General features: G+C 42.3%; 2 protein-coding genes across 3 annotated transcripts; both read right to left on the reverse strand.

The window, feature by feature from the left end:
• Positions 1-37,996: 37,996 nt before the first annotated feature.
• On the reverse strand, positions 37,997-39,100 carry LOC109857794. Its single transcript, XM_020434487.1, has 3 exons — positions 38,886-39,100; positions 38,423-38,564; positions 37,997-38,338 (listed from the first exon to the last, which is right to left on the reverse strand). Exons 1-3 carry the CDS (start codon positions 39,089-39,091, stop codon positions 38,075-38,077), a joined length of 612 nt encoding a protein of 203 aa, XP_020290076.1. The 5' UTR covers positions 39,092-39,100; the 3' UTR covers positions 37,997-38,074.
• A 536-nt stretch (positions 39,101-39,636) lies between these two features.
• On the reverse strand, positions 39,637-41,936 carry LOC109857792. Of its 2 annotated transcripts, none has more exons than XM_020434486.1 (7): positions 41,736-41,936; positions 41,240-41,497; positions 40,866-41,096; positions 40,585-40,781; positions 40,260-40,465; positions 39,995-40,137; positions 39,637-39,910 (listed from the first exon to the last, which is right to left on the reverse strand). In XM_020434486.1, the coding sequence occupies exons 1-7, from the start codon at positions 41,736-41,738 to the stop codon at positions 39,791-39,793; spliced, it is 1,158 nt and encodes a 385-aa protein (XP_020290075.1). In that variant the 5' UTR covers positions 41,739-41,936; the 3' UTR covers positions 39,637-39,790. The 2 variants fall into 2 exon arrangements, with proteins under 2 accessions (XP_020290075.1, XP_020290074.1); XM_020434485.1 differs by having other exon boundaries at positions 40,866-41,099.
• Positions 41,937-72,089: the final 30,153 nt, after the last annotated feature.

The following is a 72,089-nucleotide window of genomic DNA, read 5'->3' on the forward strand; positions in this document are numbered from 1 at the left end:
GATGTATTTACAATATATTCGTATAAAAAAATTTAACAATATTTTATCGCTGATGTCACACTACAAAATAAGCGTGTTAAAAAAATATGGAACTGCTTATGTTAAATTGTATGTGAAACGATTGAATTTCGATAAAAAAAATCTTATCCGATGCAGCAAAAGATATCTATCTAATGAGAACTGCGAGATGATTTAAGAGGTAATTCATCATTTTTTTTAAATTCAAGGCGCCAGGAAAGTAATTAGCTTTAACTGACTGTCTTGCCAAGTGTGTCGGGTTAATAAGCTCATTAACGTTATTTGATAGAATAACATGCAGCAAAAAGTAAGAGCGTGTATGTAATTAACTTCGTGCATTGAAATTGGCTATCAAATGAAAGTTATGGCATACTCGCGCTCGACACAAATCAACATTTTTATCAGTTGAGCATCGCCTCGCCTTACGTGGAACTACATAAATTGCGAAGGCTTACATTTTTTTGTACGCCAATTATTGTTCATATCGATGACCTTCGTAGATCGAATAATATGCCACAATTTAGCGGCTACCGGTTTCTCTGTTATTAACGATGTTGTTTATAGCTCTCTCTCATTAACATACTGTTGATCTTATTTAATTACTCTCGGTGTTGATCGCCCGATAGTTTTGCAATAATTAATCCTCTGTGCGTTTATATGCGTGTACGCATATATACATATATTGATACGCCAGTTACCACGTAACACAATAGTCGTTCATCAGACGTTGAATTAAAATAGATGTTAGATACGGCTATTTATTAACATATACATTTCGTTATTATGCAAAAAAAGATACAAATACTCTAATGTGGATAATTTATGTAATAATTTATGAACTATACGCATTATATGCTCCTATATATGTTGTTTTTAATTTATTATTTAATTTATTTTCGTTTACATATCAGCCTCGAAGAAATGATATGAGATTATTTTTTCAATATATTATACGGTGCGCTTGAAAATAAGAGAAAATAGCAATTTTGTCTCTTGCAAAAGTAACGAACAGTATAGAATGAAACGTGTAATCTTCTGTAATTATTGTCTATCTATATCGCTGTGGACTATTGACACAGTTATATGTCCGAAGTCTTTTTATACTTATCTCTCAAAGTAGAACATCTTCAGCCGACACAATGTAGACAATAATATCGGTGAATTGCGACCATTGTTTTACCGCACTTATTCCGTTCCGAAGAACCGATTCCAGGAAAAAGTATACAATTCTCTGTGACGGAAGCACAAACGGCTTCGTAAAGCAGGTAATTTTTAACGCGCGCTTCGAAGTCTCTGACAATCGATGCTCGGTTTCTGTCGGCTCTTTTGCGCGACAAAAAGCGATTTCTTTGTTTCCCTTGTCGTGAACTCTCGCGAAGAAACGCGTAAGATACTCTGTTACAGCTGGCAGTTTTATTAATGGCCACACCTATAAAGACACCAGCTGCCACGTGAGCCGCAGGCGATTCAGAGCGATCATTAGCCGCGAGGTCGCTTCATGTAAGAGAGACAATAATAGAGATACCAACTATAAATAACTATACAACGTGTCCATCTATCAATAGCGTCTCGCAGGCTGAGTTACGTTCCACGAGAATTTCTATATGGAATTATCAGACCGTGTGATCGTTCGTGGATCGATCGTGTTTCGGACTGAAAACAACATCAAAAGGCACGCTTCTATTTCACTATTCAGAAAATATTTTACTATTCATTATCTAACTGTTAGGAATTTTGTTTATTATTATTTGTACGCTATGTATTATTCAATCAGAAAAGAAATACTATTCTCGAGACAGCACAATCAGCAGCGGTTAAGAAATTATTACAAATCTTTCTATATTTTTTTCAAAGGCACTAGCTTTTCGCTCGTTATATATACATTGAAGCTCGTTATACACACATTGGAACAAATCACCGAAATACGAGCTACCTTAATCTCCTCGTTAGAACGCGCAAAGCCGTGAGCGGAGTCTCCGCGAGATCTCCCGAGAGAAAATCGCCTATGGCGAGACCAATCGCCGCTCTGGGACGTCAGGGATTGATTGGGTTTTTCGTCTCGCGAGAGTATCCCCCCAAAAGCAAGCAACGAGATACGCGGGCCCTAGCACACGGCGATCATTATTCCCCGAGCACGATTTGTAAACGGGTTCTATTTATGGCACTGCAAACTCTATAATCAGCCGCCGCAGGGGCGACGACTTATTTAGAATAATTAATGCGGGTACGACCTCGTGAACCGGTCGGTGACCAATCGCCGCGACGCACATCCCACTCCGCACACGACGGAGGGGAAGTAGTGGGCGCGGCCAGACGCGTACGACCGCCCACAGCAGAGCCTCACATGCAACCTCGCGTGCTATCACGGGGGGGAGAAACTCTAACCCCTGCGGCTCCCCTCTTCTTTCATTGCGACTACGTCTACCGCTCTGTGTTTTTTTCGCAGTTGGACGATCTTTTCTGGAGCAACGCTGGATCCTGCGCGTAATCATGTGGGTAAGAGAGAGAATATTGCATTAAAAGCTGATTTTTCGTCTCCACTTGTGCTACGTAAGCTTATGTTTTTAATTATTGTTGTGTTAAGACTAAGAGATTAAAAAATATATACCGTATCTTTACTGTTGTAAGAATTCAATTGCTAAATTATCGAGTAAGTACACCTTTGTTGCTGATTACAATCGTCGAGTATGAAACTCCATTTGAATTGTCTGTATTGTTTGCATACAGTCTCAGCGTTTATAAAATCCACTGATTTATTCATTAATAAGTAATTCTACTGATATTTTCTTTGCACTCTCGTCGATTATCTGTTTCTCTCACGGGAATTGATCACTCCGAAGAGTGCAATTCTCAATAAGAGATTCGCAGTAGTACATTCGAGTTAAACACTTCGATCAGTCGGAATGATTGGCGAGCAAGTGTCCGACGGTCGAGGTGGTAAATGAGAGCCAGGGCTGCGCTGAATAAGTGGAACGGAGCGTCGCGTTGCTGATTCCCCTTAATCCAGTTTATAAACACAGGACCACACCCACTCTCGTGTTCCACCCTCGATAACGGCGTTCAACGGCGTTTTCACAGTCGCACGCGCGAGTGAACGCGCTAGTAGTATACGCTATATACTACGCGCACACATCGACGAGAGAGCCGGCTGAGATAATGTACACCCGGTACATGCGAAGATAACCGCACCCCAGGGAAGCCCCTCTGCTTATGAACTGTTCTAACACGATGGGGAACCGCAAAGCATTCCGCGCGCGTACTGATTTATCGGCGAGGTGGTGATAAACGAGGCAAGTTCATCCCGTTGAGGCCGCTTGCTCTCAGCACGCCGCGAAAACTGTCCTGTCAACCGGTCTGTGCGAAAAGCACCGCCCCGCAGCATCCATGTTTATACTATCATCATTCTCGAATTGCGGGAATGTCTGCAAACGTCTGCGGATATAGACTCACTTATCAAAATATTTCTACGACAGTGGAAATTATAGTGAAATAAAGCTATACAGTTCGCGCCTGTGTTCGCACCAAAGAGTTTGCAAATTATTTTTAATTTGGCGTATATCAATGCATTATGTAGGTATTGACGCAAAAAAAAGTATTTACTTAAAAAGTTACAAATTCACTCACGAATAAGATTTACGATAAACCTCTCAGTTTGTCGTCTGTAAAATCAACGTTGCGGAAAATAGATGTGAAGCGTGTAGCATCCGCCCTATGCGCGTGTGTACACACGCACACGTTCCAAACAGGATGATCGCCTTGTTGCCGGCACTCACGCTGGTTTTTGCCGCGAAGAAGACGCGAGCGGTCGTCTCTTCTACTTAACCCGTTGCCGGGTCTTATACGTGGTTGAACGATGCTCATTACCTTCAGGTATCGCGCGCGAACGTTGTTCACGACCACTAGACCAGAAGAGACTATAGCGCCATATTCGGCCACTCGGAGATGGGCTGAGCTTACGGAACACATAATGATACTGTATCGGCGTCCTTTGAGAACGATGGGAGTTTTCCAGTGGCTGACCTACCGATAAGAAATACGTAAATGGTCACTTAAGACCCCGACTACCAAACAGACCCGCTGCTGTTCTCTTAATTTATGACTAACTCTCATTCTTATTTCTAGAAAAACATTGTTTCATCGCACACTCGTTTCAATACAGACAATTCAATATAGGTATTTAAATATTTCAATTATATTTCAGCGTGCAAATTTAAAAAACGTATTAAGTAATACTGTTTTTTTTTTTATTATTATTATTATTCGCGCAATCTTACATGTACTGCTCTTTTCGTGTAAATCTTATATACATAGTTTAAATATGTGCCTTAATTTATCACGCCTACAAGTATGTCATCAATAGTGGTAGGCGCGTAAATTGAATTTACGCAGAACTTTGGTTGCGTATATTGATTGTCTCAGTCGAGCGACGCGACCATAAATTCAATGAGGTTCTAGAATACCGCCATTAATCATGTTTTATCGTTTTATACGCCGAAGGGTAGTAATTTATAAAGGAGGTACAACATACTCTCTCTCTAGTCAGGCATGCGTGTTTTCAACATGCCACGCAGAGAAAAAAGTGCAATGCATCTTGATTGAATCTCTATGAAAATCTGTTTTGAACTAACAATTATAGGAATAATATCATAAATCTTTTTACAAGAAGGATTAGCAATACTTAAATCAGAATATCATGAATAATTTATAGTTTACTTATTTTTTTTTTTTCTTAATATTTTTAACAGCAACACGAGAAATGTTTTCCTCTCGTTCTTTACAGTAGCTGATCATAATTTTATTTTTTTTTTTTTATAAGAGCATTTTTTACTACAATTTTTCAGAAAACGTGTCACGGGATAAACTGAAGTTAAATTACGATTCCATCGATTTCTTAAACAGTAGAAGAAAAGCGATGAGAAGATGTAGAACCAGTAGCGGTAACAAGTTGCTTTAAATCGTTGTTTTAGTGCGAAAAAAAAGCGAAAACAAAAAAAGTGGTCTCTGAAAAAGAGCAGTTGCTGATTGGCTTCGCCCTATACAAACCACTCAGGTGTTGGTGAGTTTCACGATAAACCCATCATGAATAATATTCGTTTTTCGAAAACACAATTCGTTCCATTCAAACTATTATTATTATCGAAAAAGGTAAAAAAAAGGTCTTTAGAGCACCTGGAGTGCTTTTCAATTCTTCTGGTAACCGGTGTGTCCTGCGAGTTAAGTAATTCTTTTGGGACGCTTCTCAAATACAGATTTCTCTCGTGCCTTCTGTCCCCCCTTCAGCTTTGGAATTTGCAAGTCATCTCGCGTGTACAATGTAAGAAAACATTTAGCTCTAGAATCATCGAAAACATGTAACGAACAAAATTATTTAATTTTTTGGTTTATTGTATCGTCTCATTAAATTATTTTTAATAATTACAAGATCTTTACTTTTGACTCGCTACGCTAGGTAAAGCGTGTAACTGGAACATCACATCGTGAAACTGAGTTTTACTCGATAGTGACAACGGAAGAGACACATAAACGTTACCTTTTTTTTTTAGAAATCGTTCAAAAGCTGACAGATCCAAGTATATTCATGCCATCATAATGATTTTACACCGAATTTCTTTACAAATGAATGCACGAAGTCCTTTTCTCCTCGTGAATGATCATTTCCTGTCGTATTCTGACAAAATTCTTCCGTATTTTTCCGAGATCTATACAAGAGACGACGTAATTATTTTTTACACAAGGTCGGATATACTAGATTTTTTTCAATGGCATATTTCTCAGTTTTTTCCGGAAATGAGCGACAAGTGTGAATCGTGGCACACGCCAAAAAGTAAGTTCTTGCCTTTAGAATCAATCAAGGCTTTTACAAGACAACTTAAATCGTATGATTGCATCCAGGGTTAGTCGAAGGTCTATGATAGATCTGATTTTTTACGGTGCATTATGCAGTTGTTAGATGTTTGATTTTTCAGGAAATGTTTTCTTAGGTCAAACACATTTCTTGAATGAAGTTGTAAAGGAAGGGTGCGTCATATTGAAAATCTTTTCACAATCAGCTTTTCGTTTCTCCAAGCTCAAATTTAAATGTAGACTAAAATAATTATTATAATCAGCTGCTATAATCTATCTACTGTTTACTTGTTCGGCTATGCAATTGAGCATAAAAAAAAAATTTTTATTTTTTTTCTTAAAATTCTCGCCGATATCCCGCTGCAAAAGTTGACGTTTATCACATGATGACGTAGAAGAGTTATTATCTATTGTCCGCTTCGTGTTTTGTCTTCTGAGATTTATAAGAAGTGCAGTTTTTTCTTGACTTGATAGAAGAAAGTAGAGCGTTTGACAAAGAAAAGCATTATTCTGAACACCTGTAAAAGATGGACACGCGCAGGCGAAAACCTGAACACACGGACATTGTTGTTCTACCAAAGATAATCCAATGTCCCAAAACTAAGATGTCAACATTATAATGCACCCATACAGATGGATACAATCGACATTACTTTTCGCAGCGGGAAATAAGGTGCTTCAGTCGATAGAGATTTTACTACATTCTTCTGAAATTTAACTTAAATTTTAGTATAATTCACAAAAACTCGCAATACCTGACTTGTGATCAATGGTATGCAGTTTGCTCCGACATTCGAGGACTGTTCTTTGTGTCCGGGACATCCGTCCCAAAATGTTGCAATATCATATCTATCTTTCATTCCGAGGAAATGGTCAAATATTTCCAATATTATGTGATCTTCCGGCAGACCTTTTGTAGTTTATTTGATACTATATAATTAACATATATATATATAGAAAAACTTTACAACGTAATATTCATTTAACCCAATAAATTAAGCAAAAATATGTTAACATGATAACATATCGTTAACATTCAGTTTACATCACAACTTTGTCAAATTGGAAACAGGAATTTAAATACATAGAAAGTCACTAATATTTTTTCTTTGCGCGCTCTCTGTCCACCAAATCCATTTCAAAAAATTCAGGTAAGAAAATTTTAGTAAGGTAGTTAAGAATATCGTCTTAAACTTTAGAAAATCGTAAGCATAACAAATCTGAGAATTCGTTAATCTATTTTCGTTTCTACGCAGAAAATGCTTCGTTAATCTGTTTTGACGTCAAACTTTAGAAAGGTGACGAGCGTGAAACGGAAAAATACGCACACTCGTAGATCTACGTAGGAAACGGGCTGCTGTATCAAAAGCGGACGACCCAAACAAATAGGATTTAACGATTATATATTTAACTCTCGCGGGATGTCCACACAAGGATCTTTGTGATTCTTTTTTTTTTTTTTTTTTTTTTCAATGACCATGTCATAAATTTTGATTTTTCAGCTTTGCACGAGCAGGATGAAAATTTTTTTTCGTATATAGTTAAAACAGTTTTGAAGGTCTCTACATATCATTGTCTTAAAATCATATCACGTGTTTAATTACGTACAAAATCACATGTTTATTAAATTTTAACAGGATTAAAAATGAGAAAAGACCTTGTAGTGTATTGTTACAATGACTTTTTTTCAATAATTTTTTGCAGATATATGTTGATAAAATATTACAGACAACATTTTAGCTCGACAAATTTTATTGGACGTAAAAATGTGGTTTCTTATCGGTGTGTAAAAACCAACTATAACACTTAATTTGTTATTAAGATTCTATCTTGACGTATACGACAAATAGCGATATAATACAATCAGAATCGCCACTTCTTTCGGGCACAAAAAAATTATAAGGTTTAACATTATTGCTGTATTAGGCAACTCATCAAATTTCCATTTTTGCCGGTGCCACAAGCGTGGCGAATCCACTGGAAACGACACGCTCGAAAACGTTGTCAAACGCGCCCTCAAAGCGTTTTTTGTTTGCTGGTAACACAGAATATGTTAGCGTGCTCTGCTATTCTATCGAAAAACACGCAAACACAAAGAAAATAAGAGAAAAAAATTGTTGCGTTAGTTTTTTAGAAAAATTAAAAATTTATATGATTTGTTGACCTCTGTTATTTTTGTTTATAATTAATTTCAGTTTGTTAAATACTAACTTGTAATTGAAATTAATTAAATGTGAATTATGCTCGGCGAAGTGTTCTCGTATCGCGAGAAAGTCGAGATCTTTGGTTTCCCGATTGAACCCAGCTTCCTTTATTGCAATCAAATATTTGAGAACGTGGCCACTCAATGGCGATTTGCATGTGAATGTGGCGGCGAACGCGTCGCCGGAGTATTCTCGATCCTCCGTAGTGGCTCGCGGCTGCGAAAAGGTCAAAGAAATCGGCATGGCATTCGCTCGAAATACGTAAGAAGAATCGGGGAATCTGCAGAAATCGCGGTCGCGATTGACGTCGCATCACGGTAAGAAAAATTGATCGGGAATCGTAAACGGCTGTGTTTCGACGCGACCAGTTAAGGTGTCAATATGCGCTGTCAACGCGCCGCGCGGCATTTCCTCCGATAATTATCTTACCCAGAATTAATTAATGCGGCGTGTCAGTTTGGTATAATCGTCACGCGAAATACCTCGCACGTTAGTTATTAGCGAGAAGAAAGCTTTAAATTAACGTGCAAATTAGCACGGCTTATTGCGCAAAGCGATGACCGTATGTATACGCGAGAGATATCTCGGCGTGCAGCAATTTGAGGCCACACGCAGATACGGCGTGCATCAGAAAAGATAAAAGACACACCGGGAGGACACATCTGTTAAACTGACCGAGATCGATGGCCATTGACGCGATCGTGCGCTCCGTACATACCGACGGTGCGCGAGATAGCCGGTATGTAATTGCGGGGATGACATTTCTCTTCTGTCTCTCTCTCTCTCTCTCAGTTTTAATCTGACGAAGAAACTTTTTTTTTATATTATTGTGTTGCGCGCATGGGGATCGCGTTCCACGAACGCGCAGAACGAAGAGATGCACGGCGAATCGGACCGCTCGTTGAGATTTCACCCGTCATGCCACGCTTTAACGTCGTTATATTCCTCGGCTGCGTGGAGTTATAATTCGCCAGACGTGCCGTCTCCGCACGGCGCGTACTTCTTTCCGAAAGCCGCACAGACCGGTGTGCATACACACAGTTTCGCGAGATACGATATCTGCAATACGTCGCGTTGTCGCTACTTTATAGTTGCTGATGTTTGCGTTTAATTGAAAATTTTTAGCGCGAGTTACACGCGGCGACGATATCGGAACGGCGCAGCGGTAGAAAATTGCCAACAGCGTGTTGTTAACATGACATTCGAGTCGATTAATATTGTCGATCGCTGTATAACACGTATTATTACACGCGTTGTTGACAAACCGGGGTCCGCGGGCCCCGGTCGAGAAATAATTTCGGTCGATTTCGCGCGCATTATCCAGTTTCGAATGCGGACGCACGGACGCAGAGGGCTATCATTATCTATGCAACTTTGTAATACCATCCGCGAAGGATTTTGTCCGGAGGGGGATTGGCAACCGCGCGCGAAATTGCCGCGCCAAAATCGATGCCGAATACTTCCCCGCGGAAGTAGAGCGGGGAACCGCTCGTTGTGATTTCACCTGTCACGCCATCGAGATATCGCTTTCTTCTCCGCAACAAGGGGCCGCGTTAGGAACATCCTTCATACAAAAGTAACGTATCATTCACAACACGATCGCGCGATATAGCGAGAACCGTCGTGTGTTCCCACGCTAAAACCATTATATCTCGCGATTCTCTGGGATATCTGCAGTGCATCAAATTGTCAGAAAATATTTGCAGTTACATTTTTTTGATGATAAATTATATCACTCTTTTTAATGTAAGTAGAGCGTCTTTGTTTTTTGTCGCAGTTTTTTGATAACAAACGTTAATTTTTGTAAGACTGCAGATTAATTTGTTTTAGTGCCCAACTCGGTTTCTTTCCCGCACAAACAATTAGATATACGAATAAAGAGATCGAAGCAATGGCGGATAAACATGTAGAAAAAGCAATTTCGAATCAGTGTCGCGATGAAAATCCATAAATTCGGAGATATTTCTCGACAACAATTCGAGACGAATATCCGCGAGTTGAGAGCCACTCGTCGACGTGTGTGGTCCGCTCTGGCGGCGAGGTGCCGACACTCGAAGCTTCCCCCTCTTCTTTAGTCGTAGTCTTCTTCTTCTTCTTCTCCCTGCTTCTTCCTCTTCTTCTTTCTTCCTCGTCGGGTTTTTACTCGTTTTCTCTCCTTTATTGTTAGCCTCGCTCTTCCACCTTTTCTGGTCTCATTGCGTCTCACTTCATCGCGCGGCGCGAACGACGAGAGTCCTCTTTTCTTCTTTGTATTGTTCTGTCTCTCTCTTTTTTTTCTCTCTCGTCCCTTCGACTGCCTCTTCGTCTCGCGTGCGTGCGCGCGCGGGCACATCATTATACACCGGCGCTCGGCACGAATCTACTTTAGGAAGCCTTGCCGTGTCCTCCTCCGATTCCTTGCGGAGGACATGCTGCCCTCTCTGGTCCTCCCATTGGCTCGGCTTATTACCGGCTCGTCTAATACCCGTCCTCCTTCCTCTCGTTAGCCTCGGTTCGTTTGTACGCGCTCTCAGGTGCTCTCTCGCCTCTCGTCGTATCTGGCCGCGCGCTCGCTTCGGCTTCTGGATCGCTAATCCCAACGCATAAGCCGAACTAGAGAGAGAGTGTTTTCTGGATACTGAAATGGTGCCGAAGAAAATAATTAGCTGCCCGAGCGAGGCGATTGTGGCCTCTCCGGGATCTTGTGTCTCTCAGCTTCGCCTTCTTGGAACGCGCACAATCTCCGTTCGTCAGTATCGCGATTTAATTTTTCCGCGTTACGACAAAAATAAATAAATGGTCAATATAAATCGTACGATCTCGTTGAGAAAACCCGACACATATATAAATCCTATAAAACAAAATAGATATTTGAAAAAGATACTGGTAATAAAAACAAAATTTTTTGTTTTTTCAAGTAAATGTGAGTTAAAATATTAAATTTGTTATATTTATGAAGTTGCAAAAAATTTGTGAAATTTAGACTGCGGATGCTGCGAGAGATTGGAAAATAAACAAAGCGCTTGAAACATTGAGATATTGAAAATAATAAAAATAATCAGATTCGATGAGACAGACGATGAGAGGAGATATATTAAAACACCGGAATACCGAATATACGTTTCTTCCTAACTCTCCTCACGAATTCCCTTAACTGTCAGCGAAGGAATCGTCGAGAGAGGCAAAACACGCGGACAGGATCCGCATCTCCCGCCAACTCTCCTTTCTCTCCCTTTGTGAATTTGTCCGCCCGTCGTTACGTCACGTTGCTACGACGACGACCGTTCCTCTAACAAGATGCGGGTTTTACGGGCTCGCATAACATAATTAACCGCTCGTTTGCATAGATCGTTTGCACACACTGCGACGGATCTAAAAACGTCAAACCATGAGCGTGTGTTATATCGCTCGTTCGATTCATAGACGCAATTAATCGTATTATGTAGAGCTCTCGTCTCTGCTATTTTGCGTCTTAGCTCTCTGATGATGTTACTAACTCGATATTTTTTATATTTATTTTTGATGTTTATTTGTACATATTTTTTGTTTATTTTTTTATACACGAATATATTTTCAAAGAGATTAAATATAATATAAACATACATACAAAACTACAACATTGCACAATAAAGTCTTGATATGTCACAAGGTTCCAAGAGAATTAAATCGGATAATCGATGAGAAGTACAGAATAATGCGAACAAGCGGGTGTGGACGATACCCGCGACGTGAAATCGTGGTCGGGTGTATTCGCGATCACTAACACGAGATGAGGATCGAGTTAATATTTTCCCGGACAGTGTGTGTTGCAGCGCGAGGGGACCGGTCGTTGGTGGAAAGGGAAAACAAATCACGGCGCGTGTCTGGCATACCAGACCCTTCGTAGGTTGCACCCTTATGTAAAACGCCTAAGTAGCTCTCTCGTAGCGCGCCAAACGATGAAAATATTTGTCATCACACCAGCCCGAGATCAAATTGAATTTGTGACCCCGCTCGAGTGTTTCTATCACGTTGAAGTCATAATTAAATGGAACTCATTTCTTGATATAAAAAAAAAAAAAAAGATAATATTCACCGACAGAGAAAGAGAGTTTTTTCAATTTTTTTGTTAGTCATATGTTCTCCGAACTTATTCATCAAGCGAATCGTCGGACTTCGTATCCATAAGTTCACTTCAAAATGAAAAATTCGGGACAACGTATCGATCGAGCTTGGCTGTTCGGTCTGAAAGCTCGAAAAAAAATGGTAGATGTCAGAGTGAGATTTTTTCAAGACTTCAGGTGGTCCCGCTCGTCTCCTCAATCATCAAGCTCAGGTGCTCCGCGGCTCATTATAATTGTAATAAACGCGCGGCAGGCGGCAACGCGGTTGCCCGGAGCAACAGCAATTATCCGGATTGCTGTAATGTCAGTGATTAAAAGAACCTAATGAGATATCATTAGAATAGACGGCCAGTTCGCGCGCGCGCACACGCGCATCTCCTTGCGCGGTTTGAAATTCCGGTAGCGGCCGCGCCGCTTAAGACAAAATATGCGAACAAGTTGCCGGGCATAATTACGGGTGAACTGGTGAGGTAGTTACATCTAACACCAATGTCGCGGAATATTTTAGAACGCGAAGGTAGTAGCATTCGCACACACAGTTATATTCCACCAACTCGCAGATTGGGACAAGCACGTACCCTTAAATCAACCATTTTCGAGTTCCTTGTTTCTTCTGTCATCTTCAAACATCTACGGGACGAAGGTAAATTCATTAACTTACATTATCATTACATTTTTTAAGAATACTAGTACAACACAGGCGCGCGCTACGCGCACAATGTTACGGTTTTTATTTTAACGTGTTGTGCCAGTAAACTTAATCTGTCACCGCGATGACACTTAATATATATGTTTTACAAACTATATAATACACATGATGTACATATGAGAGATGTCAAAAATAACGCATGAAAATCAAACTCGAAAAATACTTTTTTCTACTCTTTCCTGTCACGTGACTTTACTTTAATCACGTTTTTAATTTTTTCCACGTATACGATAAACTGTCAAAATCGCTTTTCTGTTATTATTTACTCTCTCGATCTTACTGATTCGATTCGACTCAACTCGATCAACCAACCAATCGGCTACGCGGCAAAGAGGCAATAATAAATGCGATAGATTCGACTCTGAAACGCGCACTTCGCGCTACACATGAATGTTTTTATATAGGAGGATTCATAAAAATGAATTTATTAGACAATTAATTTTTTTTGTTGTTAGCAACAAAACTTTCTGTGTATGCGTTTATTATGTACATACGTAAATACACGCACGTATAAACTGATACATAAATGATTGGAAAAAAATCAAATAGATTGTTTGACGCGAACGTACCATTTTGATACCGCTCTTTACCTTCAATATCCGAGTACGATCCTGATTCGCGGTAGTTGCCTATTTATGTAAGAAGGGTTGGAAATTTGTTAGGGTGTCGCGTGACATAAGCCAGGAGACAGCTTACCGAGATAAGCCATGTCGCCGGGCCGATTATGGTTTTCATAGAGCGACCCTTTGTCGACAGCATCGCCTCGGGTTGGCAGTTCCTTAAGCACACGTGTCACGTCGAGTGCCTTACGTACGATACAGTTACATTGTGATTAATATACAAGCGAACAGACAGCCATTGATAGTTGGCGAACTGTGCGCGCTTCGATCAGACCCATCTTAAGTATTCCGAGCTGCATATTTACAGCTCGAAAATTTGTCTGCTATGAAAACAATTGTCACATTTTTTTCAATCAAACTATTGTTTCAAATTTTAGTTTACCATCAAAATCGTAATACAGATTTGTAATATCATATCGTTCGTAATTGATTTATTTAATTGATATATCAATTATATCTTCTGAAGCTTGTGTGTATTTGTTTCGTTTACGAGTCACACAGGGGCTGTGAAATCGAACTGCGAAATAGTTCGTCCCCTTTTCAGTTCCGGCTCGTAAAATATTTCTTCTCACGCACCGCTTTTCGAACGAGTATCGAGACGGCCATTGAGATTCCGTTCTTCTTTAAAACAGAACAGGAAATCGAATGAATTCATTGAGCGCGGCAGAAAATGCCGTAAAATTATCACGTGATCTTTTCGGGCGAGACGTGCGATTTCGTTTTAATGACTCGTGTGTGCGCTAACTGTACGCACAGATAGCCGGGAGAAGTGAAGGGTAACAAAAAGAGATTGATCATTTATACATTGCGTTAAAGCAATTGATTGGTAAATGAGATACGTTTGTAAACGAGAAAACGTCAATAACCTCTTTATTAAAACGATTTACAGGAATATCGTCGACTCGCAAATTTTCTGTGCGATTTGAGATAACTTTTTGCTTGGAGTTTGTTTTATCTTGGTCATCTAAATCGGAGATTTCGTTCACTGGTGGTGAGAGAGTATCTCTACGACGAGAGAAATCGCGCTGGCTCTCGCGCAACCTACCTACACGCGTTCACACCCACACTTTGCGCACATATATACGTGTACACAAGGCCACGGGCGTCCCCAGAATTCAATTTTCAGCTTGATTTGTCAGGCCGTCACTGCTAAGAAGAGGTCTCTCGGAGCCTATTTCGCGGCAACTCTCGCCAACCAAGCAGATTCTTTCGTTTCGCTTTTTACGACTAATCCTGGTAGAAGTCGGGAAGAGGAACGGGAAAAGGGGGACCAGCCCGCTGGAAATAAGAAAAATCGATGGTCTCTCGTGTCAACTATCACGACTGTGCACCATATAAAATCAGAGATGCTGAAATATGTAGCGCACACACAATAGAGATTTTTCATCGAGACCGATGCGAGAGTTATCGACTATAATTTCTCGTTTGTATCTTTGAAATTGTTAGTCTGTCAAGGACATAAGTTCCTTTTCTTCTTATCATCTGAACTTATTTTAGATTTTTGACTTTTCAGATAAATCGTTAGCGGATGATAGAAACGTCTCGTCCCCGGTATTTTGAGATAACGAGAGCGCGGAATTTTCTGTCATAAAGAGAGACGTGTATTCCCGGACGGCGGGATTATTAATACAGTTCGCCTCTTCGGATGGAGCTGCGTTGCGCCTCGATCGATCGTAAGTGCAGGTTCGCGGCCCTCAAAGGCCGGCTGTAATACGCAATTAATTCCGCCATGCTTCCCCGCCGGCGCATTTGCGCGTATTTTCGTGACGCCGTTTCCACGGACACGGCCACGCGGATCGGACACGTTACTCGCACGCTTGACTACGGGGTTACGATCTGCGGCGGTCGTTCGCTCGTTATTTCGATCGGTGCGCGGGCGAACGGGCCGACGTTGAAATCGCGCGAGAGAGCAATAATGAGGGAGGAGGTTAGCGTGAGGGAGAGACGGGGAGGATGTATCACGCGAACGGATCGCCCCACACACGTGAGGCGTGCAGAAAAGCGGTCCGCGCTGAAAACGCGCGCGATCCGTGGGAGGAAATCGTAAAGCGATCGCCATCGCGCGGTTGCCGCAAATGATGATTCGGCTCTCGCCGCGCGAGAAAAATAAAATATCGCGAGATTTATCCGCGATAATCTCGCACGTGATCGTTTTATGGCGATATTTATATCGCGCGACGTTTCCCTAAACCGGACAATTTCGCGAGCCGGCAAATATATACATATATACCAACTTCGCGATTTCCGCAAACGAAGGTATCTGGTGTATTTATTTATGTTACATCGCGATATTATATTGACGGTGTAAATAAAATCTTTCGAACGTTTGCGTGTTTCCGGATGGTATCAATATTTTTTTTTATTGGGGCTTATACGCGCTCTCCGCAATTGTTGAATCCGAAACGATCGTCAGAAATCGATGTTACATTTCACGCCACTTTACGCCGCGCGAGATTCCAACGATGATCGTATCGTAAACACAAAGCGACAAAGTCAGAAGTGAAAATGCTAAGCGGCACTTGTCCCCGCAAGTAGTACATACAAGTAGAGGTACCCACCCGAACGATACGAATCGCGTGCGCGATCACGAGCGTGCGCATCTGGCAGCGAGATCTCTCGCACGGTGTGTGTTGCGAGAAGGAATTAAGAGGCGTCTGCTTCTAAACTGCGAATTTCCTCGGGAACTTCACGCCTTCGCGAGCGTTCTTTTTTCCGCGCGTCTTACCTGGCGTCGCGCCGTTTAATTAACTTATTCATTCCGGCACGTTGCTCCTAATTAAACGTGAACCGTAACACCTTGGTGCGGCCGAGCGAAAGCGGCCTTCATCGCCGCGGCGAGGGAGATCCGATAAGTTCCGCTGGGGAAACCTTAATGAATGGAGAGCGCCGGCTCGCGGGGCCCTTCCTTCTGCTCCGCGTGGAATCGAATCGAACGAAAACACATTCCGCCACGTATCGGTCTACCCGATCGGTCCGCATCGCTGAGCGCGCTCCTCGTACGACGGGGGAACACCCGGCGGGGAACTCCCGCGCTTTCGCATAAGATTGAACGATCGTCGCATCGCGCGCTGCCGTTGCCTCATTACGAGGAAGAGATGAACGATAGTTCGGATCAAGCGCCTATCTTACTCTCTTTCTTTTTTTCTCTCCTTCTCTCTCTCTCTCTTGATCTCGGAACGCTGCAAGTAATTTTCAATATTCCGTTTCTTCCGTTCTTTATGTTTCTGCGAGGATATTCGAAACATCGAGAATCGATCTTGATAAAAACGATTGTTCCATTTGTATCAGCGTAAAAAAAAACTTTTTTTAAATAAACGCTAAGGAGAGAGAAAAGATCGCGAATCTTTATTTAATCTTAGTATAGTGACTTGATCGTCTTAAGTGTATCGAATCGGTAATGCGAATTGTGTCCAAGTGATGTGAAATTCCTCCGGAATCGTTTACGCGTTTCTGTTTCCCCTTCTCAAAAGTATTCGGGAGGCCGCCGTCAGCCATGGAAGTGCCGAAGGGTCGCGGAGACGCGGATTCGCGCGAGGGCGAGAAAGGATGAGAAAGAGAGAGAGAGAGAGAGAGAGAGAGAGAGAGAGGACGAAGAAACTGATTCGACTATCGCGGGAGCGATGGGGCGGAAAGACGGCCGTCGGGGGAAAAAGGAAACGACTTGGTTTGAAAAGACGCGGAGAGGCGCAGAAAGATGGGCACCCGGTGGAAAAGCGGGAGAGAACTAAGAGGGGTTAAGGGAGGGTCAAACGAGGAGAGAGCCTCTAGGAGACGGAGGAAGGGTGCGAGAAAGCATAGGCTTATTGATTCCGTAGTAGGGTTGTGTGGTTGTGCGCTCGCAACACAGGCTCTTCCGGTGCTTCTTGCGCGCGCGAGCTTCACGTACACGCCGCGAACACACACGCGTACGTACGAGCGTGTGTCTGCGTTCGTCGAACACGTGTCAGAGGTTACGCAAACAGAATGATTGATACATTAGCCCGGTGCCTGCCCTCTCGCCTTATCTTTTATTCCGAGCGTTGAATTGATTTCCTCGGGAGCGGGTGAGACGGCCCTAGGGGGGTGACTTACGGAAACGTAATGAATCGAGCTTTCCACCCCCTTTTATGACGATGAAATTCAAACGTCCGGATGGGATGGGATTGACCGCGTCGCGATGGATGAACGATATGGCGCCGTTATCGGGGAACCTGCTGGTTAATTTGACGATCGTAAATTAAGGAGCACGCCGGTAATTGGTTCGCTACGGCTTTCGCGATAACATCGCGCTTTCCGCTCTCTTCGAATTTGAATATACAATTGCAGTAGAGTGCGAGGTATAAAGAAAGAAAGAGAGAGAGAGAAAGAGAGAAGTGAAAGTAGATGTAAATAATATTTGTCAAAGTAATGTGCGTATTTAAACAAAAAATTACGTGAATATAACTATAAAATATATTCAAACTCAATACACCGTACTTTATGGAGAGATTTTACAAATTTGTAGATAATTACTTTTAAAAAAATATATAACATAAACATTTAATTCTGATTACAAATATACAGCAATCAAAAACGTTAAATTTCACGGAGAAAGTTTTTGCCCGAGAATCTGCTTGATCTCGGATCGAAAAAAAATGTTCAGTACGCGTCAGCGCGTAATTGGATCGGAGTGACGCTCCGGTGCACGCGGATTGGATTACTTGATATTGCTGTGTTTTAAAGAGAGATTGAAAAATAAAAAAAGCGCGATTTCGCACCCGACATTTATCGGCGCCGTTTGCCCCTCTCGACAATCGATATTGGTTCCCATGGTGATGCCCCGCTCCCGCGCGTGCACTTGTTACTCACATTCACCTTAAAATCACGTCCGACCACTTTGTACTACTCAACACCAAGACTCGCATTTATATAATGCACATTTAGCTCGAAATGTGTAGTTAATTCTCTTTCGGCCGTAATTTGAAATTAGAAATCGATGTACAATAAATTTACCACAAACAACCATTTTTATTTATTTAACTCTGTTTGTGTGTATAATCATGTTAATTAAAAATTATATTATTATTTTCCAGTTAATTTTTTAAATTTTCGATATTGAAATGTTGCAAGATACGTTTATTTATCGTAAAATTTACATTCTTTCTTCTTGTCGACCACATTCACTGAAGCAATTGTAAGACCTTTCGATAGCGCGGGAAAGAATTGTTTCCTCCCCCTCCCCTCCCGTTAACGCGTCGCATACATACTATACCCTTCTTCTTGAGATACGTGACAGTCGGACAGACGTGTAGCATTTTGTTATTCAAATCAGACCTGAGTAAACCGCGCGCGATATCTTTTCCGATATCGGTTCGACCCATCTAGCGCAGCTATTTTTGCCATGACGCGACAGTACGCTGAGCCGCCGATCTAAGCGGGCATTATGTGTATACCTTTACGTCCGATCGATAGATCCTATCGATTGTAAGATGGAAAGGAAGCCGCGATGGAGGGACAACCGGTCATTTGTTGCACATTCGCGCTCGACATTATACAATTGTTTCACGTGAATGTGAAACAAACTATGATTTTCTTCGTGTATTACAGCTCTTACGGTAACCGGAAATATCGTCTTTGCAATGTATTATTATTATATGCGCATGCATTCTGCAATACGCGTGTCTCTCTTTCTTTTTTCTTTTTTTCTTATCTTATTTTGACAATTTCTGTATCTCGATGTTTAAATTTTGTCAATTCGTATAAAAAATATAAGAAAAAATTTGTACAATTTTCATTGCAAAAAAAATTAACTTTATTTGTTAAGTATGACTTTTATTCCGTCATATGTGTACATCGTACACGCATTATTACTCCGTACAAAGTACCAATTACCGCGTTTTATCTAGCTCTCTCGCATGTAAGCCTTTCTCGAACCGCGCGCCGCGGATATTCGATTCACGTCGATGCGCACGTGCGCTCGCGTTTACTTCTGTAAACATCGGGCGGAACAAGGCCGCGGAATGTCGAGGCACATCTCGCGGAACCGTCTCGCGCCGCCCCTATCCGCCGGTCGATCCTCTCGCGTCCTTACCTTTCTTCTCCCGTCGTTCGCGGGATTTTTCTCGTCGGCGAGGGCGCGCACTGCGTGTCGCCCCGGTCGTAGCTGACGACAGTGATGGACGCCCTTGCGGTTTGCTTCTCTATCACCGGCGCGCGGAAAGACGACGCGATGGCGGCCGACGACGATGACCAGGAAGAAGAAGAAGAAGAAGAAGAAGAAGAAGAAGAAGAAGAAGACAACGACGACGAAGAAGAAGATCACGACGGCGACAAGGACGACGGACGGCGAGCAGGACGAGACGGGAGCAGCTATATACAACGAGAACCAGATTGTGTGCGCGAAACGTACATGCCGAACGTACTAACGACTGGTACGTCGCGCAGCGAGGAGCGAGACAAGGAAGGCAAAGAGAGTGCAACCAGCATCGTCGAGTGATGTTTTATTTAGTACTCGAATTCTCAAAAATGCCAACGCGCCTTTTTCCCCCCTCCGTCAAAGAAGCTTCCTCGACGTTCGATCCGCTCGAAAGAATGAGAGAGAGAGAGAGAGAGAGAGAGCTTCGTGGAAGAGCGCTTCTCCGCGGCGTTTCTTGCCGCGCTGCCGCTCGTAGTGACATGTCGTTTAATTAAGTTGAATGTTGACGAATGAAAGTTCGTTAGTCTGAGCAGTTCGCGCAGAAATTTATTGTTCCCGCGATGACGTCGTTTTCGTCGAAGAGCGCGGCCGTGTACTCGCACGTACTTAAAAGTCATCAGGTTGGGTTAAATGATAATTTTAAGCTTCTTGTCTCTTTCCTCAGTACCATCTTGGTATCGTACAGAGAAGTAACACAAATCATGGAAAACCTTATGTACGACTAGTTGACACAAACGCTCGTGCTTAGGTGCACATTTATACTTAATATTTCTTGAGATAAATAAAGGTGTATATTATCACCACGATGTGAAGCTCGCGCGCGAGCCCGAGACTTCTCCTTCTCCGGCGATCTTTTTTCCGCAACTTTTATTCGGTAATAGAGCTCGGCGATCATCTCGGAGGGGCTCTGGAAATGCAAATTTCCGACACCCGGAGAGTCCGTCGGTCGAGAGTCTCGCACACACATACACCGCGGCAGACGACGCAACGTGAGACGTCGGTTGATCGAACGTGCCACGGCATTTGTTGCCCTCGCTTAAAAGGCGGGATAAAATCTCCTCGCCAACCCCGTCCGCGCGCCGCGGTGTCCCATAATCTCCCATAAACGATTCCCCGCGCTGTGACAGGCACCCTTTACCCTCGCCCCCGCCTGCCCCGCCGCGTCTCGCGCCCGACATAAAATTGTAATGAACGCGCGCCAGAAGGAGAAACCGACCGTCGTCGCGATCCGTTTGCTCTCTTTCGCTCGGGCACGATCACGATGCGAACGACGAGGAGAAGTCCCGAGAGTCCCGCGGAGAGGGTCGGGACCACCCATGCCACGGCCCGGTTCCCGGCAAAAAACCACCGTCGATGGAAATGCCGGGGCGGCGTCGATTTGTCAGCCCGTGGAAAGCCCGTGTACGCGTCGCCGCGTGAAACCATATACTGGTATTGGGAAAAAAAATTCACGACAACCCTGTGTGCGCCGCTTTTACGCGCGGCGCCATTCGCGGAGAAGCCCCCCCGGCGTGGGGATCCCGATTAGCACAAGAGGAAAATAAGCCGGAAACATCGAATGCCCTCACGACTCTAGAAAGTTGCGACGAGAACACCGAGAAACGGTGACTTCGTTTATGGACTTGGTCGATCCGCCAGCGAGCACATATATTGGCAAACAATAGCGCGTAAAGCTGTAATTGCCTGGGTAAAAACATGAAATTTTGTCGTAACAATTAGTAATATCTGTAACAATAATTTTATTACAGTATATCATAAAATCATATAATTATTATTAATGTGTGTCTGTCGGTTATCGATAAATGTTGTTGTAACAAGTTCGTGCGACAATGATAATTTTGTCTTTTTTTTTCTTTGTCATATCGACAAAAAAATATTTTACTACGATGTTACATCGATTCTTATGAAAATCCTTTTGTCGGCTTGAACGCATTTAACGACTTCGCGCGGACGGGACTTTTAGCGTTCGCGCTCATCCGTTTCATCTCGTTTTCAGCAGGGTTATTCAATCGCGAACGACTTCTTCCACTGCTCAGCCGAACGAATTACCTCGTTAATTTCAGCATTCTTACGTGCCTCGTCGGTTTAGTTTTAACGCGCAAATTACATAATCGTTATTGCCAGTACCGTTACTCGAGCGTGTATCTCCGCCGCGCGTCCTTTTTCTTTCCTCCCATCAGGATTTTCTCCCCTCGCCAGCTGCCCGTCGCGTCGTAACATGAGGTATATCCCCGTGTCATTTCGCGAAGTATCGCCGCTCTTAACGACAGGAAATTAGTGTCGTTCTTTTGGCTCGTTCTTTGAACGCTAATGGAATTAAACTATGGAAACGCGCGGCAAGCTATAAGGATCTACATTATAGCGTCCCCAATTCCGAGCATCGTTTCGCGGGGTCTTAAGACGCTGACAGAACCTTTCGCAAAAAGTCAAAGAGAGTCGGTGATCCTCGATGACAACGATGACGACGACAGTGTACACCTGTCATGTTAGATTTAATCGCGCTGGACTCTTAATGAGGTTTCTGCTCGTCAAGAGTGTGTCGGATACAAACATGTTAACTGCACTATTTAGATTTAAAGACTAACGACGTCTTATATGGAAGATTTTTTTATTACTTATTGTTGTCTTGTTTTAGTTTTTTTTTTTATTATCGACGTTGCGCGTGTCTCAGATTCAGATGTGCAACTTGACAAACCGAGACGGTTATCCGGCGAACCGGATGTTGTCAAAGAAACGCCGTCGCGCGATGAATGCTACCGGCAATGAAGTCGAATTAATTAATACGCTCGTATATTAATGTCCGAGTGAATAATTATGCCAGGATTATTATGAAACCCGCGCACACAGACAGACACCACGTCCGATCCGATCCTGTCGTGGATGGAATAGCAACTCGGATGGATAGCAACCGGGGTTTTGCGTCTTTATTAATAACCCACGACGACGTTGACCGATTCGACGAGCTCGGGTAATTACCATACGCATTCGTACCACTCGATGGACGAGGATGCATCGCGATTTCTCTTCGACATCATATTCTTCCCGATTCCTCGCCGAACAAGTTTCTTAAGTAGAAACCATTGGAGATTATCTCTCTCTTTTTCTCTCTCACTCTTCTTTAATTAAGCTTTAATGAAGCTAAGTCATTTTCAGAAATGTTTTTCGGCAATTTAAAAGTTAGGGGTAAAACAATTTATATATATAACTGTCTGACATAATTTAAATTAAATACATCTGTGTAATTGCGTTTTAATTTTCAATATTTATTTATAAAACGTTTCAGTTGAACCGTTGATGCGTTTTTAATGAAGCACGATTAGAAGATAACCAGACATTATAACCGTGCGAAAAAGTGATGAAAAATATTTACCGTCGAAATTGCTCGTGTCCACATTCTGACGATGTTTCTCGAAGATGCAGGGAGCTTGTATGCACAAGTATCTTGGGAACATCAATTAAGTTTATAGTACGCGTTAAGAGGAAATTTAACTATCAGTCATCAAGGCCTCATGATGCGGCGAGAAATTAGACAGACACGCTATGTGCAGATGTTTCAAAATAAATATAGAGAGAATTTTTGAAAAGTCATGTTATGTCTTTGAAAATTAAAAAAAGTCTTTCTGTCACACCAATCTTACTTGTGAGAAATCAGTTTTTATAACTACATCTCGATATAAAACAAATGTGCGTACATACATACGCGATATGAAGCGTCGTCGTCGCGAACAACAAAATGATTAGCGTACCGACTGCGGCCGACACGAGAACGGTAGCTTCTAATCATCGATTAGAGGCGGTCGTTACTTGATGTGCGTAGTTAGACGATCGCTGGTTCGTAAATCGCCTGCTGTTCTCTCCCACAAACGAAGTCTCCTTCGAGCAACGAGGCGTCCGCAGATCTCGCGCGATTTCTCATTTACTCTCGCCGCACGAAATAATCAAACCATCTGTGTTTGTTAACACGACGGAAACCGGTAATAAGCCGATCCTGTGTGCGGAGGCAGTGTTACTCGGTATATGGACGACTGACGTCCTCACATATGTGCGCGAACACGTGCGCGTGCAACGAGTATGTTACTTAATTCTTTCGTATTAAAAATCATAATTTGATCCTTTTCGCACTTTTTACACAACGGACAATTATCGTGTCAATTTAATAACACAAAAATTAAAAATTGTTATTGTATTAAAAACAAAAAATCAATAATTGCGTTTACGTACGAAAGTGCGTAATGTAATAGAACAACAAATAAAAAAAAGGGTGAAGATAAAAGAGGTGGTCCAATATTTGAGGATTCACGAGATAGCTGTGTACAACAATTCGCGTCGATTACACGCCTCGTCGAGAATTCAAAATTCACAACCACGAGCGTGACGGCCGTTGGGGCAATAATTATACGACCGATGGGGGAGATACGTGTACGATTTGGGATGAGCTGTGCAAATACTGCGTGGGAGATAACAGGCGCGTCGGGATTCTCGCCTAAATTAACCCTCTATTAATCCGACAAGTGGGGGATCGCGCGCGCGCGCGAGCGGGACATCGTAAATTATCACCTACGACCCCTCTCACTTGTGACGCGTACACGCACCGTGTGTGACTGGCCGACTTCCATTTTTACGCCGTTTAATTGAATCCTATTGTTTGTAGGCCTCGGTAATCTAATTCTCCTGCACGCTTTATATTGCTGAATCATTTAACTGTAGCGAATATAAATCTTAGCCATTCTCTCTCTCTCTCTCTCTCTTGCTTGCTCTCGGCACAAGGATTATAAATTGAAATATCTTTTGTATTTCGGTGTGGAAAAGAGAGAATTTACGATGATCTTTATGCGAGTTTCAATATTGCACATTTGATTTATCATTATTTTTATTGAGAAATAACATTTAAAAAATACACAATTATTACGTGCTATATCAAACGTTTAGATTCTTAAAGAAGTGTAAAGAGAAAGTCACTACGTGAAAAATTTTTGAAAGAACCAAAAGAAAGAAAAAAATGTTTGATGAATTTTTCATACAAGTCTGTTTTACATCACCGATGTGTGTTATTGCGAAGATTCGTCACTTTGTAGTTTCGCGCACGTTTCAACGACGGAGAAATGAAATGATGAAGAAATTGTGTAATGTGTATCATCTCTCAAGCCTTTCAGAAAAGTTGACGCCGAGAAGTTTTGGAGCCAGGTCTCGACATTCCACCGCGAAGGCTGACATATTCTTTGTGGCTGGAAATAATAACACTCACGCGGGGATCGTATTAGGGGGTGGCTATCTAATTACAGACATACAAATGAGCACGACGGGCCGTCTCGTCCCGAACGTTCCACTCGCGGCTGGTAGCGGATGCGATATAGCATCAGGAGCGGCCTCTCGCCTCTCTTCGCTTCTTATAGTGGGAAACGGCGGTGGTGGGGCCCGTCGTTCGCCTCGGCGGCGTAAGGGGGCCAGGGGGCAGTGGGGCCCTCTTGTCCGATGAGGTGGCTCGCGCGGCGCGGGGACGCGACAGGGCCCGCTGCCGATCCTGGACCACCCAAGACGAAATTCACTATATAGTTTCTTCGCCGCGCTTACGATACTCGTTTCAGAGACTCTCTCAGTCTCCCTCTCGCTTCATCTCTATTTTCCTTTCGCGCGGTTCTTTCGCCGGCGCTGTCTCTCCGTTGCTCCCCCTGAGCTTCTCTCGGGGCCCCGCAGTCGCAGAATTGAATACGCAGCAGAATCTCGTATTCGATCAATCAGCTTGGTACTCAACGCAGTGGTTGTTTGCATTAAATGTACTCTTGTGTTTCTCACAACATATTTCAAACATGTGGTATTATCTTTTCGTTTTTGTTAACGATTGTGCTATTATATATATATATATATATATATATATATATATATGTATTGTCTGATGATTAAAAATTTCAAATATCGGACAGATTTATCGTATATTTAAATTAATTAAACACTCGAAAAGTGTACTTTATAAAAAACACTCACGCTTCGAGATAAATTCTAGTAGATTCGCTGTAATAGCGGAAGGTTAACAAGCTGTGTGCAAAACCTGAACCTGATAAATATATATATACGTATATAGGTTTGGTCACAACCGCGCACACCTAGTCTATTTACTTTTTCGTTCTACAGTTGAAAAAGCGACTGAATAAGACCAACGAGATCTGTCTAACCGATATGATCCGTGGTGCTTGTCGCGAGAGTTAATTATCCCGAGCAACGCCTCCCGTGAAGGAAATCAGGTAAGCCGGTGAGCAGGTAGCGAAAGGAAATACATTCAAGTGATACGCGGGATACGGGAGACGACGGTTCGGCAAAAATCCACGCGCACGGAGTAACGGAGAAAGAGAGAGAGAGAGACAGAGAGAGAGAGAAAAGTAATCGCCGAAACAAAAATCCCTGAAGAGACCACAGGCGCACGAAGAGCACAGCGGCTACCAAGCTCGAGTCGAGCTGGACGAGCTGAAATACGGTTATGGACGAATCGCGTGATTAATACGTACGGCCGGCCGCAAACACAGTCGCGAACGCTCGCGTCACACACGCTGGCACGCGCGTGTGTAAAACCCGATGAAACGAGAATCCTCTCCTACCGGTGAGCAGCGTTCGCGAGAGAGATATTTCATTCCGCGGTGTCTCCCTTTCGCCTCCCGTTCGCACGGACCCGCTTATCTGGCCAACGTCTCCCGAGGGTTGTCAGCCTTCGACCGGCGATTCGCGATGAGAAGAGAGAAAGAAAGAGAAAACGAGAAGGAGAAAAAGAAGAATGAGCGGCGCGGCAATCACGCGAACAGCTCTCGCGCAAACTGTATACGACCTGCCCGTCGCAATCTGCAATTCTATGATTAGAATTTACGGGTCGAAGATTCGTCGGAATCGGAATCGGTCATTTACCTCTGTTGGCGAGGAATCTTATAGCTCGGAGGATATAAATTTCAACCGATTTTGCCTCATAAACACGTACATCCCGCGGTGCGATTTAAATGTTAGTTTCCATAGACTATACATAAAATTTATTGTAAATGAATAAAATTTATATATGAGAAAGAGAGAGAGAGAGAGACAGAATTTACAAAGAACTCATTGATTAAGCGCTAAATCAGGCTGTTATCGTAACGGAAGATTGCCAGTATTAAAGTTGATTTTCTTTTGTTCGTTGCCCGTTCTGCTTTTGAATAGTCTGTCTCTCTCCGATCGATTCTCATTACGAATAATCGCAATATCAAGACACGCGTCGCTGCGAGAACGGCGTCTCCCGCCGAAGGATCGATATCCCCGGCTCTCGATCCGGCCCCGGGGGTCTCTCAGTCCTAACAAGGACAAACGGGTGCGAGCAAGGCCCATAACTTTATTCGACTACCATCGAAGACGATGTCGACAACAACGCCAACAACAACAACAGCTTGCCTTTGTCCGGGCATCCGTATAGCAAGGATCTCTTGATATTCCCGTCGTGAGTCGCCGCCGCGCAGGCTGCCGATGGTTGGCCGTTTTCATCTACTTGCCTCCTTGTCCGGGTTTCTTCCGTCCTCCTCCCCACATCGCCAGACAGCGGCGGAATATAAGTGTAGTGGGACGCGCAGGGGGATGAGAACGGACCGAACGTGTACCGGAGGGGGAAAGGGACCGATGGATCTAAGGTCCGGCCTCGCTCGCCTCGTCTGGGACTTAGATCGGACCCCGGCACATCCAAGGCGCCGCCCATTTTTTTATTCCACCTATCAAAAGAACCCGGGAGAGAGGTCCCCGATGTTACCAGATCACCGCTTCGCGTCGAGACCTCCGATCGAGAGCAGCGATCGCGGAATTTCGCGGGGTCTCTCAAACGCGAAACATGTTCGGATTCTGTCGTTGCGATGCTCACTCGCAGGAATGTCAGGAAGGTCCCTCGGCATGAGATTCCTCATCGTGTCTGGGATCCCAGAATCTAAAGGAGGTTTCGGTGCGCCCGAATAAATGCATAAAGAAGCGTCTGGCTGACGCGAATCTTTTTTCTTCCCTCTCCTTCCCCCCCCCCCCAACGGTGGTTCTCTTCTTCCCATGATAATGAAATAGTTACAGGAGCTGGAAAGAGCAAAAAAAATTTATATGTATCGGAGAAGTTGTGTCTACGTAGACCGTGCGTGGTTAACAAAAATGACACTGATTTACATTTGTATAAGTTTCTTCTACGAATCAATAACTTTAAAATATTTCGCTTTAAATTAAAAAAACGTTGAAATATTAATATAGATAAAACTTGTAAATTAAAACTTGCGATTGTATTTTATACGTACAATTATTAACGCTATTAATACAAAGAGAGTTATATGACTGAATTAATTTGTGATATATTTTTCTATCAGTGGAATATATGAGGCAAACGAACCAAATATAAAACAAAAAGAGATATATTGTATAAATAAATTACGTTTTCATATTTATAATAATGATAAATTATTTTTGCGCTCTGTAAAACAGTTAGTGCTTTGTCTGCCAGTAAATTACTAAAATTAATTTCACAAAGCAAACATAGTTAAACGTTATTAATATTCAAAATTCACTTTAAAGCGTTCGAAAGATGACGGTTCGATCTCTACGTGCTAAGATTGTTTCATCAAAACGTTCACGGGTCGATTAATGTTCTTTTCGTATACCTGATGCACGTCCTGCCGGCTAATAATAATCCTTACCCTAACCTAACCTAACCTACGAAAAACGTGTCTATATATGCCGGACCTAACTATCTATCGGCAAGATGGATAATAATTATTTTCCCTCGTGTCTGTTTCTCGAGAATGCTTGGACAGACGCTATGCGATGCGGCGATAATCGGGTCTGAGACCAGGTTCGTTCCCATGTTTCTGAATTAGAATTACAGAAAATGTTTTATCGATAGAAGAAAAACCAATAATTATTTCAAACAATTCGGAAAGAAATGAATTTAATATTAAATTAAAATATTATTTTATTTTATTTATTATTATGTTAATATAAAGAACGGATTGTATTGTACATCTATATAAAGAGAGCCTGGCTCGTTTTTATTGACGTAAAAACAGATGTCAAAAAACAGTTTCCCGGTTGACTCGATCCGTTCAACGGACGCGACATTTGCGAAGCGGAGTATCGGTAATTCAACGGTGATTTATGCGATAACACGCTCGGCTTTATTACCAGCGACCGTCTCGCGCATTTATACTGACGGTAAAGTTTTCGGATAATGGCGGCATTAGAAAGCCGCGGTAAACCTAAATGTCGCTTAGGTATTCGCCGATGGTCTGCCTTATGGTAAATATACGGGTCTCGAGGTCTTGGGGGCGATGAGTCCATAAAATAGAGAGTATAACAGACAGGGAGGGAAGAAAGGGCGGCGGGAGGAGGGTCAGAAGAGAACGAAGGTATAGTCGGGGAGAACAGAAAAGGGAGGAGATAGAGGGACTCACGGTACGGTTGCACATCTGCCGCTTGCCATAAGGTGATACCAGAAAACGCTCTTGGGCTCTCCCTTGTTTCGAATGGCGGCCCATAGATCGATTCTACCCTATAGGAAACGAGACCGCCTTCCGCGGCGCGTGTGTTACGCCGCAATTCGTGCCAAAGAACAACCACTGACGCATGAGAATTTTATTCCCACAAAATATGCTACTGTCGTATATCTCATTTGCTCGCGCGCGTGTGCGTATTTTTGTTTCTTTTTTTTTTACAAAATTCTGAAGAAACTCTCACCGCGTTACGTTTTAACGTTGCGAGTGTTTATCACGCGATAAGAAGAATAGTCGTAGTCAGCAAGATGATCATTTTTACGGCACATCCTGTTGCGCGCTCCATAAACGAGACAGAAAGAGAAAAACTTTTGTGCACTGACTTTGAAAATTTCGCGGCGCTCTCTTCCCGTCTCGCAAACAAACCGTTAAACGACTAACCGGGTAATTAGAAAAACGACCTGTCGGCGCTGCGGTACGTGCGCGGAAACTCGAGCTCGTCTCTCGATATTTCGCAGTTGAATAAATTACCTGTCAACGTCCGGACGCTCGACACACATCGCGCGTTCGCCGCCGCAGATTGCGGCGCGAGAAGCTAGGCGGTGGTGTGTGTGCTCGCGTTTTTTTTTTTTTTTTTGTTTTTAGACTCGTACGTTGTACGTGTGCGAAGTTGCATACAGGCGTGTGCAAATCCCGTCACCGGGATTGTGCAACCCGGAGTGTCAGCGGGTTCGTCGAGGTTCGTTAACTCTCAATTTTGCGGCAGGCCGCACGAGTCGACCCGATCGTTTTGTTCAACTTCGCTCGTCGTTATGTACGTACGTACGTATGTGCGGCGATATTCCACCAAGCGTCTGAGTCTCTCTGCAAAAAATCAACTCTCTGCAGACGCGCGCGCAGTTAATGTTCCGCGGGATAAATTACAGCCGCGGTTACCCAGGCGATATTCGCCGAGTGACCGGGAAATTAATATCAGGTTTATCGTTGGACTTGTGCTAAACCGCTATTAGTCGCAAATAGTTTGGGAAGCAAACTAAACTGTGGACAGAGAATAATAAATTTTTTCAAGAATGACATTTCCGATCGAACGTGCTCAAGAACGCGTGAAATATATAATGTCTCTTTTGCAAAAAGTTAGTTTAATATATGTATTTTGTTCGCGTTTCAAGATGAGCAGCACACGCAACTTGATGAATAATAAATATTATAATATCAAGAGGCACAAAAAAAACTTACGTTATTTATAATCAAAACAAAATTTTTATCTCAAACAAACGATAAAAAAATATACGACATATTTAGCAGCAAAGGCTTAATTAGAAAATATATGCATGTGTTCATTTTCTGTAATAGTTTTGCAAAAAAAAAAAACAAAATTAACTATCGTAAAATATACAGAAAGTATATCGTAAAATATACAGAAGACATGCGCGATCGATTGATGATGACATCAGTGAGAGTTTGTAACGGATTTCTAGATTTACATACAAGAGAGATACACATTATCTCTCATTACCGTACACGTTCCTCGACGCGGCGTGACATTTACAAACTCCATGGCCGTTTTGCAATATTTTCGCCGTTTTGTGCAATATATATGCGTTGTCCGTGAACACTAAATCCCGCGGATAATGATGTCGTGCGTCACCGCGCGATAATCGTATGTCGCATGTGGCGAATTTAACAATGTAACGTTTGCACTTTTTGTAATGCCGGTGAACATAAAAAAGAGCTTGCGTTTTAATCGAACGGCGAAGATAAAAATTCTTGCGGGGGGTAGAAAAAATAAAATAAAACGACGAATCTCTCAACCGCGTGCGTCGAGGAACCGCAGATCAAACAGCAAATTGCTGCGCGTTCGCGCGGCGAGTTGCAAAGAGGAGCTCGGGAAAGAAAAGGAGAAGGAAAAGCAAGAATATTCCGTAAGGCGGCTCGCGCGTGCTGCCATGTTCCCGATGGAGAGTCCACCACCACATACGAAATTAACTGTACGCTCTCGCTCGGGGACAAAAACTAATGGCTTTCACGCTAGCCACTCAGGATTAATTAACGAAACAACCAAAAATGGCGACCTGCGTGTTCCCGACGAAAGACTTGTGCGACCGTACAGGACGGGGATTCTGCGCATTCTTTTCTCTGGATATGTATGCGCATACGATTTGAATGAGAAACAGGAATCTCGCATCTTAATGCAAAAATATAATTGATATAAGCAGAAGAGTACGGCATAAATATATAGCGAAACCGCGCTATTCTTCAAGATGACTCAATTATTATTACACTGCATTATCCATTTTTCTTTTGCTCTGTTTTTTTCCGCAATTTGTATCATGAAAATTACGCAAACATTTAGCACGTGTACGTAACGGATTGCGAGAAATAATATAAATAAGAAATAAATAACATGATTTTTTTTTTCAGATCGTATATGTAAATTTAAATAGTAGATAATAAGCCATCAGAGAAATTACATGAGTATCCTATGGGCTTTCAATTGATGTTCAATGCGAAATGGCTTTATATATCCGAGTTGGTTCTTCAAAAAGCAGCTGTCTGATTGTCGGACGTCTCGAAGTAGCGATCGTACGCGCGGATGATACAGACAAGTCGGGGGTTTCGGCTTTCGAAGGAAGACGTAGGCGAATCACACGACAGCTTGACAGACAGACATTAACGATCCGCGATGGATCCGCGTGATTGCCATCGCCCGATCACGCACATCGGCTTCTCACAGACGCGCGAGCCGAGACGATTTTCTTGTCGGTTATTGTGTGTTCCGCGTTGTATTGATTACACAGAGAGAAAGAGAGAAAAAATTTTTATCCTAAATCAGATTAGTCTTAAATTTTATATCTTTAAAGTTGATTTTTTCTAAAACCTATTGACGGAAGAATTTTTTTCTAATTAAAAACAAATTTACTAAACCAAAGAAAAAGAATTATATTATGTTTATCATAAGCGATCTTTTTCATTGATTGTGACTTGCGAATTGCGAGTTCGTTAATTATTATACGTCATTATAATAAACCAGCTTTAAATACCGATTGTCGAAATAATACGTGCGATTATGCAGTGTATAATTACACATCGCCGACAAAGAGGATATCATCTCGCGTAATTACAACAAATTCTACATAGGACAATTTCAGGGTCCATTATGCGCCTCCCATTATACGCCGCAATTTTGGTCTGTTATAACTGTACGCGCCGGCGTCATTAAGTATCCAAACTCATTATTGTTCTTATTCGGCTGCTATCAAATCATTCACAACTCTTTAATTTGCTTCTATTAAATTAAACAAATTTTAAATTTGCTACGCTAGATTTTTTTTCTAAAAAACTCAATTTCAAAGATCGTATTTGTTTTTTTCTTTTTATTACAAGTATTTACAATATATCATTGTGAAATAATTGTTTTGTTTCCTCTCATTGTTACAATAACGTTTCGAATTGTTGACGTTTTTTATCTGGAACCACGTGACACGAAGTGTTGCATCGCCGGCGCGAATCACGATTGCATTAACGCGCGCGCGGTGAGGGTACAGCTGTCAAATTATCGAAGCGCCGTGCATCCTTCAAGAAATTCATCTCCATCAACCACCCTCGTAGCGGCGCGCGATCCCGCGGGATAAGAACGGAACACGCGCGCGATCTTCTTCGTTCGTGCGCGCTCGTTGTGTCCGACGCGCATATGTGCACGCGTCGGATGATCGCGCGCTCACGCATACGCATGCGAATGTCTCGAATGGCGCGCACCTCGCATGGTGGTTTCCACACGCGTAATCACCTGTCTCGTCCATCATAAGGCTCCCCGTATCCCGTACCCCGGCCAGATGTAATATGCCGTGGCCCACGCAAAACCCGTCCGACATCCCAACGTTTCAACACACGCCCACGAACGGTCGGCTCGCTTTCAAAATGTCGTAAGTCAAATTGCCCCGGAGTGCACCGTTTCATCATCCGGACGCACACGGGCGCATCGGCGCGAAGATGCGCTGTGCCGAGCGCCCGGCTACGGTGCGTGTTGTACGCACGCACTTGAGGCCTGATACGCGCGAGCGCGTGGGTGGATGCGCGGCGGCCTAAGCACGTGGTGGTACATTTGTGTGTGTGTGGATCGACGGACAGGCACATCCGCGATCAAATGTACGAGATCGCTGATTAGCGACGAACACACACGGCAGTTCCATTCGCGTTAGAACTCGCGAGCGGAGGTCTCCAACGGAAGGAGGATTTGGTTAAGTTTTATATTATCACAATTGAAGATAGAGAGAGAGTTGAGAGATTAACTTACACTGTCTATTTAAAAAAGTTTATTTAACTTTCAGAATTTGTAAGACGTTTGTAGTAAACTCGAGTGTTGAGTAAATTAAAGACACGAGTCAGGAAAAGGTATTTCGTATTATTATCACGAACGCGTACCGAAAGTGTGATTTATCAGCGAGAACGTTTAGTCTGACATTCGATCTCGGAAACGCGTATGTAACTTGCCCAATTACCATAGATTAGACCACATCACAGAAGCGTGGAGAGAATTGTAGAGGAGATCCCCAAAAGAGAGAGACGAGCTCCAAGCAGAAATATGATACATATCGTATATCTAAAAAGGCACCGACGGCGTTTCATTAGGCATACTTATGGTGATACTTGGGTAGAAAAATCGAGGGACGACGAGAGTTCCCTAACGTGTGATCCCATGCCGGCAATTATCTTTTTGATGTTAAATGATTGTGTTGCGTACAATATTTTACAGGTAATAAAAAATACACAGAGAGAGAGAGAGAGAGAAGAAAAGGAAAATACTATAAAAATAAAATACTATAAACATATCATGTACACACAATAATCATTATTGAATAATACAACAATGAGAAAAGTAAAGCGTTGCGCAAAGCAAAGAATAACATAAGGGATCGTATTTCGGTCGGACCTCAAAAGAGGCTTTCTTCTGTCATTATAATGTCAAATGCACCTTACTGAAAACAGTTGAAATAGTGTGTATCAGTAGTTGCTACGTGTAACGCGAAACACGGTTGACAGCTGAAATAATATATCACCACCTTATCCTGTGGGCAACGAAATATGGTTGACAGCCCTTTCCGCGCATGTGCGCTATTTTTCTTACACAACGCACATTTCAAGTATCGCGCACATCCCCCTCTTTACCAACATATATAATTTGCCGTTTGTACCGGAGGGTTAATCTTTAATGTTAAATAACCGCGCGTGAGAGACTATTGCTGCCGCAACATTGTATGAAAATAACCGTTATTTTTCTCGGTCGGGCCTTCGCCACTCAACGAGTTGGAACGATATGTCTGTTGGTACGTAAGAGATTCCACAGCGCGCGTGAACGAACGTGAAACCGATATCGGGACGCGCGCGCCTTCGCGGCGCCTAAAACGAGAAGTCCCGCAATAAATTGTCGCCGAAGTATGTATCAATAACCGGCGAGATACGCAACCTTTTAAAGTGCCGTTTAATAGTCGCGCCGCCGCTTCGTCGTTTCTCCCGGGGCCCCGGTGGACTTTGAATAACGATCCATGACGAATTCGATGGACAGCCCCACCTGAACCGTCTCACCAGCTGGTATTTATCCGACGGCGCGACGCCGCTCCATTTACATGATACGCCGGACACGTCGAAAGAGGTGAAGGGAGGAAAAGGGAGGTGAAGATGTGACCCCGGTCGTTAGAAAAGCGTGAAAACTTCGGAACTTCGGTGTAAACAACGCGGGTGGGCTGTTCCCCTTTCTCTCTCTCTCTCTCCCTCTTTTTCTTCTCGGACTGGACTTTCTTGTCTCTTCTTTCTTTTCTTTCAAAGGATACCGTTTCACCTGCATTGTTTCACGGTGAGTTAGGTCTTTCCGTGGCGCGACGTCCGCCGTGCTCAGCGAACCGCGCGAGCGCGAGCGCTCGCCGCAATTCATCAAAACCGCGGTCGAGAGAGGAGGTAGAAGCGAACGTTGCGAGTACACCTATCGATATCGCGTATAAAACCAATATCGGATTATGCCGATAACGATTGCCGTCACGATACGCCTCGACCGTGCGCGCCATTCGACGTTAATTAATCGCGCCGTTGTCTTCGTGCGCGTATTCTTCCGACCGTTGTTGCCGAGTCGGATTTTCACGCCAGCGAAGTCACCGTTACCACAGCTATACGAAGTAAAATGTGACGTAAGAAAACGACGACAACTTGATAAAAACGATTTCCGCATAATGAAAACGTATAATTCCGCACTACTACGGGTTTCGCTCTTGAGTCGTGCGTCACGCCTATATCCGGTCTCCCGTTTCCGGTCGCGAAAAACACGGCCGGATTCTCGCGAGCGAAGAGATGAGACGTGAAGACCCGGAAAGAAAAAATAGAAATTAACCGCAAACACACGTATACGCGGCGATAATGTTCGGCAACACGCGCGGCCGAACCAACCGACCGGGCGGATCTGCTCGGGTAAATACGCGCGGACACGCCCGTCGCAATTACACGAGTGCCTGCAAGTATAATGAGGCGTGCGTTTTCATTGTGATTTATGCAACGTGCACGGGACCCGTGTGTGCGTGGCGAGAGGAACCATCCCTCCTTTCTGTCTCTCTCTCTCTCTCTCTCTCTTTCTCTCTTTTTCTCGTCCTGGCCCAGCAGTAAATTTATGTAGAATAAGCGCGCGGAATATTGAAGCCGAAAACCAACGTCGGGATCCTCGGGCCTTTCGATGCCGATAAAAAAAGTTGTGCGTACGTTAGTTTTTAGTTGGGGTGTGCGCGCGCTCTCTTTCTCTCTCTCAGAGTTAATTGGCACTTTTAAAAAGCAATTCTCGTTACATATGTATTGTACGTGCATATATATTCCTCTTTCAGTCATTTCACGAAAGCTCGAAGAAACAACAAATGCTTGGATAAACGTAAAATGCACCTTTCTCAAATACACATCCGTGCGTAAACCATAATTAAATGTAAATTTGCCGCCCACTTGTCTTTGATTGATTCGCAAATGTCTCGTAATGGGGCGCTAGGTCAATTTGTTTGGCCGCGCGCGTTAAATATGCAATCTCGGGGGATCGTCGTCGTCGTCGGGTTCTCGACGAGGGTTTCGCATTACCGGCGATTTCGCGAGGCAATCGTCGCGCGGACCCGGAGAGAGATATTAACCCTAAAGGATTGTAAATATCAATGCGTAATAAATTACGTTGAATAGGCGAGATTACAGGCGTCCGACCGGTGATTTAGCCAGATGATTTTTGCGCACGACCGACGCGTCGTGTAATACTCTGTCATTAATACTTTTTCTCTCCCTCCGTTCCGTTCATGCGCGACGAAATAATAATATTTTTAGTGCAGTTCGCCGCGGCGGGGAAATTACACGCGCGGCGAAACGACGGCGACCTCCTGCGAGAGTGCGGCATCCGCCGATATCTCGCCCGGGAATCCAACGTCCCCGCGCCTTTCTGCAAAACTCTAAAGCCGTAATGGAAATTGTATATTACTCAAGTACTTTGACGTTCTGCTCGTACCGTAATTTCTCGCGCGCGTAATGGACGTCGACGGCCATTAGAGCTTAGGATCAACTATAACCGTTTTATCCGAGAGACGCAGAAAAGTATTATAATGCCGCGAGAGGAAAACGGCGCGCCGTCGCGCAAATGGCTGTTTCGTTGTCGAATAACATGAACGAGAATCTGAACAATCGTAGAAAAAAAAAGAAAAAACTTCTCTTTTCAGCGCACATTAAATCTTTCTCGTACGTGAACGACCGAGGTAGGAACTGTCGGCTGAAAGTTTTCCGCATTCTGAAGTGACACGCATTTATGTGACAACAATATAAATATACATAATAATCACGAACGTCGAGCGTTAAGATGGACACGTAATAGATATAAAATGATGAATTGATATTGTAGACAAACACGTTTATGAAGCTTATCTCAGATAGTCGCGTCGTTAATCCTAAATCGACAAATAATATATACATGCAAACGCGACTATTCCGTGTGTATCCCAAGCGATAAATTGATCGACCTAAACAACTCGTCAAAATGCTGACGCATAACCCGCCCGACATGACAGGCGTCATGGACCTCGCGTGTCCCGCTCGGCCGGTTTAATACTATTCGGTTACATGTATTATTCAATCAGCCAATAAGAAAGAAAACACGCGATTCGTACGATCTATGAGCGTGTCGGGGAAGTTCAGCGTGGGTGGACAAACGCCGCATGAATCGTCTTCGTTAAATTACGCGAGACGTTTGAATACCTAATCGAAAGAAATAAAAAAAAACAAACAAACAAATAAGTGTGTAGTAAAATAAATTTGTTTCAATTTATTTCTAGAAATTTGTTAAAACAAACTTTTGATCTGACGTAACGGAACGTGTAATTGAACCGTGTAGTTGCAATGTCTAGTCAGTTTGTTGTTTAAAATATGTTCACAAATAAAATATACGCACGCGCACTGTTCCGAGAGGTGACGCCTCCCATCAAACAATCGTCTAAACTTTAAACAATAGACTCGTAAGTCTACAGACAATTTCTGCAGAAAATGTCACGATCAAATCCGACACTCAATTGCGTGTAGTTTTTGTTGTCGATTGAAAGACTCTGATTTTTTAATAATAGCCGCCGTAATAACGAGCTTTTTACATTCAGATTATATGTGCGAGTCCGGAGAATTTGTGGCGCGTTCGGTCTACAAGCAATAAAAGATTTGCCTCCTGAATATCTACGCAGTGAAATATCGCTACTTAGCGCCCACGTAAACCAACGAGCACACCTGGCACACTCTCTCTTTCTCTTTTTATTTATTTATTTATTTTCTTAAGTTTTTTTACTTTTTTCAAAAATCACCTGTTGAGGTGAAACAACTTTCAAAGAGTTTAACATAATTTGTGACACTCTCATTTCCAGATTCATCATCAAAAAGATTTGCTTCAATTGTTTTATTTTACTCCACATTGCTTAGATACAGTTAATATATTAGCGATGATCAAAATTCCCGAGTTGTTTCGCTCGTACTTGAAATCGTCGAAGTGTCGCTATTATCGGAACCGATCGGTTTCGGATGATTTTGCTTACCGAAGAGCATAGTCACTTTTCTGCAAGATCTCGCGCTGCACTCCATTAAAGTGTTGTCGCACTTGTTCAAGTCGCACTTGAATCCCAGTACGCGTTTCGCTCTGAAGCGATTATAGAGAGACTTCACTTTCGTCGCTGTTCGCATTGTCGTCGTCTCGAGAAACGGCAAGGCACTCTGTCGGAAGTTATTTATTGAGAGTCTTCAACTCACACACGAGAATATATTCCGGAGAAGACACGAAGATGGAATACAAAGAACCTGTAGCGTCTTAGAAGCTTCTTCCATTTTGGTTTTTAGTCTGCCGGACAGTGGCACTTTTTTCGCGGGCTTTGTCTCGGATTTCTTTTGACAAGATGATGATTCACGCAATGTTCGCGGTTTGTACTCCGACGTTTGTGCTCTGAAATTTATGTAAAATGTATGATCGACATTACTGCGGTCGAACCGCTTCCGAACTCATTGACCGAACGCGCTCTTTTCTAATACACGCATGAAATGTTCTCACACACATACGCATCGATGATATGATATTATATTCTTCATATTTAAATATATATTTAATATACAATAATAAAAAAATTACTCAAATACGTATAGTATCAAAAATATAAAAAAAACAGGTAATTATAAAATATATATATATATATATATATTTAATATGTGTGTGTGGAGAAAATTAATTAGCCAGTAAAATCGATTATCAAACGAACATCGTGTGTACCTATCTGAAATGAGTTTTCCACACTCCGTGCACGCTTCTGGGCACTTGTTCTTCGAAAAAAATAACTTAATTTTCACTAGGGATTCGCACGACTTCAAACTATCGTCATCTGTCGATGTACTTTCCTTCTCTTTTAAAATCGCTTCGGATATTTTAATATTCACGGACTTGTCGAAAGATTTGGTCTCTTCATCTTTTTCTTCCATTCTACAATAATTTTTTTTAAACGATTTTTTTATTGTCACTTTGTTTCCACGTTCGACCTTTATATTGTGATTGCACTTCCAGTCAAAGTTCTCTGAGTCGAAAGCGAAGATCTCATTGTCGCCGGTTCGCGTAGAATCACAAAAGTCTTCGAGCCCATTTTTAACTGAGTGTCAATAGAAAAACATGGGCTTCTTGCTATTGTAAGAATTTTCTCCATTTCAAGTGTCTAAATTTAATTATAAATCTTTAGAAAATTGAGAAAAAATATTGACAACAAATGAAGCAATCTGATATAACCTTGTCATTATGTTTGTTCGAAGAACGTGTGCACGCATTCCAAATCTTGTTCCTGAAAGTTCTGCAGAACTTAACAAATCTACGACACGCGGTCCGAATTGTGAAATATTGTGAGTATAATAAAAAGTAACAAATATAAAAATACGAGAATGATGAAATCAACAAACCAAATTTGAAAGCTGAATGTTGTACAAACTTGACAAACATACGTACTGTAACAGAGATATAGCGATAGTGGATATATTCACGATTGTTGCAAATCTCGAGGAGTTACAAAAATGTGAGAAGTAATTTATTACATCGTTATTGTTTTTTGTGCGCGTACTTAATTATCTTACAATAATTAAACCAATAATTCTAAAAATATTTTTTTCATAAAAATTGTTTATATACATATAACATCAATCTTTTCTAATTCTTGGAATTTTTGTTGGAAGTGATTTTTGAGAATGACAAGCACCTTTCTCATTAGTCTCTTTTGACTTAAGTTTATGATTTGTTACATTTCTAGATGGAAGTTTCTGAAACAGCGCAAACAAAATGCCAATTAATGAGAGGAAGAAAATAAGATTTTACAAACGTAGAAATTTTCTTCACGTACGTACCGAGCTCATGTCCACGTTTGATTCAAAATCAATATATTTCGCGCTCGCGGTGTTTTCGCTGCTGAATGTTTCACGCGGGCTCACCGCGTCTTCGAATGTTGTTCCTGTATTTTCGCCGTACCACATTTCTCTCGGTGGCACAACTGAAAATCACATCTCGAATGTGTATACTTTATTCGTTTTATTCATCGGTAATAATAATAATGTATAATAAATATTGCTAAAATTATTATTATAATATACAACAACTCTTGTTCCACTTTACTATTTGATCTGTCGGTCTTTATATCTTTGTTTTCAGATTGTGTCTTGTCGCGCGTCTCTTTGGACGTGCCCGACCATTCCGAGACTTTCTGATCGCTTCTCTTACCGTCCCGCGTTTCTAACCAAAGCTCAGTAGCAACAATGTTCTGATTGCTTTTGGTAGTTGTTTCAACAACATTTTGTTGATTCGAATCGTATGTATCAGTACTACGTAAAACAAAATTGTTTTAAAAATACTTGTAACATCAGAATAACTGTTTTTTATGCAAAAACAAGTGTATATCTTAAAATAAAAGTATTAATCTAATATGAAAACTTGAAGTTACTTTGTAACTTCAACCACCGTCGATTTCGCACTAACAGTGTACGGTGCTGCGTAAGAGTCTGTATATTCTTTCGTACGCTTCTCCCAATCCGTGCGATAATTCGCTTCATTTGGAATTCTTTTGGAAGAATTGCGGAAGCAGAAATCTGCGATGTTATCTTTTTTACTTGACGCGGTTGTCGCAAAACGACGTGGTATCTGCACAGAAAACGAAAGTTAAACATTAAATTTTGTATATTGGGGTACATATTGTTCGTATAAGCAAAAATTCAAAGAACATACCTCATCGATTCCTTCTTCAAATAGTATTAGAGTAACCGACGATCCATCCAGAATTCCATGCAAGTGCGGCAATGTTTGCTCACAACAAGTAGCTGAACGCTCTTTGAGAATCTTCCACCAGGTATTTTCATCTTCTAAAAACGTCTTTATCTTTTCCAGCTCTCGTGCGCAGTTCTGCATCGCATTGCGAGCGCTTTTGAAGTCAGTTATTCTCGCATCCGACCTTAACCTCTGCTAAACATATATATTTTTTTAATTTATATTAACGTTGCGCAATATATATATATATATATATATGTAAAACTGCGGCATACAGTTCTCTTTATACAAATCACATAGTATCATGTTTATACGAGCACACGTTACTAAATTACCTCCCTGTCAAAATATTTCGATTCATCGTAATCCTGTACGAGATTTCTCTTTAACTCCTGCACTTTGTTGGCTATACGACCGACATTGTAGAAACGTGAATCAAGTTCGGATTTCAAATCCGTACCGACTTTCGCATCATATCTCCTCGGATCGTACTCTCTTCGCCTCGTGACAGACGATTTATAACGGCTTTCCAGAGCGCGCGGATTGAAAACGGGCGGCGGGGTGAGACGACTGCAGATCCTGCACGGAGGTTCCTGAGAAGGCAAAATATCGCATTTGAAAGGTATGTGTATTGTCGGAAATGCAACGCAAGATATAACCCCATATTTTTTTTCGCACAGCACTTCTGAAGTCTTATTAATAGATCTAATGCACAAGTGTTTAAGTGCAATTGCATCACAACGTAACGCGCACACACATGTACAAAATATCTTAAATATCTTAAATATCTTAAGTTATCTGAGAATGTGGAAAAATGCGATAGTTACGTACCATCCAGGTTATAAATTTTTGATAGTTTTATTATTTTTTTCTACTCTTGAATTTTGCACATTGCACAACATTGTCGCGATAGATTCAAGAATATTCTTGGGTTACAGCGTACATTTGAAATGTCATTATTATTGTTTCATTAAGAATTCGTGTCAATACTACATAATTTTTAGCATTTAAATAATTCATAATGAAATTTTAGACGTTGTATGGTGCAACATTGTTTTTGTAAGAAGATGAAACTTCAAGCAGTTAATGTGTACGACGAAGGAACTACAATTTTTTAGTGGCTTACTGTATCTCGATACTTTGATCAAGTACGTTATTTAAATACATATAAATATTGTTTCTTAATCATTATACTACTGTCGTACATAAAATCTCAAAAGTTTATAATATACACAAGTTTATCCTTCAGAAACAAACTTATTTTTAGTTTTGGCGCGGCGGAATGACGCTTAATTCTAGATTTTTATCTCGAATAAATTTATTTTTAAGAGCGGATAACATCGTCTTTCCTGTCTCTTGTACGAATCTACAATCTCCAGCAGCATGTGGTCATTGTAGCGCGAATAATCCCTTCTTTGAAAAATGATCCGACCAGTCTAGTGAGAAATGAAACGGCATTTGTACTACTGCGACATTTATCCTGAAAACGGTCTTTGGAATCCACCTTGTGCTCTCACCAATATGCGACACTATACAAACTCGTTCTTCTGTTGTATGCAAACAACACCGTAATGACGCACTTAATAATTTCGGAAAGTAGTTTTTGCGTTTTTTTACAACTCCACTTGTTTTCGGCAATGATATATCTGTACATGTATATTTTATTACAACAGAATATATTTTTATATTGGTAAAAATAATTTTTGATTTGAATAAACCGAAACATTTTATAACACGACGACTTGTTTCCACAAAGAAATCGACAAGTATAGATATATGAATGTATTGCAGTGTGAAAATTCGAGTGGCTTTAAATCGTATAGGAAAGTCGGGTGTTAAAAAGACGAGCTTGTAAACGATTTGTTTACGCGTGCGCGCTTCGAGTCGGTCTGAGAATTCGGTTCTTCTCCAGAAAATCTTCGCCGGGATATATCCCAAGCAACCCGCATAATTGCATTGTGACCGGAGTCGCATGCCACGCACGACTGCACGTCTTGGCTCTCACAATAAGGTAACGTGAAAAAAAAAAGTCAACGAGATCACTGCCGGTAAAAATCAGGACTCTCGAAAGTGTCGTGCACCCATTCATTTGCAAAGGAGCGTGGCGCGCGGTATTATGGAATCGTAAATGAGATCGTTTTCTTGAGATTCTCTCGTAAGATAAACCCGCAACAACGTCGAAATTGGGTCATTCAGGTGCAAAGTAGGGTAAACCCGCTATTCTTTTCTAATTTCAATACCGACCGAGAATTTTTCACTCAAACCGCTCGTCTCGACGTCAGTGTTTTTCTTTTTCATAAAATGGGAATAACTTTCGTCGCTGTACGGCGTGAACAAACATTTACTTAACAATTTTACTTCTATTCCATTCTTTTTCCTGAACTCAACCGTGCGTGTGATTAAACAATAAAATCATTTTAGGACGTTGTATGCCTGAACACACACTTGCAATCATATATACGTGTTGAAGTTTTTTTAAATAAAAGAATATTATACATTAATGACGCGTAAATAATATAATAATGTGTAAAAAATAAATATAATAATATTTTTAAGCTAAACTAGGTTTCGCGTAATATTTATTCGTGACGGATAAAAATTATCCCTTTAAAGAACTCACCTCTTTTCAAATCCTATTTTTATCTACTATTCTTCTTTCACAAGTCCTCGGGACAGAGTAAAAGGAAGTATGACCGCATTAAAGGAGTTTCACGGCTGGCGCGTATGTAACAGGCGAAGAATGCGAAGCGCGCGCGATAAAATTCAGCTCGTAAATCTTCGTCGAATGGATTGTTTGCGGACGTGGATGCGCCGAGGAAGTTGCACCATCCCGAAATTGGGTTATTCAAGTGCAAAGCAGGGCGTCGATGGCGGACGAGCGCGATCCTTCAATGTCGTCCACTATACGAAGGCAGCGCGCGAAGGAGTACCTACTTTTTCTCTAAAATACGGATTTCGTTCGTGGCACCATGAAAATCGGTTAAGCGAGTTCATGAATTTTCATGTAAACTCCCTTTAAGCTGGTATCGCGCGTTGATAATGCATTGTGTTGCGTACACGTCCGGACTATCGCATTCTTTTCTGTTTGCATCACACTTTTCACTAATGTGATATACGTTTTTTTGACGTGTCGTAGAAACAAAGTTTTTAAAAATTTTTTAAAAATTGTCCTATAATTATTGTTCTCTTTTTGACATCCTGTTTCCTATATATATTACATATATTATTTATTTACAATATATAAAAATACAGTTCTATACATAGAATTGTATCTTTGCGATGTAAATTTTAATCGAATTGAATTGTTTGCAAACGCATATTGTTCGATTTTCACGTTCGCAGGCGTGCCGAGAAAACTATCTTAGTGGCATAGAATTCGGCAATCCGTAAAGAGACGACCGGACCATTTGTCGCGATATGGGTGATCCCGCCGATCCTCTCATTTCGGTTGACAGTTATGGAACAGGTAAATGCCTCCGCGGGGTTTCTTTTTATCGCGTTTTCACATTCGGCGTTGGGTCGACAAAGGAGATCGAACAGTCACAAAGAACGCAAAGCCCGCCGCAAAGTCAAAATAAAGTAATTGTTGCTCCTTTGTCGCGCTTCTTGCCTCCGCGTCGCGAGATCTTCTCCCTTTGGAATATCGTATTGGGATGACACGATTCCCCACGGTCGCCTCTTTAATCCCACCCTGGGTGTCACACTTTTTACCCGACAGATACACAATGTAAGATCTGTGTATCGTCTAACAGCATTTTCTAACGCTCGATAGATTTAACTCTCGAAGCGCAAAGTCATCAAACAATGTTGCACGCGTATTCCCAGTATGTCTCCGAGGGTCTTACCCTCGTTTCAAAGTTATTTTTTCAATAAAAAGACTCTGAACAAGTAACATATTATATATAATCTTGTTTTTGAAATAGATGGTTTTCTCATAACGAGTGTCGCCAGGTTGTCTTTTTAAGACCGCTGTTTCTTTTCATTTTTTATGTTTCGGTGTTCCGTCTGGATATTTTGTTCGTTCTTCGTTTATGGTTTTTTCTCTCAGCTTTTCCTTCTCCATGATGTCTCTGTATCTAGCAGAAGCAAAATAATATATCAATTGCGAACAATTGGCGCTTTCTTCTGTAGAAAAATGCCAAGAGACCTGGGAAACGAATAATAACATGATGAAAAATTCATTTTGGATAGTCATTTTTATTTAGAATGTTTACAAATATTGCAATATCAAAAATATATCGTACAGAATAATTTTTTATTTGATGTTTTTTTACAGAAATAAATAAGTTATATATCGCACAAATATATGTATGTTTGTAGAAGATTTGATGTTGTCCTGACTTTTTACGTCTGGGGAAATTTAAAGCGAGAAAACCGTGCCTTTTTCTCTCCTCCTCTCTTCTCTCTGAATCTTCAAAACGAGCGACCACCCTGAACGACAAAAGTCTCGACTTTTGCGGTTCGTTTCATCCCGAACACGAACGCATAGATCATCGGGTGTCGTTATGTTTACACCACAGACGTCCAAACTACATATTCCGGATTCTCGGCATCTATTAAGTGTGTATGTAAGGGATCTTTCAAAAGATCTATACACAGACAAGAATAGAAAAAGAGAGGGTGTTTCACTGTGTACCTGAATCCGAGGTATAATTTGCCGGCTTTATTGTCTAAAAATGTTTGAATCAGCCGCAAAGCACGATTTCGTGGATCAATTTGTTATGGGTGCTGTAAACCGATATACGCAAATTTTATTTGTAGCTTCTGCAGATAAACGTCGGGATCTAAACTTTTATATGAGTGTTATTTACGAAAAGAGTTGACACTCGTTTTTTTCTCGCAGCTCGTTTACACAGCGCGTGAAACATCTTTTTTTTTTCGATATTACGACGCTTGAAAAACACAAAATACACAAAAAAAATGCACATGTATATGTTTATTCATTCTATAATATTAACAGTTTTTGTCTTGTTCTTTATGAATGTATTTTTATTTTGTGTAAATAATATATTGTATGTAATACATATATATGTACTTTATATTTTCTATTTTACGTGCTTTTCTATGTGTATTGCATTCTTATATAATAAATCAATTTCTCTTCAGAAAATTTCTCTTACAATACAACAAATGTTTCAAAAACATTGTTCTCCAGATAGTCGCCGCATGAAACATCCGCTATTCAAAAACGTACGTTCGGACCGAACTGTATACGTCGTTCTCTCGCCGGTGAAGTAAAAGTGAAGAACGAAGCAGATCTATAACCACCTACCTGGACGATCAAAGCTGCCAACTATTAATGTCGCGCCACAAGAGTTCCGACAGTGTTTACACTCCGCACTATTCGGGGCGTGCCCACGACACAACGCACAGTTATCCTCTACCTTCGAGAAGGGCCCTATCGATCCTTATCTGGACGACATCATGACATCCTTCTCTTGATCCGCCGACACCGGTCTCCGCCGATATCTTCAATTCCCTCTCTGGCATCCCCGAAGGCCGAGCCACCCTTTTTCACAACCGGTCTGCCGCGGCTTGGCGAACACGTTCGCCGCTTCTCACATAAGACCGCCATCAGGACGTCTCATTTTCAGATTGTCTCGTTTCAGTCCCGATCTTTTAGCGACGAATCGCTGACGCGCATGCCAACAAAGGTAAGTAAAACAAAATTCAATTTTAAAGTCAACATTTAAAAAAATCTATGTTAATTGTGTCGCGCAATTTTTTCTGATTATTTTTCACTATTTGGGAAATATTTCATTTTAAAGTTATTTGCTCCAGATATTGTAAAAAAAAACTTGGTTTATCAACGCGGTGTCTCTTTTGACATAATATAAATCCTAATAATGTAGTTCAAACTGTCTAAAAGTGACGACGCTAATATCGCATTTACATTCGTCGCGCTCGAGATCGAAACATCTTCGTTCGCGAGATCTATCTATCAGCTCGCAGCGTGCGCACGCTCTCGCGCGCTTGTGTTCGCTAAACTCCCCCTGGTACACTATGTATTCATTATCGCTCCGCATGTAGGGGCGTACACTTCTAATGATTAGCCGTTGTTTGGTTACGCCTTGGCAACGGCAATTGTCGAGATGGTCATAACCATTTCGAAGCGCACTGACCAGTGTGTCTGTCGCGAGTTCACGCGTGTGTGTTTGCCGGCTTTCATCTGTCCGCAATTGCGTCAACGAGCGTTGTTAAACTAATTTGAAAAATCTTAACGCCAGAATGAATTTTAATTTCAAAAAAGAATCCAAAAAAATTATACGTATTATATATATTTATCATTTTTTAATCTCCTAAAATTTAAAAGACAAAATATTGTGAAATGTGTCCTAGAGTAAGAAATCGACGATCGTTCGATTTCCCTCGAACATGAAACTTCGATCGATCATTAAGATCCATTGCAACACGCTTCGAATCAGCTTTCTTCACATGGTGCCAGGTGAGCTCGTTCGCTGATGTTGCAAGTACAGTGTTTCGGAATATGGTGGTGATTAAAGCTCCGCGTTTAAGACCGAGTTTACGTTTCCGTGACTTCGTAATCACACGCGCGGCGCGTAGTTACGGTCGGAGAGCCGGTCATCAAGCGAAATTAGGGGGCAATCTCTCTCTCTCTCTTCCTCTTGCACACCAATGGCGTTAGAACCACCGCTGTCACGCGTTTAACGCGCGCAATTTCAGCGATGTTTACGCATACGCGCCGCGCGCAAGCTCGGAGCAGACTATATCCGTGTTTTAATCGCACGGTTTATTGACTGCCGTCCGTCGCAAACGGCCGTTAATTGTGTGCAACGTCGTCGATTCTCGGTGAAAAATACACCCATTAACTCATTGACATATCAATTCTTCCCGTGCAAGAAACGCCAGCGTCACGGATCAATTTCGCAGTCGCTTTGAAGGTGAAGTGGAAATCGATTCTCCGTCGGCGACTTAACCGACTCGCGAGAAAATCTCGAAATTGGTTGAACTTGGAGAAGCACGTGGAGAAGAAAGAGTGTCGCGTCACACGTGGCCGCAACTCTCGATCGAAACTAACGAGAGAGATTTTAAACTTTACAATAATCTTTCTTTTATAGATAATAAAAAAAAAAAGAGCAGATAATGTGTTGACCAAAGTATCGTTAATTGAATTTTTATTGGCTAATCAATAATGTTTATTGATTCCGCTTTCTTATACAAAATTCATTTTTCTCTAATCATTGTTTAAAAAGCTGACCGAATTCTCTGTTTTGCTAAATTCTGCAGAATACACACAGAGAGACCGAATTTAAATGCTGTATGCCTTCGAGTTTGTAAATACCAGAATCGGCCATGAGGGTGCAGCAGCGACAGGACTCTCCGAGAGTCTCCCGAGCGAGAACTTCGGAGACGCCGGTCATTGGGAAAGCGACAGATGTGTTTCTTTTCGTCGCGGAAGGGAGGGCAAAGAAAAAAAGACCCCCGTCTGCGGAGCAAGAGGGAGACCGTACATCAGAAAGTACCGTGTACTTTCATTCCCACGCGACGTACATTATGCTGAGATATGGGAGGATTCTCCCCTTCTCGATTATTGACAGTTCGGATTCGTAACGTCATCTCTTTTCCCTTCGTCGTCGAGATCGAAGGGTGGAGCGTTCGTCGAAGGCGGCGACACGGTAATGCGGTGGTTCGAAGCGTGTACTTGTCAACGTAACAAAAGCACCGCACCACCTTCGAACTCGCAATAATTCTCGCGAAAAAGCAACATCAGCGATCAATCGAGCTTATTGCTGGGAATTAACTGGGAAACGTACAACTTGAAATTGCATTTCTTACGTGCCGTAAAGTAGCAAATCATTTCTTTTGCGCAGTTCTACGTTATAAATGTGGTTTTTTTTTGTGCGTCAATTTTTACAACTTCGCATTCATCGAAAATCAAAGGTTGCGCTTCTAAAAAACCCTGAAACTCGGTAATCTAAGAGAGTTTCACAACAAAGTTCGTGATCGCTGACGTTTATGAGAATGTCCTCTCGTGTGTGTTACACATGCAAGTATGTTAAATATAGTTCTTCGCGCGCATAAGAACATGGAGCGAGCGAAATTGTCGCCGCAGGCGGTGCAAGCCGTCAAAGTTTGCAGTTCGTTAGCGAGCGGGTTTTGCAGCGTCTTTCGGTTTGCAGCAGCGCCGAAAAACACAAGAGAGAGAGAGAGAGAGAGAGAGAGAGATCCGGTTTACACGAATTGCAACCGAAACGCGCGGCGGCGCAAAACTAGAGGCTTCCGGTGAAGTAATCGTTTCGCAGGAACGTGCCGCCGTTGTACCGTCGCTCTGGAAGCAACGACCACCTAGATCGCTCTCTAGCTTTTCAAGAGGGTCGCCTCAAAGCAAAGCTTCGGGTTCTGTGGCGGGTATATAATGGCGTCCGTTTGTCAAAACACGTCAAAACACAATCCCGGCCACGAAATCGTCTCACCGGGACCAGTCACGCCCCGCGATACATCCAACGTCGCCGAGCTCGTTTCAGGGCGAGTTCTTCAGGTATATTCACCGGGAGAGTAGCGCCTCTTGCGCGGCGTGTACGTCTCTCTCTCTCTCTCTCTCTCTCTCCCTTTTCTATCTTTTTCTCTCTGCCGAGTCATCCGGGTAACATTATTCTTCTGCGAATTCGGAAAGTAAGACTCCGATGCGCGCGCCTGTGCTCGCCCGCTTCGTAATGATTCAGCTCGAAGCTATATGTTGCTACGTCGACGAAGCTCACGTCGCTGTCCGCCTTCAATATGATTAGGTTCGTGACAACAGCAAGCGCGCGAGTTGTAAGCGCGAACGATAGATCGGTAGATCAATCTTGTACAAACTGTGTGTATATAATGACGTCGACATCAGTTACGATGTTGTCGGCGAGATATGACTCGGGTGTTTGCGCGAGAGCCTCCTTCTCGTTGAACATTTATTTTCGGAGGTGTCGAGACCGATTGCGAGTGATATACAAGATAATGTATACGTGTTAAACAGGCGAAATTCTTCGATAAGACGCTAAAATAATTCGAGGTCTTTTTGGTAATTGAATAAATTCGCGGAAAAAATGGTCAAATCTTCATAAATTTCACAGTTTGCTTCAATATAATGTAAATGTACGGTTTCAGAAGAAAACAAAACGTAAAACACAATATTCGTTTAAATTAATTCCTTTATAACGTTAACGCTATAATGTAATTGATTTCTCATATCGAATTTGTTCTGAACGCGCATAAATATCGCGCAGATTGATCGCCGCTCGTAACTCACAAAAATAACAGCGCTCCTTAATGCGAGCGAGAAATTTCAAACGCGCGAGCGCGCTTTTGTGACTAATTGTTAATAATTAATTTCGTCTGAGATAATACGGAACCATATCAACTTGTCCAGATTGGCATCTCGGTGGGCCGCATTAATATTAACAAGATTCATGAAACCGCAATTTTTCACGCGCGCCGCGCTCAAGTGGGGAAAGTTAAAAGAGCGAGCGCGCAATTTACAGCCGGCCCGGTGTTGCGTGCTTAATTACGGCGAGTGCGTTAATAATAATCGTGCAGCGGCGATCAGGCTGTAACTTATAAGTTTATAACGTCGCTCGGCAATTTGACGTAATCCACTCCCCGCGTTCGTTCCACGAACGCCCGGCCGCCCGTTTTCCACCGTTGAAGCACGCTCTCGGGATCTTGACTTTATTTATGCAACGACACTCGCGTGTCGTCTTATCGGCCGATTAGGAGGAGGCGTTATTAGGTGACAGAGATCGCGTGGTAAGCGCAGCGGCGGTAGCCGGGACCGTGCGCAGCAATAATGTCCCGCAGTCACGTTATCGTCGGGTACCTAACCGGGAAAATTCACGAGGACTCAAGCGCTCGTTACTCACGAGCCGCGCGAAGAAATACCGCGGCGGCGAGTCGCGAAAAATCGCATCAAAACTTCGCGACGAGAAAACAAGCAACGTATACATACGTTCCTGATGAAATGTCGTTTTTGATTTCGACTAACGAATCAACAGCAAATCAACCATTTCTCTCTCTCTCTCTCTCTCTCTCTCTCTCTCTCTCTCTCTCTCTCTCTCTCTCTCCCGCGACCCTCTCTCCGCGCGAGCAAGTTGAAAAAACGAATTTCGCGTAGCGCTAAAATGCCGCGCGTTGGTCTCCCGTTTAATTGCGCGTTTAATTGCTCGGCTACCGTGTGCGGCAGCGTAGCTACCAGCCCGAGCTCCTCCCTCGAGGTAACTTACGATCGTCCGTGATCACGATCGCGATACGGATCCTCTATGCTCGGGCGTAAAACGAGAGGAGAGAGAGGAGTGCGTTCTTGCAATGTGATAATAAGCCATTCCTCTCGTGTATATTCCACGAGATCGAGCATTAACGTTACATGTTTGTCATCTTTCGAAAGAGAGATAAATTAATGTGCACGTGAACCGAAACGACAAACAGGAACGTTTGCGGATCGATTCTGAGAGCAATTTCAAATTTCAAGGCTCATTTGCGGAGAGACCTCGATCAATCAAGCTGATCAAACAGGTTTGGAATAATAAGTGTATTAAGATAAGAAATTATGTTGCGAGAAACTACACAGATGTTTATAAGAGCAAACGGTAAAATATATTTTTTTACGTCGTGTTTGTCCTGTTGCACCCAATCGAACAGCAGGAATTCCTTAACACATGTTTTACATGTAAAAACAATTTCTCACGACGTCTTCTTGTTTTCTCTTTACGTTCAATATGCCGTGTACATATAAATATTTAAAAACAAAATTCATTATTTTTAATATGCGCACAATTAACACAGACATTAACAGAGACAAAAGTTTCGGACGACAATTCAAATGCCAATCGATTTATTCGCAGTATCTCAATGATTTCTTCTGAAATATCCGCAGAAGTGTGCAGAAATAATAATTTGCGAAGAATTCAAATGTTTCTCCGAATAAGCACGCAGCTCCAGCAGTGAAAGGGTTAAAGTGCATGCACGATACCCGTCCATTTCGCCCGGTGCGGCACATGTCGAAGTGGCGAAAGAGGTGCGAAACGTTCAACGTTAAAAGTGCATATACGTGACGCGCGAAGGGAACAGAAAGGTGACGGCGTGATCAATACGCTAACGAGCCGAGCCGGTGAAACGTTGCATCGCGTTGCGCACCGACCTGCTGCCGCCGCCGTCGTCGTCGTGTTAGCGTTTTCACGAGCGCAATCTCGGCGTTGTCGTTGCCGCGGTGAGAAAAACGCGACCGCGTTTTTATCGACAAAAATCTCTCGTTTTTTTCTCTCCCTTTTGCGCGCGTAATAACACGGCGCGCAATCACAGCACACGTTGATTAGAAGAGGCGGAAGTACACGCGGAATGGTCTGTTAAAAGCGGCCACTGATGTGGTGGCCTCAACTCCGAGCGACTCTCTCGCCGCGCTTACGTTCGCGGGATTGCGGCTAATCGCTTTTAATTCGACACTCGTTAGAGGATTTGTATAAAGCCGCGCGAGAGCCAAACGAGGTTTCGGAGAACCCATAAGGCCGGTTTATGCGCCTTCTGCGCGCGCTTTCTCACAGCAGAGCCGAGCTTTACGCCTTCTCTCCGCAATCGCGCGGAATACCTGCGCGAATCGTCCAGACATTTTTATCGTCATTCATTCCGAGTAGCCTTTGATATCTTTCTACGAAAGTCATTACGCGTGACATTTATGGACATTCGGCGTGTAGATTATATTGCTACCTCCTCCAGATGTTATCTCCTGTAACTTATTTTTCCGCTCCTTTCGTTGCCAACATTTTTATCAATTGCCATTTCGTAAAAACAACAATTCAAAGATCAATAATAAAAATAATATTGGTCGCGCGATCTGGTCAATTAAATTGCACAAGTTCATTCAATTTTTCTTTTATATTGATAATTAATAACCAAAGTACAGATGACACGATTTTAGATTTAAAAAATAATAGATATTTTTCGAAATATATATCGACTTATATCGAAAATGATTGTCGTGTTTGTGAGTGATTAAGCTGTTAAATATAATATATATTTCTCAAGCATACGATTCGCAATTTGCAACAGACAATTCCTTGTCTCTCACGGATTTTATCCGTCGGTACTGTAATGTATCGCAGCAACGTATTTTCTTTTATTTATTTATTTTTTTTTTTTTTTTGAATTGGCGATTGTAATCTATCCGTTTCTGCGCGCCGACCACTGTTAGGACTATCTGTGATCCACCAATAAGAGGACATCTGTGTCGCGAGGTCCATTCGTCGCGCTAAACGCCGCAAATGGCACACGTTCCATCTGCCAACGATGAAATGACGAATGCGTCCCGGTAGAATAGCGCTACAAACGCATGAAAATTCTTTATGCGTGTTCATCATCAATGTTGGCAACATTGCTTTTATTCCATCGCTCGAATCAAATTTTCACGTTTTGTTAAGATGCGCATTTGATGTTGCACAATTGTCCAATTGTCTAACAGTTCTCGTGTTTTATTTCTCGTAACGACGGGTCAGTTTGTTGACCACGACTTAAATATCGTCGCGGAAGTGGGAGAAAAAAATTACACGTATATGCGCGTGAACGTCAGCCGTTATTGAAAGTTTCTGCAAAATGTTTTTTGAGGCGTTGAACCGCGCCTGTGCGTGTCAGAAATCGCGCTGTCATTACGGCATGCAAATTTCTCGTTGTTACACGAGCCGCACGAGTAACGAAGAAAATTGCGCGAGAGAATGGCGAGGTGACGACTATGGCGACGTGGGAATACACGCGTCGTTGTCGCCAAGCAGAAAAGGAGACGAGCCGCGCCGCTGCGAGTTTATATGTACACACGGAGAAATTTGATTTTGTTGTCGGCTTACAATACTCAATTATCCCCTGGATGGACCCAGAAGAAATGCAACATCTGCCGTGGAGAATCCGCCCTATCCCGAGGCTCATCTTTTGCCGTTAACTTGTTCGGGGGATGAAGGCGAAGCGAATTCATGGGCGCGTTAGACCGCTCAGGGTATATTCATTATAAACAAGTCTGTGCACCGCCGTTTTATATGTTCTCTCGAAGTAAATTATCGAACATGAATTAAAATTTTCATGTTTGCAATCGACGCGACGAAACATTCGGTACTGTGTGATCCTTTATCGTAACTTTTCTTCTAAGACTTGATTTAAGTGAGTGTTTTTGCGAGGTTTGATTTATATTCGAGTATATATCGTGTCACTTTTTGTCTCTTTACGAGAATCCAAGAAGACAAAAGATAGGATACTTGACAAAAGTGCTACCAGTTGAATTGCATGCGAAGTGAATGCATCTAAATGCATTCTGTCAAATATCTCTCGTTTTTGACAGATCCTCGCTTTGCTAGTGCCAATAAAGACGGATGGTATACTATAGTTGAAAAACTTTCTCAATACAACAATACGACTTGAAGTATTATTAATTTTACGACAATAAATATAAACATTGTCTTGAAAATGCTTTTGTCATAAATTTCTCTTGTTCAAAAAAGCTCTTGCAATGTCTAAATAAAAGTTTTTATTTATTTTTAATTTTAATATTTCTATGTTCATGTATATTTGACAATACGCATTAATTTTATGAATTTAATAGATTATTTTATTTTATTTCTTGCTGTGAATGTGCGGAAGATTTACGGCGCTCCACTTCTCTCAATCTCGGTTGAACAATCGTTAAAGAACAAAAAAGACGCGGACGAGAAGACGGCACGGACAAAGCATCTCGGCGATTTAGCCGTCGAAGTGATACGTCTACGTTTAAGAAACGATTATGCGTGGGCAAGAGAAAGAGAGTAAAAGAGAGAGATAAATAGAGAGAGAGAGAGAGAGAAAGACTGCTAAAGCCGAGAGCGTACGCCTAACGCGGTACGGTGCCGTGGAAGTGTTGATCCCATAACAAACTCAATTCAGCCGCGTGCGTAAAAGCTTCATTTAGTCGGCGCGTCGGCGGATAGCACGTAGTTGCATCACTGCTACGTGTTGGTGCCGACTCGTTCAAGATACTGCTGGTCGATCTTTCCCGTTCGAGTGATCAGATTTGATGGACCGATCGTTACAGGATATAATTAACTAGCAGATTGAAACCCTTTTACTTGCACACAACATGCTTCAGAGAAACACGCGCACATCAAAGCGATATATATTGTGCGTATCTTACAAGTATATCTTACAACAATATTTTTCTATAAAGTTTATACACATTAACAATAAGTAACAATATATATTTTTTTAAATAATGCACTCGCTTAATATACAATATATCTTTTTAAAAACATACATAATTTTATATATTTATTAATATTTTTTATATAAATATATATATATATATATATATATAATGTTATAAAGCAGAGCAAACAAATTTTAATATACACCGCACACACACATGTATTAACGCGCACACGTGTGCCACATACAGACTCGACGATTTCTCGGGCCTCTTCAACCGGCCCTCTTCACCCCTCCGTCCTTCCAGAAGCCCCCACTTTCGTCCTCGCCGACCTTACGTACACCTCCTTCTCCCCTTCTGCCTCTTTTTATCCGGTCGCCCGGTACACGGGAGGAAACATGGCCGCATGCCTCTTCACATGGGCCAAACAATGGCGGATACACGGGCCTCTGCCCGTTGTTTGCCCGCTCGTGCTTCGATGAAGTAGGACCCGGCCACACAATACTGCAACTTGTTTTTTTTTGTACTCTTTCTTTCTTCTTCTTTTTTCTCCTTATCACGTTCTCTCTTTCTTGGCCTCATTTTTCGTCGGATATCGCGTTACTTCTTGGCCAACTGTTTCGACTACCGAGTTTTGACATATTTGAGGATTGCGCGTGAATTTTCAAATGTCTTTTATAGTTTTGCAAAGGTGAAATATTTTTATAATGACTGATTATATCTACTTGCATTTATTCTACGCGACAAACTTCTATACATAAAATTGAGTTTTTCTTTCTACTCTTTTTGATACAAGTATCTTGTTTTATTTTATTTATACATGTTTTAATTTCTTACGCAAATTTTGCAGTCTGTTAAGTGAAAAGAAATTCGAGTAAACTGTTGCGCGATTTAGAATGTGGTCAATAACTTACTCGGTCCGGATCAGATAATGGCGGACACGCACGGGCCAGCCTCTGTCTACCAGCTCGTGTTCCGATGAAGTAGGGCTCCGACTCGCATAATGCGGCAAACCGTTTCTCTCTCGTCCCGCTCTTTGCCACTTGTCCCTCTTCTTTTTTCTTCTTTTTTCTCGTTCGTCGCTCCTCTGGATTCGCGGGGTGCCAGCTATATCCCCCTTTGAGAAACCAGCAGACGCAAAGTTAAGTGAGACGTGGGTAACTCATAAGAAACGAGAAAGTCCTCCTATGGAACCCTTCGAGAAATTATGTTACGTGCTCTCGTCGTCGAAAGAAGTAGGTATGAATTTATACCGCGCGCAATTTTGTATGAAAGTTTCATCATGAGTTTATTGCGTAGTATATGTAGTATATTTTCTCTGTTTTGGCATCGCGTTTGCAAACGACGATGTTTGGCGTACAAATGTTCGTATTTCTATTTTCACTAAATTACTAATTTTGTGAAACAAAATATATCGTATACTCTAATTCTCTTTTGTCATCATTTTAAAAAGAACCAAATGATGATAAGCCTCGCCAAAGCGAAAACTTAATTCGCCATTTACTTATCTGCACGTCTGCGTGACGCAGATAACAACGATCGCTTTAAATCATCTCCAACGGTTTATTTAATCGATTACCGTTGGATTCGCTTAATCGATGAAAACGAAAACGTGTAAAATGTGTCACAAGTGTTGATGCGATCATCGTATAATGACACAATGACAGGTGCGTCACACGTTATTTTATTGCGCATTGCCGGATAAGATCGGATACGGTCGACGCTTGTCGCATAACTTATGCACGAGCAATAAGTCGTTACAATTTAGATGACAATCTCTCTCTCTTTTTCTCTCTCGACAGCCCACGGCGCAATGAGGATCGTTTGTTTGGTGTCAGTCGCGTTAACGCGGATCGCGCTTTCACACCTTCAATTATATATTGCGGATCGCAATGACGTATCATGGTGTTTAACATGGCGTATCTAACGATCAGCTCGACTATCATTGTTTCCATTAAGACGATTCTATGTTATAATTTTAAGTTTAACCCACTTCACGAGCCCTCAATTATTAAGTAACGATCTCCTCGCCTGTGACAAGAATTCCCCGTGAAATGTAAAAAAAAAATAGCAATTAGGCTTATATTACGTAACAATTGCGTGATGTACACGTCTTCTTAATGACAAACATAAATTTTACGACAGGGTTTTGCTGTGGAATAAATGTAAGAAACTTCACGAAGAAATTCAAGACAACGAATTATGGAAAAATGCCGCTGTAACCTTAATGTACAGCTAAATTATATTTCTTGAACTAACAAATTTAATTTTCAACGCGTGCGCGCGAGGTTCCAATACGATATGAGAGAGAGAGAGAGAGGGAGAGAAAATTATAAAGCATGATTTATCGGAATATCGTGGCGCGCTTGTACGCGCGTTTAAACGAAAAATACGAGCTGTCGCGCGAGATATTCACGAAGGCATATTTGGAGATGATACTTATATTCCAATATCCGATATAAATCTCGACGCCCGCGGTATATTAATATATTCCACGGGCTGGTGTATGCTGCGTGGCCATTTTATAGGTTGGCTTCAAGAGAACGTGAATTTTCATCCTCCGCGCAGCGCCGATACAGGCCCGCCGTACGGCCCCCTCGTGAGAGCCCTCATCAGGGTTTAGTTCCTACTTAACTCGGGTTATATATGTAAACGCGACCAAATCGTTAACCACCTTTACCTGTGTTCTCTACGGCCTGCGGTTCGAAAGAAATTTAAACTCGTGGAATGTGGCCGGATCTCCCGTTAATAGCCTGCGAACATCATAACTCTTCGCGGCTGTGTTATTTATATTAGTTCCTTCCCTGAAATCCAACTCTCGCTGAAATTGACTAGTAAAACCGTTGAATGGAAAGTAGAAATCTCGGCTCTGAGTTGAGTCTTACAGAGAATTTACTTCCGAGATTTATCGCAGTTGTGAAGAAAAGCAAATGTTTTTCAAATGACAAATTAACAAAACAATTTTTGTTTTAATACATCGAAATTTAAAAAACGAACTGAAGGGAATAACACAAATAGTAAATTTAGTTCTTCCCAAAGTATACTCGTCATTAAATTAAATTGTCATTTCGTTGTTTGTCAATTCGTTTTGGAAATCATCCCTTCGTACGTGGATTCACATTTCACTGCGGCCCAACGAAGACGGGGCCAAAAAACATCGACAATGTTTGACTATCTGTCAATTTAAGACCGAACAGGTATTACCACGCGAGAAAGGAAAAAAAACGGAAACGCCCTCCTCTCCCGATCGAGGGATATATGTACGAAAAATGGTCAAAATGGGTGGGAGTGAAAAAGCTGCTCGGTCCCGCGCACACTGTATACGAGAGAGAATTGGACCAATCAGAACGGTGGGTTCCAGGACGCGGAGCGCTATTAATCCCGGAGGATTTGCCATGGAGTTTTTGCGTTCGTGATCTGAACTCGGGGTGGCGTTGCGGTTGGAGCTGTGGTTTGATTTATCTCCGACCGCTTCTCACGCAACCGCGATAACTCACCGGCCCTTAATTTCTATTTTTCGCCCCGCTCGCCCCCTGCTCGGGACCCCCACCCTTCGCCATCGTCACCCCTGCTCTTTCTGCTTCTTCATCGCGATCGGCGGTACTACTTGCGGATACCCGAGCGGTTGGCTCGCGTTACTCGATGCCTGCCTACGTACAAGCGACCTCGATCCAATCGACCGACATGTATTAATCGCACCGCAGATTCTCTGTTACCCTCCCCTTTTCCCGCGCCCTCCTAATCGCGGAATGCAATGATGTCTGCTGGACCTCGCGGTAACGATATAGATTAACCTTTTCATTAATTTTCTCGCGCAAGAAGCTCCGACGATCGCGATGTGTTCGATCAACTCTGAACAATTGCACATGTGTATTTCGATCAACATCTTCAAAAAATTTGTGATCTCAGATTGCCTTGATGATTGTAAAATAAAAGAATAAAATATTTTTCTAAAGATGTTTAATATAATCCGATACCAAAAAAGATGCGGTCAGTTTAATTATCGTGCAAGGAGATAAAGTAGGAGATTGTATTATTTTTTCTCTCCTTATACTTTGGAATCATCTTCTCGGTGGGAAAAGGGATCAGAACTGCCGACCGCTGAAGACGCGGCAAACAGAAAATCACCAGACATATGTCGTGCGTTTGATCCTACCCGGAAGTTCGCGCAATTTATTTTCTCCGGAAAATGAGAAATTGACGGATTGTGGGCGGAGCGGCGATGGCGCCGGCAAAATGAGAGAAAATGCAAGCGGCGGCGCTGATCCAATGGAGGTGAAACCGGCGCGGCGAAAGGAGATGAGGGAAAGAAAAAGTGGGTAGAAGTGAGAACTCGCAAATGACGATGCGATGACGATGCGCGCGCGCTGTCGGTCATAAGGGAAATGAATAACGAGAGACCAGCAGCCATTTCGACGCCATTCGCGTTGCCAGCAGGATATTATCAATTACGATGAGCGCTCATGGCAATCCATCAGGAAGCACGCTAAAATTCGACGTTCTGCTTGCATCCACTTGTCGGTCATTGCCAACAACGCTCGTCATCCAATCGATTAGACCGTAATTAACGATCAAACAAAATAATACAAGATTAATTTATCACGTTAATTAATCGCAAATGAAATGCGATATACGCAATATCAAAGATATAATGTTAGAAAACGAAAAAAAAAAAAAACATTTGTATTTCCTGTAACAGCAAATTGAGTTTTGAGACTAGAACATATTTCTTATGAAATATCTCATGATATTCATCAAGTACATGTGGTATTGCAGATTGATATCGTTTGCAGATTACATCTCCGTTTTGACGCGTTCAGATCGCAATGATCCGCTTGAAATCACGCCGTCATCAATCTCATCGCCGGTGATTGTACATTTCGCTGACTCAATTCGAGAACCGGATGTACGACAGAAAAATTGCCGGCATTGAAACGTTTTATGTTGTGACACATTAAATTCTCTCGTGCTTCATTCACGAGCGCGCATTCACATTCGTTGAATTATGCTTCCTCGACAGAAAGATGAACACAAATTTCGTAGGCCTGGTCGTTTATAGTCGCGTGGTTTCTTCTTTCGGAACTCGTGAGATCTCGCCTAACTAGTTCTGGTCTCAGAACCTTCAGGCAATTCGATCCTACGTAATTGCCTCCACGGCTTCTCCTTGACCTCGAGCTTCGGCTCCGACAACGTATCCGACGATTCTATCACGTCATTTTCTACGCTCAAATGACTCGATCCTTTTGAGTCTTTTACTGTATGCATCCGACGCGGGAGAGACTCGCGCCATTCTCCTTTTCATCTAGCTTGTTCGGAATAGCAAAAATAAAAGAGCCATCACACACACGTGAGAAATATAAAATTAAGAGAGGATATTAAAATTAATCACATTTTAAAGACATAAAAAATAAAGACAAACACATTTGTTAACGCAGCTGCGAGCAAGAATTTTCAACGTAAATGAAATGTAAATAAAATTACTTCGAAAATGTTAATGATCTCACGGTATTAATTACGCTTTGAAATCAATCAAGAAAACGCAATACAGTCAGGTTTGTTTTTTAATTGATTCAATTATCGTGTTTATCTATTTTATTTAGGGGCAAGCACGTGTTGCGACAATAATTTAGAACGTAAATTCGCATTTTTATACGCCCGTCGCACTTATCTCTTTCGGTTTATCACTTTACACATTGTATATGTGACGATATATTTGACATATCGTCAAAATCCACGCACGAATCAATTTTGTTATTTAATTAAAAAATACAAGCTCGTGTAAAACAAAAGTTTTACAGGTCGTACGAAGAAGAAAAATGAAATTCACGCTATTAATCTTTTTAACTGTCATCCAGAAGTGTTTTTCGACCAAACACCACCTGAATCCACATTTATTGTTCTCTTTCTCTATTTTTTATATCGATCGCTTTGTAAAACTTTTTGATTCGAACATGAGAAGGAAACCAAGGGTTTAGTACAACTAACGCCTTATTTGTAAAATCACGGGGGTGTGCCGATGGATCGTACCACGAGATACGCCACGTTATTAGAACAAACAGTTATCGATTAGAAGATGTAATCTCGGAGGAAGATCTTACGAGCGAGAAAGTGATTTCGGGAGGAGGTGGAGCTTGACTGGCCAGGGTGCGGCCCTCCAAGTACCCCCGGAGGGTAGTTAGTACGTGTGGGAAACATGGTGGAGGGGCTGGAAATGATTTAGGTTCTTTGGATGTTGAGGGAAGGTTGGGGCTATAGAGGGGAAAGAGGGTGATGGGACACGGTGGTGGCTGTTCGGGGTTGGTTTCAATATGAGCCAGCTGGCGCCTCGCACGCGGATCATCGCTGATACCTATGTTCCATTTCGATGGAAAGCGGGTTTATGTCCTACGTTTTGCTGCCGCGTCGGGGGAAAAAAAACAACGATCTCTCGCACTTGATACCAGATTCGGGCGCGCAATAACGCGACGGCCAAGAGGTTCGGGATGAAAAATTGATTCCTGTGACCGAGCACGAGGGAATTTTGCATGCTGTTCCAGCATAATCCACAAATTCAAAATGTTCCGCAGCAAACATATACACGGAACATTTTTCCAGCCTAGCGAGATCTTTTTTACCAAATTTTGTGAAATCGAAAGATTTTTCTTTGCTGAAATTTATTAAGAGAACATATTTAAAAAAATAAGTGTGTTGGATTTAAAAAGCTGTTTAAAAAATTCTGAATATTATTATAAACAAAATCACTTATTTTTATATTAAATTTTTATATACTCTTTATAAAAGTTTTTCGAGATTTGTAATTTACAAATAAGTACTGGACAAATCTCACATGTATTTAGTGACTTTTATTTTTTGAACAAATTTCGAAAGGTTAACGATAATGTACGATGCGCACAGGGATGCACAAAGATACACGAAGTCCCAGTAGTTTTTCAAACTCATCTTCACAATGATCACTGCGATGCCCTTGCGGAATCCGCTCCTCGGAACCGCGTCTGTTGAGCTGTCCAAATATTTCCAGCAGAAGGACAAGAGAGGATGAATGGCAGGACGCGCGTGTCGTGCCAGCGGGACGCAAAGTTTCCGTGTCGCGACAGGATCGAGAGAGAAAGAAAGAGAGACTGAGAGAGACACCTCTAGCGCGTCCTTGGGGCGACAATAAAAGGGCCCGCGGGACGAGCGGCCGAAGAACACGGCTACCGCCTACTCGATCGTTTGTAACCGCCGCATTGTCGTTGTTGTCGTGTCATTGCCGCGGTCGTTGTCTGCGTCACCGCACAAAGCGTGCCAGCGAGGACTCGACAATGCGTCAGATTTGTCCGAGCGAACGTCCCGGGCCTGTCACAATGGCGGAGTGGTCCACGTGCGTTTGTACAGCTCGGAGTGATCCCGGGGGATCGTGCTCGACGCCTTCGAATTCTTCGCTCTTACAATTAATCTTTTTTTGCGCGCGTCGTTACATATATTAAATAGCACATCTTTTCAATTGTCCAATTTTGTTGTCCAATTTACTCTTGTTTTCCCTTTCCATTCACTTCACAAAAATCGAGCCTATAATATAATTCGTTCTATTGTTGATTACCTTACAATTTTTTATTTTGTGACATCTAATTTCGGGTAACTCTTTGTGCGCACAATGCTCATCTTCGACGGAAGACAGTTGTAACACGCATTCCCGCATCCTTTTCCTTCTCTCTCAGCTTCTCTCTATTCTTACCGACTTCTCTTCTTTGACTTTCGTGCGAAAACACGCGACGGGCCGAAGCTTTGCGCTGCAATCGAAAAAGTTGCACCGACACAATGAGACAGACCGCGCGAGACTCGGCCAACGAGGCTGGTTTCCAGCACCTGGCAACCCTGGAGCGATTCGCCTTAGAAATCGGAAATACAAGTTGTCCGAGGGTGAAAGTCCGAAGAAGGGACGTTGTAGCCGGGAAAAAATCACAAATCACCCTCCCCTCCGCCGAGTTCTTCCATCGCCATAATCGCGCGAGCGAGTCAAAAATGGCGATAACGAGGTTCCTTCTTCGTTCCGACAACAAAGCTGCTGTTTACGCGGTGAGAGTCAAAGATCGGGGATGCTTCCTCGTCGCTGAAGCTCCTATTATCCTGCAATAATGAAGCTTGTACAAGCCGAAACAGCTATTTATCAACTCTATTGTCAATGTCACAGTGTCAAGCGATTAGACATGAGTTTGTTTTCAATTACCTCTTGAAATAAAAATCATAAGTTCAAAGCCGTCGCTGGTCAGATCTTTGTTTATCGCGAACTTTGGTTGGTTCGTGCATACTTTTCCACGTGGACATTTTTACGTACGTGCGTTCGCACACAGAGACGAGCGGACGTTGCTCGCAATATATATCGAAATTAATGAACGATATATTCGCGATAACGCCGCTTCCTCTGTGTGCCGGACTATATCGCTTTCGTATGCGCTGGCAACGATTACTGCGTTTCGCTTGACTGACTTAATTACGACGCTCATACCGAACGCCGCGTCATATTTTCTCGCTACAACTCGTTCGCCAAACGGACGAGGCCAATTATTAGATAGTATGTTAATGGGGCGGACATACACGTTTACGAGGTAATATATTAATAGGATGAACACCAGGTAATTATTTTCGCGTTATTCCTTGCGTGCCTCGCGCGCCCGGTACATAGTAATTCGATTCCCTTCGTTTTAACGCGCGCGCGCGCGAGATCTCTCCTCCTCGCCAAATTGAACGTCGTCTCGCGAGCGCGAAGTCAAATTCGCTTCGCGAATAATAATCGTACATCCCTCGGTTTATGCCCGGCATTTGCCTGCCATTCAAACTTCTCGCGAGCGGGGCGAGAGCGCGTTTGAACCGTTATACCTTCTTGGCACGCCAATTAGCACTATGGACACAGCGGATATTTATTTTCAATCTTCGTCAAGTATAGCCGGCGCTCGCAGCATGCTCTCTCACCGGGGATTTGTCTCCAGCGGTTTTCTCGATGACACCCGGGAATCCTCGCGATCTCACGAAAGCCGCGTTGCGTTTCATGAACTCCGATCATTCGCGCAAAATTGCCAGCAAACTTGGGTTGAACTTTTATCCTTCAAGTTTTATTCTTCTTTCGCAATACAAAAGTTTTGGCATAAAAAAAAAGGAACAAGATAACAAGCCGGAAGATAGTAGAAGTAAATTGATGAAACACATAAAAAAAGAATTTACATCTACGTGTATATTCTCTGAAGAAACTCGATATAGAGAGAATGGTGTTCTTTCTCTTAAATATTTCAACTCCGACGAATAGAGACCACTTACGAGTCGATATCGCGGCCGACGTTCAAGAAGAAATTAAGCCCGTCGCGTTCCGCGGCACCCCGTTCCGAGTACAGCAATTAATTTAGTATAAGCAGTCGAGCACGTACGAGACAGCTTCGCTCGATTAGCTTCGTGTTGTATTCCCGCGTGCGGTGGTGAGGCACCACCGGGACGAAACGATGCGCTCCCATATACCCGAGAACATAATTTAACGCCGCGAAAGGGCGGGTAGCGACAGCATTAGTAGCTAAGTAGGACCCTACGTTATCCCTATATATTCCCGCGAGAATTGCGCGCCGTTGCGTATATGTATACGACGGAGAGCGATCCTCTTCACGAAGAGATTCCTATCTGCGGCTGGCACCCGCCAAGCTGGAGAACACAGAGAACCATTCAGATTACGATCTTTCTTCCTAACCAGCACGCAGTCGAGTCGGAGGGGCCTTTATCGTGGAAAGGAGACGCCCTGGCTGTGCCGTGTGTTGCTGTTGTGTCGTTATGTTGTCCTTGTGTGTCGTCGTGGCGTACCACCGTTGTGGCGTACGCATCGGCGACACCTCCGAGCCGCGCCGCTATTATGCGCAGATGAGCAGACTATTACCATTTTACCGGGAGGCGATTTCTGTATCCCTCTCTCTCTCTCTCTGGGAGGGATACTATCTTGCGTTCTTTCAATCGCTATTGTAACGCTGAGAGAGATAAATTTGAAACAATGGATTAATTAAATTGAACGATAAAATTAATTAATTGATCGATAAATTTTGTAGGTTGCAATTAAAACAATTAAGTCAAATTTTTATTAATTTTTTTTTGCTTTAAAGACAACTTTGATTTGTGGCTTAAAGCTGTAATTTAATATTGAAATGCTCTCTCTCTTTCTTTCGTTGTTTCAAATCTGTAAGAAGAAAATTGAAAACTTGTAGATATATTGAATTTTAAATGCGTTCTGTAAAAGCAAATATATACATAAGTAGCGGATACTAGGTAAACACACGTATCGATATATCGCTCTTGCACAAAACGTTATGCTCGACAAGATCTCCTGAAAAAAATCATTTCTCCATTGTCGGTAGTCATACACTGGCGAGCACCAGCAAGAACCGTTCAGATTACGATCTATACCCCCTTAACAACCGCGCTCAAGGCGCGACTTTAACGAGAGGAAGAATCGAATCGTCGTCCCCGTTGTTATAACGCGCATCGGTAAACGAGCGGAGATGCGGAGATTATTGCCATTTTCTCTCTCCTCTTTCTCTCTCCTTGAAAGTGCAAAGAAAGTGGGCTCTTTTGTTTCATTCGATTCTATATACATGCTCATTGCGCGTGTATTGATACAAGTTCATCGCAATGACGGAAACTTTACACTTTGTACTTACCGCCAGACTATTTCGCGTAATTAGAATGGTTATTAGTTTTATTTATAATATTAGAATTCTAAACGCACGTTTAGATTCGCGCACGATACTCGATACGTCTAACGTATCCATCGGTCAATGGCGAACGTTACAACCTCATCGACGTAAGCGTTCAAGCGCGAGTGTCGGGTCGGCGCGACCGGCGTGTATATAGGCAGGTATCCCGAATACATTAAAGAGAGGAGCCGGGGACATTAGGTGGCCGGGCGTGTAGCCGATGCAACGTCCCACCAATTAATTAGACCCAAAATGGCTACCACGGACGGCGGACCACCATTTTATCTCGGGTATACCACCGGGTGGATTCGACGTTAAGCGTCGAACGTAGTCAGTCGTAAAGTAGAGATAAGTCGCCGCCTACCAGAAAGGATCGCCGAAACGGCAGCAGCTGCGCGCCGCGGATATTATGGCGCCGAAAGGAGGCTGCTGAGGATAAATCCCGGCTTAGATTAGATCACCGCGCGGTCTCAAGTTTCCAACGTCGGGAAGAACGGACAGATTTGAACATTTAAACTTTCGTCTCTGATACCGCGCCTCCTTTTGATCCTTTTCACTTTTAGCAAATCACTCCACAAAGTATTACACACTTCCAGTTTCCAAAACAGATATCTTGTTAATTTGTATTATTTTTTTCTTTCGGTTTTTTTCCTTAATTAGTACAAAAATTCCGTGCGATATATTTTTAGTCTCCAGTTAGAATTCTGAGAAAAATATTCGAAACTCGATATTCACGTTACAGAGACGCTTTTATTGACCCTTGAACTACGACCAATCTTAAACGAAAACTTATTTTAAAGAAAAGGTAGCAAGGTTAAAGATCCATTGACCTTCGAACAAGCCCTGCGTCTTAACTGCTTGACCTAAGCGCGCCCTCGAGAAGTTTGCAGCTCTTGTAAGAACACGTTGCGCCATCGCGCAAAATCGTAATCGACCGGTTGCAATCTCTAAATCGCCAAGCCAATATCACCGCGTCCACCAATAAAAAATCCCGCTGAGAAACATCGAAATGTAATTATACGCGAGTGTATATAATTGCAATCTAACTACAAAGCGACAAAATGGCGATCCGCGTGCGGGTGCAACTCACATGTATTTTCAGCTTCATTCTGTTCTCGTCAGTTTTTTTAATCAGAAGATCATTTTTTATCTCACGAAAAGAGAGGAAATATCATCAGTTTGAAATTATTTATCATGTGTAACCGTAAAAACATTTTTTTGAATTTTACGATATTTCAATTGCGGGGTCTCAAATGGGTGAATCGATTCTGCGCGAGAGCACGCACGACAAATTATCATCCGCAACCGAGTTCGACGCGGGCATGGCCGCGCGTTAACGCACTCAACCTCGGTAAAGGGTAGGCATTACCGAGGCACTTTATGTACCCAATGGATACTACCCGTGCTCGACCCATGCGGAGCGTGCATTCCTGGGGCACGGCCCCAGAAACGGCAGCGAGATTCCGACGTGGAGGAGACGGGGTGGGTTTTATGACGAGCGACGAAAGGCGACCGTTTACTCTCTTGCGCACGGAGAAACGGCGCTAATCGTTGCCGTGGTTCGCCTTATTCGGCGAAAACGCGCTTATCCAATCGCTCGCGCGCGGTGCAAGACGCGGAGAGGCGCGAATTCTCGGTCCCCGCGCGCTCGTAATTATCGCCAATTACAGACGGACGCGAGGTCGATTAAAAGCGAGTTTTCTCGTACATGCGCGGCATACGCGCGATACGACCGGGATGTCTCGCGAGCCACACCGCGAGCGGAAAAATAAACGCAAAACGTCAAATGTCACATACCGCCATCGTGCGACTGGTGAAGCGCGATCTCGAGACATCCCCGTGGCTTTTCAAACACATCGAGATACGCATTTTCGGAATATAATACGATGAAACGGAAAAACATTGGATTTACATTGTATTTGTATATATATACAAATTAATTAAAGATAAACATATGCTAAGCGACATAAAAAATGTATTTGCTGAAACAACCATTTTCTGGAAACGCAATTGTAATTAATCGCTGCTTAAAGACGTTATTTAAGATAATTTAATAAGTAAATAGTTATATTATGTGATATATGTCACACACACACACGCATATACACGCGATAAATATCATTTTCGTCAGAATTATCTGACATTACTTATTGGCCATGTAAAAATTATAATTTATTAATGTCGGATTATCCGACATTAGAAATTATAATTTTAACCTGTCCAATAAGTAATGTCGAGTAATCCGACATATCATTTTCGTCAAGAATTCACACAAACAGGTTTGAGACAGAAACGGAAACTGTCTGAACGAGAAATATGCAGATCCTGTTGGTTTTGTCCTTCCAACGACTTGCAAGATAATTAGCGTTCACAAGCGGAAAATTGCCATGGCCGCGGTATGCCGCGCATGCCTGTATCGAAACGCAGCGCGAACAAGAATTCTCAACGGTAATTATCGCTAATTACAATACGCTAGAACGGAAATTAAAATGGGCTTCTGTGTATATAGCCGCGCTCTTATACAAGCAATTAGGGGTTGTGTGTCGTGATCCGTAAAATAAATAAAATATTATTTGTGTTGTCAATTAAAAAAACACACACACACAGTTCGGACACAATGCCGTAAGTAGAGGTAGGGAAAGAAATATGAGCGCACTAACTGTAATGAAATGAAATAGCTAGGAAACATGAATTCAGAATCTCAGAGGATCTAAACCGCAGAGGTCTGCGTGTCGGTAGATTTAATTAAGATAGGCGAGTTACTTGCGATTCATTAAATGCAAAGTAACATGATATACTATGTGTTTGACGTTTTTTACTTACTTACTTTTTTTCAAAGAACTGTGAGTAAAACATTGTTAACTTTTCTCGAAGAAGAAAACAAAAAACGTGGTGTGCGCGTGTTTTAATAAATCTTAAAATCAGCAAAAGAGAAATAATACAACAATATCACCCGCGTGCGGTGAGCACGAGGAAAAAAAACGATATTTCGAGACAAATGTGTAATAATTACCGTTTGAAATAGAAAAGTTACGAGTATGTAATATTGTACATGCGGACGCACACGCAGCCAGAAGGCAAAAGATCGGATATAAAAACGACGGATACGGTAATTTCTTTGTTAAAAGAGATAAGAGATAGGATAATAATGCTATTATATGGAGCGGTGCACATGCGCGCGCCGCGATTCTTATTAGCAGGCAATATTTTAATCCCAAATTAGATCTAATGATCCCGTAATTCGGTCGGCGTTATTGCTCCTTCTGGCCACGGGTGAGATGAAGAAGCACAGATTGGAGTGCGATACTGATCGTAAGTGTGTGAGTGTGTGTACGTACTTTATATATATATGCGCAAAAAGTTATCCCGCGAGAGACACATCGCGTAAAGACATTATAAACGCCGAACAAAAATTGCTAATTACATATTTCGCGTACCGAAATATCGCAAAATATGTAATTTGTTTGTGACTTTGAAAAAAAACCAAATATCTTTTTCTGGAATACGAAGAAACGCGCAGTTAGCGATTGACGTTGCGTGCGAGTAAATGTGCCTCGGTTGTATACATCGTAAGAGGCCGGCCCGCGAGTAAAGAAGAAGAGTTTCTTCATATACTCATTTCGGTGAGATCTCGAGGGCGTGACGAAACGCGAGGAGGTGAGGCTTCGAAAAAACATCAAAACAAAGATGTGATTGCAGGTACCCACGCGCAGCACTCAATTCAGATAATGGAATGACTTGATCGTACCACCACCTTCATCTTCGCGCCCGTACATCGTCTACCAGCCAAGGCCGCTTACCTTGAACGGAATAAATTGGCGCGCAGGGTGCGTCACCTCCGTCCGATTTTAATAATAAAGCAGCGAGAACGCATCCGGCTCTCTCTCTTTCCTCTCCTCCAAGTCATCTTTCTTTCCTTTTCTCTTTCTCTTTCTTTTCTTCCTCACGAGTGCATCGGCTTAACAGAGAATTTAATAGTCGACAATGATTAATTACGCTTGTATTTAATCTGCGGGTTCGTGTTTTAAGAAATATACATCGTTTAAACTGCGCTCTTCGTACGGATCCGACGCGGCAGACCTTGAATCATCGCTCCTCGTTTTGCCGATCTAATTTTCCGCGGGGCACCAGAGAATCCCGATAAAAGAGCGCAATGATGCGACGGTGATAATAGAGCGTTATTAATTGCATCGCGTAAGTGTTACCTCTTGCTTCAACGATGAAGGATGGCCGGAGACCGATCAATCGGATTTTTAACAGGAGAGAGAATAGAGCGGAAATAAAATTACTAAATGTACAAACAAACTGAGTAAAAATAATATATTACGTGGCAAAGACTTACACGATTGTTAAGGGGGAAAAAAAAAAATGAAAATAGAGAGAGGTTTTAAAAATAATTGAAAATAATTTAAAGCAAGACGCCTTGTCTTTCTTTTTCCACATCTGTGTCTCGCACAAACTTCTGCGTACAAATCAATAGCGAACGCAAGTAATCGATAAAGGCCAATATGTTTATCACAGCATCAACGTTCAGAATCTGTCAGTTTGCGAATACACGCGCGCAATCCTTCTCGAGATTATAACAGCTGAATAAAATTATAGAACCCTAATTAGATACGTGAAACGGACAGTTGGCGCCAAATTGCGTGCACCTTTTCACGCGAACGAGCGAGCCCGTCTTGTTCAATCATTCCGAGATGAATCACCGTGCGAGCTTTCGCGAGAAGACAAGACGTTCTCCTCTCTAACAGGCCACTCTTGCCTTGCCTTCTTGCTCCTCTCGGTCTCTCGACCACGGCAAAACGAGCGACAGAAACATCACGCACACATACATAACGAAACAACGTCTCTCTCGTCATAACAAACAGGACGGATTATACGCCGGTAAGAGAACCGACCGTCGTTTACTCACCTATAATTTCGAGACGGGGGTAGGCGATCATGCGTGGCAATCGACATCAAACAGACGTCCGCGCATTTATTTGCATCTAGAAAAGTTAATGGCGCGTTTTGCGCGAGCGGGCTTCTTCATTGATGAGTTGTTCGTGTAACAACAGGAAGAACATGTATCTTCTATTCCGTTAAATTGTCGAGAAAATATACTTACAATAAAATTTTTATGGTTTTTTTTTATACGTTTATGGTTAAATATAAAATATAATAATGAGATTTGCATTTGAACAAAATATGTATATAAATGAATTATGACGAAAGATAAATAGAAAGAAAACGCGAAGCTCCGAGCTGCAATATGGCGGACGAAACGATCTAACCCGACCCAACTACGCAACTACCACATCTTTCTTTTACGTTCCTTACGAGCACACGGCCTGCGGCCTTCTACCTTCGGTGCCCTTCACGCGGCCTAAGTGCTTCCCTTGCCCACCACCTCTATTCGTCTCTGCCTTCTCGCCTATCTTTCTGTTGCTTCACCTCGTAGATTCCATCCGTTCTCGCCCTTTCTCAAAGTACCTTAACACGCTCAGGAGACGTTCTTCTTGTCAAATTACATCGCGCGTCTTTCTCTTAATTTATTCGAGTCTTTATTTCTCACACAACATATGTCAGTCTTTAACTATTTTTCAACTTTTTCATTCTTTCGAATCTACTTGCTCATAATATCACTCGCTTATCGTTACTCCGTCAGATTCTCGTAATTGTTTTTTGATAAAAAAAATAAAAAATAAAAAAAAACCAGCTACCAGAAAAATAAAAGTTAACGCCGCACAAAAATTCTCTTCAGGATTTACGTCAAGTTACGTGTCATTCTTTCTATTCTTCTGAAAACCACGACGTATTGATTTCTTTCTCCGAGAGAGAGAACAATTATAATCGACTTATTCGAATTAAGACTATTACGACCATCCGTTTAATTCTGTTATTTCATCCAGCTCGGTCTACTCGGTCTCTTATCTCTTTGAATACCTCGCTTTGCCCTGCGCACAATATTCCCTCTGCCTTATCATCTCCCCGCCCGTTTATCTCGACGCGTCGCGCATTCCCTTCTACCTCCCTCCGTTTATCTATTCTCGCTTGCCACGCTTGCCCTTCGTAACCCCAAGCGATTCTCTTTTTCCGACTATCTGTCTCTGTCTCCGGTACTTCCGCGATACGTTTTGCACCATGGACACCTCCTCACAGACCCGCGCTCATACATATAGGATATGTACGGTGCTATGTGCTGCATCACTATCTCATCCTATATCTCCATATCTATTAGATTCAATCGTTACATAATCAATGTGTACAGTGTGCCACCCCGCACGTTTCACCTTGTACGTCTACCTCGGTCTCTCGTCTCGCATCGCGGTACATCTTTTCATCGCTGTATTTCAA

Source organism: Pseudomyrmex gracilis, unplaced genomic scaffold (genome assembly GCF_002006095.1).
Source record: "Pseudomyrmex gracilis isolate BER0280 unplaced genomic scaffold, ASM200609v1 scaffold_172, whole genome shotgun sequence".
NCBI lineage: Eukaryota > Metazoa > Arthropoda > Insecta > Hymenoptera > Formicidae > Pseudomyrmex > Pseudomyrmex gracilis.

What these genes read in the sequence shown, in the direction of transcription:
- LOC109857792 (XM_020434485.1), bottom strand. An exon ending in CGAAATATTTTGACAGGGAG is followed by an intron (nt 41,100 to 41,239) that starts GTAATTTAGTAA and finishes ATATATGTTTAG; the next exon opens with CAGAGGTTAAGGTCGGATGC. An exon ending in ACGGTGGTTGAAGTTACAAA is followed by an intron (nt 40,466 to 40,584) that starts GTAACTTCAAGT and finishes TGTTTTACGTAG; the next exon opens with TACTGATACATACGATTCGA.
- LOC109857794 (XM_020434487.1), bottom strand. Translation starts at nt 39,091, where the DNA reads ATGGAAGAAAAAGATGAAGAGACCAAATCTTTCGACAAGTCCGTGAAT. An exon ending in GGAAAACTCATTTCAGATAG is followed by an intron (nt 38,565 to 38,885) that starts GTACACACGATG and finishes CATAAATTTCAG; the next exon opens with AGCACAAACGTCGGAGTACA. An exon ending in AAGCTTCTAAGACGCTACAG is followed by an intron (nt 38,339 to 38,422) that starts GTTCTTTGTATT and finishes AACTTCCGACAG; the next exon opens with AGTGCCTTGCCGTTTCTCGA.